The sequence below is a fragment of the Nicotiana tabacum genome, chromosome 7, assembly GCF_000715075.1.
Source record: "Nicotiana tabacum cultivar K326 chromosome 7, ASM71507v2, whole genome shotgun sequence".
Lineage (NCBI taxonomy): Eukaryota > Viridiplantae > Streptophyta > Magnoliopsida > Solanales > Solanaceae > Nicotiana > Nicotiana tabacum.
Genome location: NC_134086.1, coordinates 163,460,154 through 163,532,242, shown reverse-complemented (window position 1 = coordinate 163,532,242; position 72,089 = coordinate 163,460,154). Strand labels below are relative to the sequence as shown.

The 72,089-nt window shown below is 36.7% G+C and overlaps 3 protein-coding genes and 1 long non-coding RNA gene across 4 annotated transcripts; 2 read left to right on the top strand and 2 right to left on the bottom strand.

Annotated features, from left to right (window-relative positions):
• The first annotated feature begins 14,379 nt into the window (after positions 1-14,379).
• On the top strand, positions 14,380-16,456 carry LOC107817929 (transcription factor GTE7-like). The gene is given in 3 exon segments (NM_001326010.1): positions 14,380-15,939; positions 16,061-16,292; positions 16,398-16,456. Coding segments are annotated over 3 exon segments (1,851 nt in total).
• A 2,379-nt stretch (positions 16,457-18,835) lies between these two features.
• On the bottom strand, positions 18,836-29,722 carry LOC107817930 (rDNA transcriptional regulator pol5-like). Its single transcript, XM_075217990.1, is given in 12 exon segments — positions 18,836-19,219; positions 19,221-19,992; positions 21,967-22,405; positions 25,376-25,660; positions 25,896-25,930; positions 25,933-27,022; positions 27,101-27,328; positions 27,745-27,930; positions 27,990-28,115; positions 28,612-28,763; positions 28,766-29,114; positions 29,625-29,722. Coding segments are annotated over 11 exon segments (3,705 nt in total). The 5' UTR covers positions 29,100-29,114; positions 29,625-29,722; the 3' UTR covers positions 18,836-19,161.
• A 1,118-nt stretch (positions 29,723-30,840) lies between these two features.
• LOC142161916 (uncharacterized) lies at positions 30,841-34,170 on the top strand. Its single transcript, XR_012693666.1, has 3 exons — positions 30,841-30,967; positions 31,461-33,607; positions 33,710-34,170. It is a non-coding gene; the product is annotated as an uncharacterized LOC142161916 (long non-coding RNA).
• A 10,872-nt stretch (positions 34,171-45,042) lies between these two features.
• LOC107801546 (uncharacterized) lies at positions 45,043-55,337 on the bottom strand. The gene is given in 9 exon segments (XM_075217989.1): positions 45,043-46,280; positions 47,152-47,605; positions 50,566-50,853; positions 51,218-52,386; positions 52,465-52,648; positions 53,048-53,245; positions 53,323-53,448; positions 54,166-54,714; positions 55,212-55,337. Coding segments are annotated over 8 exon segments (3,789 nt in total). The 5' UTR covers positions 54,700-54,714; positions 55,212-55,337; the 3' UTR covers positions 45,043-45,444.
• Positions 55,338-72,089: the final 16,752 nt, after the last annotated feature.

The following is a 72,089-nucleotide window of genomic DNA, read 5'->3' as shown; positions in this document are numbered from 1 at the left end:
AGTGGCTCAGGGCTCTTTTGTGCTTTGGCTAGAGCTAGCTGCATTGCATTCATCTCTAGTCTCATCCTTTCTATCTTTTCCATCGCTTCCTTTAACAACTGGCTCATCGGCCTTTCTTCCTCGGTACTATTCTCTGAAGTAGTCATGGTTGTTGTTATCGGTCCTTTGGATCTAGTTTGGTAAGGGTGGGTTGCCAGAATTCTTTAACAACTAACTGTTTGAGATTCGGAAAACAACAAACTTGTTAGCGTTTAGAGTTTAACAGATTTGATAACAACACATTGAGGATGCAATGCTCCTAGGCAGTTAACCGTTTCTAACATGCTTTGCTTCAAACAACATGTGTCATCCCGGCTTGCTTATTTGCCCCTTTGAAGTACTTTGGGAACCCCTGTATTTTATTCTATTTTGTATTTTCTTTTTCTTTCGATTTTTCATTTTTTTTCTTTTCTCTTTTTCGATTTTTTTTTTCATTTTTCCTTTTTTGATTTTTTTTCATTTTTCCTTTTTTGATTTTTCCATTTTTTTTGTTGTTGTGGTCGAATCTTATGGAGATTGCCTACGTATCATGACCCCGCATGAATCAGACCTTGCGTAGTTCGGACCAACAAAAGATAAACAATACTAATCATTTTTTCAATTTACATATTAAAATAAACTGAAAAAAATCAAACAAACCACATATTCTAATTAAAGATTTATCAACTCAAAAACAAAAGGCTAGCTCCCTTTCTCTGTTCGACAAATGCAACCAAATGGTTATTTTTGCAAATGTGGCCCCTTCCAAATTTTACATGAATTTTGAGGTCGGGGAGGGTTATTTTATAACACTTTACAAACTTGTCCGTTCTTTTACGAAAATAACCTTTCGACAACTGAAAGATACTCTAAGGCTATTTCGGCAAGAACGGTTTAAGACGCGGCCGAAGTTGGCTCGGCTTATTATGACAAAATTCAAACGGTTTTTTTTTCTTTTCAAATTATAATAAAACCTGGTGTTGCAAACACGACCCTTCAGCGCCTCGGGGACGAAGATTTTTAAGGCTGTGCGGGTCAACTGGACCAAACTCCTAAACATGACCCCAAAAGGTGGCTGTTTATGCAAAGTCAGCCTTCCGGCGTCCCTTTCGGGAACATTCGGCTATTTATGACAAACAACATCACCTGATTTATTTATGACTCTTTTTATCATTTTTCAAAAATAGAAAACTCAATATTGCAAACACGGCCTTTCAACGTCTCGGGGACGAAGATTTTTAAGGCTGTGTGGGTCAACTGGACCAAATCTTAAACATGACCCAAAAGTGGCCGTTTGTGCAAAGTCAGCCTTCCGGGGTCCCTTTCGGGAACATTCGACTATTTTTGACAAAACAGCATCACCCGACTTATTTATGACAAAAATTAAAATTTTGACATGTTTTTATTTATTTGTTTTGGTTATTTTAGCAAAGGGTGGGGTTGGACCCGATGAGAGTTGCCTATGTATCTCACATCCGGTGAGAATCAAACCCGCGTAGTTCGGGCAAATAAACTATTTTGGAGAAGACCCTTTTCCATTTTCTATTCTCTTTTTTTTTTATATAGCAAACAAAAAACTATTATTTTTCGTTCATAACAAACAAACAAACTAACGTAAAACATAAAACATTCCTTCTTTTTTCATTTGTTTTTCTTATTCTAAAGAAAAAGGAAAATGTTTTTTTTTTTGGAATTTTTACCTTTAACAAAAGAAATGCTTAAAAAAATATATTTTTAATTTTGAATTTTTTTTTTAAAGAAGAATCAAAATATTTTCGGATTTTTTTTTTATTTTTTTTTAATTTTTTTTTTTAATTTTGAATTTTCTTTTGATTTTTTTTTGGATTATATATATATTTATTTTGGAACAAATAATAAAATCACGTTCAACGCCCGACTCTTTTTGTTTTTATTTTTGGCATATTCACAGACAAACAAAATAAAATAAAATAAAACATTTTAAAAACCAGACTCTTTTTCATTTTCATTTTCATGGCAAAACAAACTATTTTCTTTTATATATTTTCTGAAAAAACAAGACAGAACAATGATGATTTTTTTCTCTATTTTTCCTTTGTTTTTAATATAACAAACCAATAAGACATTTCTTTTCATTTTCTCAAAATTTCGGCAGAGTTTCGATACTACTTGGACATTGGTTTTTTACTTCTAAAAATAAGTAGTTATATCTCTACACTGCCATTTTCTCATCTTTTCACGATTTTCTAATTTGTGGAAAATGATGACAACATACAAAATCTTTTTGAATTTTCCAATGCTTTTTTTTATTTGTGATTATTTTCAAAAATGTGGCATGGGGGACATGGGGAATTCCAAGACTTCTTGGATTCCACAAATGTTCCCCATGTGCTTTTTCCCAAAAATGAAGCGTGGGGGACATGTGGAATTCCAAGACTTCCTGGATTCCACAAATGGTCCCCATGTGCTTTTCCCAAAAATGAAGCGTGGGGGACATGTGGAATACCAAGGTTTCTTGAATTCCACAATGTTCCCCATGTGCTTAATTAACATAATAGCATGCTTATCAAAAATAGTGCAACTTTCTTATTTAACGTGATCAGCATGATAAGGAGTGTCATTTGTCCGCAAATATCATTGGTCCGCCAAATGACCCATTCACCCTTGAATAAATACAACATGTAGCACATAGGATGCCAAAGATAGTCTATTATTTTCAGGTTGCTTGTCCTAGACGGACCCAACCCCTGTGTTGAGTCCCCTAAGCCAAATGCACATGATGTAAATAAACGTTCCTACTAGGGATCCGGCATGAAGCTGAGTTATTCTAAGTTCATAACTTGGGTCGGTGTTCTAGACAGTGTACCCGAGCAGACAACTCGAGTCGAGGAGGGGGCAACTTATCGGGAACCAAAAGGTCGTCCGGCTTCGTAACTTATCCGTCCTCTTTCTTATTTTGGGTATTGACACTAACAGAATAGGGAGCCTCGACCAGCGAGCTTCTCCCCGGAGGTAAGAAGGAAAGGGTTTCGGCACAGTTTATATACAGTTCAAATAATATCAAAGCGGTAAAAGCAGCATTTAGCACAATAGGCTCAAACATGTAAAAATCAGATAAAACCAAATATAACAATTTATCTAAGCTCAAATTTCTAACCCTGAACCAGTGGTTCTGGGTCTTAATCCCCAGCAGAGTCGCCAGAGCTATCACACCTCCTTTTTCCGCACCCGAGAGGGTGCAAGGGAGTTTTTTCCAATTAAAGGACAATCGAAACGGGATTGGTTTATTTATTTCAGAGTCGCCACTTGGGAGATTTAGGGTGTCCCAAGTCACCAATTTTAATCCCGAATCGAGGAAAAGAATGACTCTATATTACAGTCTGCGTACCAGAAATTCGGATAAGGAATTCTGTTAACCCGGGAGAAGGTGTTAGGCATTCCCGAGTTCCGTGGTTCTAGCACGGTCGCTCAACTGTTATATTTGGCTTATTTATCTGATTTTAAATACAATATGAACTTATGTGCAAATTTTATCTTTCAACCGCTTTTATCATTTACTGTTATTTTTATCAAGAATTGCAACGTTATAAAAATATATCTCGAACCACGTTACAATCAATGTACCCGTGGTCGTCGACACACTTTGACTCCGTTGAGATTTGGATTTGGGTCACATCAATGTGCACCCGAGTTTAAGGAAATTAAATTATTAAAGGCGCGCCTAAAGCGACTAGCGTATTTATTTTGGGTAGGATCGTGCAATTTTACTAAACGGTCCATCCCGGAGTATAAACAATTTTTAAAACAAATATTTACTGAGGGCCCCGCAATTTTTATTTTATTTGGCGAGGCTCATCTCATTCTTATTTTTTAAAATGAATTTGCAACGTCATGGACACGCACCTCGAACCACGTCACAATCAATGTACCCGTGATTAGAAACACATTTCGACTCCGTTGAGAATTGGATTTGGGTCACATAAATGTGCACCCGAGTTTAAGAAGGTAAGATTTATTAAGGCGCGTCCTAAAGAGTCTAACGTATTGTTATTTTAGGAAGAGGCCGTGAAGGTTCATTAAACGGCCAAATCCAAAGTCTAGTCAATGGTTATGTATTTTATTGAGGGCCCCGGCGGTTTGTGATTTATTTGGCGAGGCTCGTCTCATTTTTATTTTAAAAGGATAAACCTATAACGACTACATTTTTCTATTAAGTTCGTCTCTAAAATAAAAGAAAAATCTCCTAATTATTTACATGTTGAAAAACGCAACTTATTAGTTATTAAGTTACGGCTAATGTGAACGGAAAATTGCAATCGCGTTTGTACAAGGAAAAACTGCTTTCATTCCACATTTTATTATTTGCTAGAACATGAGATAAATACACAATAATATCAAAACAGATTAACTATTCTTCGATTAATGTAAACTAACATTATTAGATGAAGAAGTTATACATATGCGACATCATTGCTCATTTAATCAATCAACTACATTTTTATACCAAGAGAGGGAAATTAATATTCAAACACAAATCCAACAGGAGGAATTCAACAGGAACAAAGCCTGATTAATATTTCATTTTTCTCTTCAAGACGAGAGTGTACAAATGTGTACCTGGAAACAGCAATACAGGAACAAAAGAAGTAGGAGTCAGCAGTAGTAGTAACACAGCAACAGCAGGTTCAGCAACACCGCAAAACCAGTAACAACCAGTAGAATAACCCAGTAACAGACTGAAAACTCAGCAGTGAAAAAGTACAATCACAGTCAAAGCAGAAGAGAGAAAAGATACGAGATGCAGCAGCTTCAGATTTTTGAATAACACTCGAGAAAAGACAAACGGAATTTATTCAAATAGAAGTTCAAGTTGTCTTTCTCTTTTACTTTCTAACACTCTTGAGATGTTTTCCAGAATCTATTACCCTAAAAAATGTTCTCCCAAATAATAATCTCTAAATCCTCTCAATAATATTCAAGTCCTAAAAACTCTCCCAAAAAATCCTCCCATTTCAAGTCAAGAATGACTCTATATATAGCAAGACAAGTCTTCCATTCCCAACCCCAAAATTATTCCCCCAATGGCATGCTTTGGCCCACTATTAAATGTCTTCTTTATTTTAAATATTGTTCTCCATGCCTACATTAAACAAATAAAAGATTTCCAACCCATTACAATATGTCCCCCATGCCTACATTAAACAAATACCACATTCCCAACCCATTACAATATGTTCCCCATGCCTATATTAAACAAGTACAAGATTCCTCTCCATTATGTCTTGTCCCCCATTATATTAAACAAGTACATCAAAAAACCCACCCCATTATATTTGTCCCCCATGCTTAACATAAAGAATCAAAATAATGTTCAATTACCAAACTACCCCTCCGACCTTATTGCAATTACAAATCTACCCCCGAATGCAATACAATTTACCAAATTACCCCTCTGCTCTAAACAATCAATTAATCATAACTCAACCAAAATATAGTCACGATGACCAATTTCTCAACAATCTTCAACAACAATTTACATGAACATGATGAACAACACAAACTCCAAATTAATGGAAATAAATCAACCATATCGGGAACCAATCCTGGTTAATTTAGACCATTAATGGATGAACAAAGAGACAATAATACAAACAACAATATGCATGATTCAAATTAAATCAAGCAAATCACAAACAAACATACACTCACATTAAATCACTGAATTTACACATGAACTTCAAACCAAGACGAACATGAATTAAATCTATCTTTAAGCAACAAACATGACGGATTCTAACGATTCAAACAACATTAATATTTTCTGGAAAATACATAACACATGAAACAAATTGAAGAAATAATTAATTAAATTTCAATTTGAATCTAACAAACATTAAACTAACAAATATTCACTTAAACAACAATACAAACATGAAATAAACATGAAAAATAACTAATGTTTCCATTTGAAATCTGAAAATTAATTCAACAAAACACATGAACATGAACAAAACAAAAAATCAAATACCTAACCATAGACATGAACAAAACAAACATTTGCCGATTTTAGATTCGAAAATATCAAAACAAAATACGGGCAAAAATAAAACTCAAAACTACTAACCAGAGATGAACCAACATCACTAACCGAAAATCTGTCCGGAAACGATTATTGCATCAAAATCACTTTAATGGGCCCGGACGAACGACTGCTCCAATTAGTTTGATGTTCGAAGAATAATACAAATGAGCACTGAAACAAACTCTCAAAACCCCGAACATCCAAACGGACACCCGCTAATTCGCCACCTTCCACTCATTTGTATTTATCTCTTCGAGACTCAAATTGAAATCCAACAAAATCGACAGAAATGGTGCGAAACTTTTGTCCAGAACTTCTTCTTAACGTTAAGGTGCGATGATGCTGGGGCTGGGTGTATCGGAAGCAGCCATGGCGGAAAGCTTAACGATGGAGTGGCGACCATGGATGTCGAGCTCAAGCTTGAGCTCGACGAAGAAGACGAGGGCAGACGCGACACAGTAGCAGCTGAAAACAACAACGTGAGCAGCAGTAACAGCGCAGTAGTAGCGACTTGCCGGAGAAGAAGGAGCAATGATGGATGTTGGTCGGAGCTAAGGCATCGTGACGAAGAAGATGAAGCGTCTGGTTGTTGTTGGTCGTTTGGACGTGACAACGCAACAAGAAGCAGCTCGTGACGCTGGGGGTCGACGCAGCAGCACTGCCGCTCGTCAATGGCGGACATGGAGGGGCGATGTTGGTTTGACGAAGATGAAGGAGAAGAAGCAGCAGTCATGGACGGGCTGCTGCGTGTGTGCGTGTGTGTTTTGTTGATGGGGAGGCAGAAGGGCTGCCATGGATGTGTGCTTGGAGTTAGTTATGGAGAAGAAGAAGATGGAGGGGGGGCGGGTAGGTTTTCTTTTGTTTTAGGGTTTTTGTTTGTGTTTTGTTTTGTTTTGTGTTAGGACAAAAAATGGAGAGTGGGTCTTGGGTTAATGGGGCGGACCTGGTCGACCCCGTCTGAAGTGGACTGGGTCATGGGGAAGATTGGACAATTATTTGGGCCTGGGGTTGAAATTTGAAGAAGTGGCCCAATCCGATTTTTCTTTGTATTTTTGTTATTTTTTCTTCTTTTATTTTCTAAAACTAAATTATAAAAGTACTTAAATTATTATTAAGAACTAAATTAAGTTATAAAATCGCAAATTAGCTCCCAATAACAATTAACGCGCAATCAAGTAATAATTAAGCATAAAATTGTTCATTTGGACATTAAATGCTAAAAATGCAAAAGATGCCTATTTTTGTAATTTTTAATTTTTGTAAAACTAATTTAATTACTAACAATTGTAGAATTAAATCCTACATGCAAAATGCGACATATTTTTTGTATTTTTTATTAATTTAACAAATAAGCAAACACAGACAAATACAAATAATTATCCAAAAATATCACAGAAATACTCAAAAATTGCACACCAAGGAAAATCATTTTATTTTACATTTTTTGGGAGTATTTCTCATATAGGGCAAAAATCACGTGCTTACAAGTCCAAGATTTGAGTTCTTTCCCCCGGATCAAACTTTAAAGAATCCAAATCAAATTCATTAGAAGATGGTACTTCTAAATGGTTTATATTCTCCAACTGGATAGGTTGAGTATGAGAAGCCAAATTTGGTTTTGGTGCTTTGGTAAAATACCTCTTCATTGAATTTTGAGACTGAATTACAAAGTAGGAATGTAGTTAGAACAAAATTACCTAACCATTTTATCAAACAACAAGTGTGCATTACTGTAAAAACAAAATTGCAGAAGGAAAGTGTTATAAATCATAAGTAATAACTTATAATTTATCTGTTGGTTGCCATACGGATTTCTAAGCTATGTTTCAATCCAATACTGAATCTAGAAAGACAGAAAGGTCATTTACATTTTAAGTTCACCATACACTAAAACCAAAAAAAAAGGTTCACCATAAACTCTTTCTTTAATCTTCTTTTATCTTGTTTGAATATGTTAAAAAGACAGAGAGGTCGGTGACAGAACAAGATTCATTAACCTAAATTTAAGAATCAACAATAAAACATTAATAAAATTCTGAAAAAGTTAGAAAGAACAAGTAATTTACCTGGGATGCCAATGCCATGATAGATGAAACGCCGGCGACAGGGCGGCGACTAGCGAGGCAATGGAGAGAATTGAGACGCGTCTGGTGAGGCAGAAAGATCAAAGAAACAAAGAGCGGGTGGCACCAACGAAGAGAGAGAGAGATTTAGGGATTTTTTAACCTAAAATCCCTAAATTAGAAAAAGAGAAGCAGTCACGTTTTTTGGGGGAAACGGACTTAAAAGAGAAGACAAGAAACGACCTCGTTTAAAATTAAAAAAAGAAAAAAGTTCTGAAGTGAAAAGAATTAGATTGTGACTGACTGGAATTGAACCTACGACCTGCTACAAAATCTGAACCCCCTTAACCACTAAGCCAAGCTTTTGCCTTGTGTCAAGGGGGTTCAACATATTATATCTATACGAAAATATTAAAAATTACCCTATATAAACAGTGTAATTTTCCGACGAAGGGGGTTCGGATGAACACCCTTGCGCCCCCTAGATCCGCCCCTGCCTATTCATCTTTCAGCTAGTTTTAGTTTAAGCGGTTGGGTGTGAACGTCTGAACGACTATTTATGTTAATTCCTTTTTTGTTGGTTGAACATGACACTTTTAATCTGTGTGTAACTTGGTTGATTTTGCAGCCTCGCAACTTTATGTTGTTGTTGCCTCCTAGATGCTTGTTGCTGGGATCCTTTCCTCTTCATTTAATTAGTTTTGTGGAACCCTTATAATGTAGTTCGATCAACTTATGCTCTTTCACCTTTTTAGCTACGACTGGATCTTCTTACTGTTTGTGTATATATGCCACTCTCAGTGTTCGTTCTTCAAAGTGAATAAAAGAGTTAGAGGGTTCTAATTTGCTATCTCCTTTTTGGTTTTAATTATTCACAACTTTTCGTCCACCATAATTTCAGTGCTTAAAATTCTTTTTCATTAGCTCAACAACAACAATAACAACATAAAGTTTTGGAATGAGAAATTTTGATGCAAAAAGCTTTATCATTCAATTTCTCACCATCCTTTCTTGGTTTTCTTGCCATTCTTGTTTTACCGTTGAGCTAATTGAAGAAAAGATACAATACAAGTATTTGATATGGAAACAAGCTTAATATGTTTACAAGCATACATATAATAACACAAGGCAAGAGGCAAGAGGCAAGAGCTTCTATTTGGAAATCCCACTATAAGAAAATGGTCTTTGACTCCTAGGCTTTTATTTGATACTTGTGTTGGTGAAAGGTACCACAAGAGCAAATTGGAAGGTGGTTGGTAACGAATCCACATTGGGTCAAGGTGGAGGATATAGAGTTTCCAACTGCTATAACATCTATGTTTGATCATAGTCATCATACTGGCTGCTTCAGTTATTGACTTTACATACTATTCTTGGTTTAACCCTACTTTTTCTGAAACAAACTCACATGCAGAAATGTTGAAAATAACAACTACGGATAGATAGACTGTAGAAGGAGATGAGATGCCACAAGTAAAGGGGATGAGAAACAGAGGGTTGCTTTGGCATATAATTCACAATCACCTATTGATAGTGATGGCCCATATTATTTAACGACGCCCTCAGCCTGGATCCCAAATTAACCTTTGTAAAGGCCTGACCTAATTGCTTCTTCTCGGCCCGATGTCTATTTGTGTGACATCTTTGTTGGTGTCCATATTAGAAAAATACCAACTATGTTCATTTATAAGTAGTTTATTATAAAAATTGGCCAATTCATACAATATTACTAATATTAGCCAATGAGCTATTTGTAGCCAAAAAAGGTCAAGTTTTTGTTTTCTTTTGAGTGAGTGTTATTAAAATAGATTGAGTATATCTTAAGGAGCTTGAATCTCAGTTTTGGAATGATTTGATAGAGTTTCAAGGTGGTTTGAATTGCAAATTCGAAGCAGAAGATGAACATGAAAAAAGTGTATCACACTGTGTATCATTTGTGTATCACATATGTATCAAATGTGTATCACATGTATATCCATGTATATCTGCGTGTGAGATACATGCGTGATACATGTTTGATACACGTGTCGGCTGTTGCAGAAGAATTTGAACTGATTTTAACTACGAATTTTGGTACCAAATCAGTCTAAATCACCTCCGATCTTCTTTAAATTTTGTATATTTACTCATCTATATGTTTTCAGTTAATCTCAACCATACTCATTGAAAAAAGTCTCTTTTGCTTAGATTTTTGGAATATATATATATATATATTTTATATTTCATCACTTTATTTACTACGTCATCCATGAATTTTCTTTCTGTCTTGCATTTAATGTTGCTAATCACGCTTGAAAATATGGACGGAGATCTTTGTGTATGATTCTTGGGTAGAAAGAACCTTATTTTTTTGGGTTTTTAATTTTTATATGTGCTTGGCTAGTTTTGGTAAATCTATGACTAATGACTAGAGATTTGTAAGTTAAAACTTTTTTGGGACATTTACGTAAGATTCCGGTCCATATTGGGCTGGGCCGATTCATAACACTTTCCAAAGCTCCTTGGTTATTTGCGTGCCTTTCCCTTATATACATCTCTAGCTTGCGATTCTCACATTCTATCCACAAATATTTGCCTGATTCCTGCTAGTAGACCAATGTCACAAGCATCTGCAACCTCTGTCTAGTTGATGCTCCTCTGATTCAATGTTATATTGGACCAAGTTTATCTTTTTGCTAAATTCTTTGCGAGAAAGCTAGAGGAATCCGCACTTAATTTGACTCATTGATGCTTCTATAACTAAGTAATTACTAGTGTTTGATGCTTTTGGATTTGATGGAAGTAAAATATCTGAAAGAAAATTTAGCAATTGTCTGATATTTCCTATGTAAAGGAAATGTGAAAATTCAACTTTAGTCTCCATAGGTGTATGAAACTATGAATCAGTTCAAGATTGACCCGATCAAAGGGGTTAAGTCAAAAGCAGCTGATGGTTGACTTGCTTAAACTTCTTTGGTTTTTATGGATTGAATCAAATATGCAATCTTCAATCATAATCTCGTCCTTCCAACTCAAGATCATTTGTCTAACAATCTTGATCATTAATATACACATACCAACTCAAGATCACTTCTCAAATAATCTTTTTGCCATTCGATCGTAACATTTTCTCTTTATTTGTTTCATCACTCTTTATTTTTTTTATTTTTCTCAAATAAAAGACTAATAATAACAGAGAAAAACTGACTTTCTTTATCATCGAAAGAAAAGTTAGTCGACGTTCCTTTAATTGGTTGCAAGAGCAACAATCTAACTTAGTGTTACATGAGTCGAGCAATATAATCCACGCAGACACGCATAAAATTTTAGCAATATAATAGTCAAACGTAAAGCTAATTTTGCCAAAATAACATTAAAAAAATAAATTAAAATGGTGAAAACCGTGTGAAGGGCGTGGGGGAATAATTTCTGTTATATTATATGATGCAACTCCATTAAATTGTGTGTGAAGTCATAGAGGATTCAATATTGACCGCGTGTCTAAGAAAAAAAAATCAATAATATTGAAATCTTTCGGCTATAGTAAAATATTTTCAGTACAAAAACTTATGTGCAATTATAAAATTTACACCTATAATCCCAATTCTTAAATTAAAAAGAGATAAACACTGACAAAAGAACTCCATCAATATGCTTTACTTTATAGCTTAAGCCTTTTTTCCCTTACAAAGCTTAAGCATGTCTATTACTTTTAAGTCTATACAATACTGTTGTTTCTTTTGGATGATAAGATGCCATTTTGTTTGAAATTTTTAAAAAGTATTTCTGCCCAAAACTTAACTAATAAGTTTTTGCAGAAACAGTTTGCAAACTAAACGTTAAAATAAATTGATTTCTGCAAATTCTAAAATCGCAGGACAACTTCTGAGAAAAAAAATGGACAACAAATTCGTGAAAAAATTACGTTTAAATTTTTTGAATGTTTTGTGTAGAAGAAGAATTTTTCAACGATAAAAACTAACGCTAACGATAATTTCTACAAAACTAAAACAAAATCGTTTTGGTCCAACCGCAACCTAAGATGCAGGGCAGCTATTCATTTTCACACATGTTTGGACCTTACAAATCGGACCAGTAACCTCCAGCTGTCAATCACGAGACTGACCAGAGTTTGGGCTGCTCCGCCCAAATACCAGGCCCAGGCCCAGCTAAACCGCTTACCCTAATTTTTTTGTATACCAAAACTGGACCCACAAACAACGCCGCCTGCCACCAAACCAACAGAACAAACACCTAACTAATCTACCTCGCCGGCGGACATAAAATCCGACGAGTCCTTAAAGTACCCTTGCCGCCGGCTAGCCGGATTCTCTCTGATTTCGTGAGAAAACCGCAGGACCACAGATCTAACAAGCTTCGTGCAAAGAGATTCCTCATCGGAAAAATTGGTTTTGAAAATTTGCAGAGAAAGAAAAGTAGGCAGAAAATAAATTGGATCTGGAATTGTAAATTTGTACTAACTTGTAATGATATTAGAAGGTTCTAGGGAAAAGAGGTAGACGTGGGGGTTGTGAGTAGGGGGGTGGTGGGGGTGCTTTATATATAAAGAATGTGACGCCACCTACACATTAGCTAATATTTAGTTGTCTTTACTCTTTGTGGGACCCAAAAAAAGTTTCATAAAAGATTAAATATTGGTTTTTTTTTCCCTCTTTATCTTTCGCACCCCTCTAGTGTTTGGATTCCCACTTTGCCCTCATCTTTGTCTACCACTAATTTGGTGCCTACAATTATCTCTTAATTTTATTCTAATTGGACTTGTTGCACCGTTAGTTGTTTGAGATTAGGAAACAAAGTATGAGGACTAGTTGATAGGATGATAGTTGTTCTTTATCTCTACTGTTTACTCCTACATCCAACTTTGATTTAATCTAAATTATTCTACCACAAAATTCAAAAATAAGAAACTGCTAATTAAATGTGATATTTCTGAACTTATTATTGCACACTAAGTGGGTATTTACATATTAGATACACGTAATGATAGAATTTTGAGAACTATAGGTAACTAGATTTGAAAATATTCTTTGTATTTGTATGCAAATACTAATTTTATACATTAAATTTGGTGCAATAATACACCCTTCACTTCAATTTAAGACATTTTTTATTTTGAAACATTTTAAAATATTTGAAGAGCTTCACTATAGATATCTTAACCAGTGGCGCATGTAGTGTAGTATCAACGTGTTTAACTAAGCTCATAACTTTTGACGCAGAACAAAAATTCATGTGTAAAAATTCAAAAATAATAAATATGAACTCTTAACTTTAAAAATCTAATGAGTTCAATGCTAAAATTTTTAAAAGTTGAACGGCCTCTGATTTAAATCAATTTAACTTCTTATATATTCATATAATACACGAATTATAAATTTTATGTTCAATTACACATTTCACATAAAAATGAGACTTAGGAGTAAAAAGAAAAAGTTTGTGAAGGGGGGTACGAGTGTGAATTTGGGAAAAGAAAAGTGGGCTTTTTAAACGTTCATGAGCACATTTACATTACAACATTAAAACATTTTGACAGGATCTTCCTGACACGTCAACACTTTTACACATGCCCTATGCGCGTTTTGCTTCTTTTTCACGGCTTCATCCCTTCCACGTCAGTCACCCACCCACCCCCCTCCTATTTTTCCTTTTGTGGTCCCCACCTACTCAAAACCCTAAATTCAGGACACATGCGACCCAAATTCACTTCAAACTCCAAACAAACCCGAACTACAACGCCACCCTCTCTTTCCCCTTTCCTATCATTCAATTTTAGAATTTCTAAAAATAAAAAACCAGCTCTATTTAAACCCTTCCCAACTGAAACCTGATCTTTCCGCCACGTGTCTAACACATCGAATCTCAGCCGTTCATGCCAGATTGTCTCGGTCAGTTTTTCAGACAGCAAACAAATTAATTTCCACCGTAGGATCAGAAGTCTGGGCATGATCCACTGTTTAAATACTGCCCGAACTCCGAACGGGTAGATCTCATCGCCTTTAAGAAGCGATGCCCTCCCCCTCTCATTCCTCGCTCAATCCCTTCAAACCCTTGCCTTCCAATTGGGTTCCAATATTTTAAAGATTTTTTTTTGTCCTTTTTTTGTTAATCGTCACCGGGAGGTGGTAATCGGAGATACTTTGTCGAATTCCGGCGGGCGCGTGGCTACCACGTCCCTTTCAATTTCATGATTTCAACACCACCTGATAACGATCAATTCCACCTGTGCCGGTGCAATTCATGGCATCCGCCGTCTTAGCTAGCCGGAATGAATCTAGCTGGGCTCAGTCTGGTGGTGCCGGCGGTGGATTCATGGGGAAAACCCCTTATTCTCATACACAACTGAACCCTAACTCTAACCCTAACCCTAAGAAAAAGCAGAAGCAATTCCATCACGCATCTAACGGTCGTCTCACCGATGAATCGCCGGCCGTGACGCAAACCGCGTCAGATGATGCCTATTCGTTTAATCAACGGCCGATTGAATCAAGTACCAACGTTGACGGCCTCAATCTTGGAGGATATATGACCTACAACGTTGCCTCGTACAACAAAACCGAGCTCCATGAGCTACGGAGTCGGCTGGTGGCGGAGCTGGAACAGATCCGAAACCTCAAAGATCGAATCGAATCGGGTCAATTGAGCACCAGCAACCCCAGATCTCACGGCAAGTCCAAGAAGTTATCCGGAAATAAACGGCCCACCCCTTCCGGATCCAGTAAAGATCCGAAAAAGCTCCCCAATGGAGTTGATAATAGAAATTTCGGTAATCCTGGTGGTGGTGGTGTTAAGGGCATAATAGGAAAGGAAAATATGATGAAGGAATGTAGGCAAGTTTTGGGAAAGCTGATGAAGCACAAAAGTGGGTGGATTTTCAATACCCCTGTAGATGCTGAAGCCTTGGGTCTTCATGATTACCACCAGATTATTAAGCGACCCATGGATTTGGGGACGGTGAAATCCAATTTGTCTAATAATTTTTACCCTACCCCTTTTGAATTCGCAGCTGATGTGAGGCTTACTTTCAATAATGCCCTTTTGTATAACCCTAAAACAGATCAAGTTCATGGGTTCGCCGAGCAACTCCTGGCACGTTTTGAGGACATGTTTAGACCGATTCAGGATAAATTGAATAAGCTTGATGGCGGAAGTGGCAGGAGGGATTTTCATGCCATAGATGAGTTGCAGGGGAGTTCTTGGAATCACATTCCTACGCCGGAGAGAGTGAAGAAGCCCAAGCCTACTCCAGCCCCTCACATTTCAAAGAAGCAGGAGCGAATGATGCAGAATCATTCGAGTGCTTCAACTCCCTCTTTGCCTGTGCAGCAGCCTCCCGACAATCCACCAGTGGTGCGGCAGCAGTCCCCGTTGTCAACTCCTTCCCCAGTGAGGGCACCACCAGCGGCAAAGCCTCAATCATCAGTTGCTGCTAAAGTGCCTCCTATGGGAAAGCAGCCAAAGCCAAGAGCGAAGGATCCGAATAAAAGAGAAATGAGTATGGAGGAGAAGCATAAATTAGGAGTTGGGCTGCAAAGTTTACCGCAAGAGAAGATGCCACAGTTAGTGCAGATTATAAGGAAGAGGAATGAGCATTTAGCCCAAGATGGGGATGAGATTGAGCTTGACATTGAGGCCCTAGACACGGAGACTCTATGGGAGCTTGATCGGTTTGTGACCAATTGGAAGAAGATGGTGAGCAAAACTAAGAGGCAGGCATTGATTAACAATTTGGGACAACCACCATCCGCCAGTGCTGCAGCTTCTGCTGCCACGACAACATCCGTTGCAGAGGCAGATGGGGTAATAATGCAGTATTGCATTTTTGTTAATTCTTTTGATTTGATACATATGCTTTCTCTTGTTGCATTTATCAGAAGGGTAAGGGAATGGCTAATAAAATTTGTTGTTTTGTTTGTTGCAGCCTAGTACAAGCGAGAAAAATGACTCCTTCAAAAAGCCCAAAAAGGGGGGTGATGCTGGAGATGAGGATGATGTGGAGATAGAGGATGATGAACCGGCTACCCACTTTCCTCCCGTGGAAATTGAAATTGACAAGGATGAAGGTGGTGGTGGTGGACAGGTTCGTGATAATAATGCTAGTAGTAGCTCCAGTAGTTCCAGCAGCTCGAGCAGCGATTCCTCCTCTTCTAGTGGTATACATATAAAAACTACTCCCAACTGCCAAAAATGATCCTTTTTGTTGTTCTGGCTCTCAAATGAAGGCTTTGATTAATTGAACATAACTTTTTTTTGTGCAGATTCTGATTCAGGAAGTTCTTCAGGGAGTGACTCTGATGCTGATGATGCACACTCTTGAGATTTGTTGGTTCAAGCATTGGCCTTTTTTGTTTTTTGAGGTATAGAGTCGGTGCCTCGAATTGTCTCTTGATGTTTTGCACATCTCGTTGAGATGAGAAATTTGGAAGAACCTATGTGCAGAGTTGTAACCACATGGGCACTTACAGAGTTTGTCTGCTTGAGAGGAAGGGAAATTGTAGTATTTGGTGACATAAAGTGGAGGCGTAGGGATCACAATTTTAGGGATTTTAGGAATGATGGTCCCTCTGTTAATGAGAGTGAGATATGTAGATAGTTGAGATAACACCTTTTGTACAGCAGTTCGTTACACTAATACATTTGATTGTTTTCTTGAAAGAACATCACACATTTCTTCTATTATTCAGTTCTATCATCTTAACTCCCTTCCCTTTTAGCACAAGCCTCAAAGTTTACAGTTAGCTCGTAAATTTATTGGGTGGGTGAACAACGTGTTGTTAGGTGGAGAACTTGTGGAGCCACGATGAGACTTGTAGAGATATGAATTGAATTAATTGAGCAACAACATGGAGCAAAAAAGAATGATTCTTCACCATGTGCTATTTTTATTAAATTCTGGCCTGCACTTGGAGATACATGTCGGGTTCGACCTTGAAATGGGGTAAACATGTATCAGCTCCCTATCTTTCTAGGAGCAAAAGCACCGTAGTTTGGTTTGGCCTAAGATCAGAATTTGAACAAACAAGAGAACATTGATAAATTCGACTTTTCCTTTTGATGGTGAAGATGTGAGATCAGTTTTCAGGTGGGGCAGTAGGGGATGCTGGAATGATATGTAAACGATTGGGTGCAGTTATGTTCATATATTATTTGATGGTTGAAACTTGAAAGCAACTTATAGCTTGACTGGCCTTCTTCGTTTTGCTTTTTCTTCCATTTATAGGTAGGTGCCTCTCTCTCAGCTGTGCGGTTAATGAAGTTAGCCAAATGCTGGTAGCAACTTCCTTACATAGTAAAGACGTAAACAATCTCCTTTCACGTGGAGGATCCCGAAATGGCAGCAATGACAGACTCCAGTCTGATTGCCCTGCTCCTTACCCATGTGATGGCTATATATAATTAAATTTTCTGGAAAATAATAGTAATACACAAACACACAACCATTAAGTTGTAACAAAAGTATGAGGCGAAGCCTGAAGCTTTAATCCAAAGCCATTGGTGACAAGCTCAAGAAAATATTAATTAGAGTAATAGAAAATGGGTTAATTTTACAAATAAAGAAGAACAAACATTGATTCGACTAGCTAACCATAATGTTGTAAATCATCAAATTCATGGTTATCCGGTCAAAACAATTTGCGTATTCAAGTTATTATCATATACTTCAAACGTTGTTAAAGAAAAAGCACACACAGATGAAAAGTAATAGCCTTACTGGTGAAGGTGGCATTCTTGGAGACATAAGAAATGGATATTTCAAGGCACAATGAGTCTATGTGACAAATACACCATATCCAAGGTGTTAGTTATACGAGACTTTAATCCTTTATAGTAGCCTTAAACTTGTGGTTAAAGACTTTGCTATACCTAAGGCAAATTGTATCTTTGGTTTTTAAAATATTATATTATGCTCAATGACTTAAACTTCTAAATTCGCCTCGTGCGCTTCCCATCCCATAACAACAAGAAATGTGGCAGGCTGGTAGCCGCTCGTGGACTCAGATTGCACTACTGGATGTAATTTACATCGACTTGATTTCATACGTTATAGTCGTAGGAGGTCAACGAGGTGACACCACCCAAAACAATATTCTCAATCTTTGTAAGAAAAGGAAGAGTTGATCCTAAATGAACAGGGAAAAGTAGCAGAATACCCATTTGATGCTTTATTTCTAGTACTTTAGTATGCTGTTGGACGGATAATTAGCCCAATCCTTTGGTCTAACCAGCCTATGGATGAAATTCCCAGTAGCATTGAAAAAGTCCTACACCACTTTACCAACTGAAGTGAGAATTGCAAGTCAAGCAATTCATTTGTTCTTTTCGTGATAGCGACTCAAATGATGGCCACTACTAAATCCTGCCTGACCAGTTATAGACATGGGAAACTTCCTAGATCAATTCTTTATACAAGCGATTACTATGCCTCAATCACAAATAAGTTGAAGCAGCTATATGAATCATCATTCTCAATATCGTTCCATTTAAGTCCGTCTCAATCCAATAAAAACAATTCTAAATATAAGAATAAAGAAGAGAATAATAGGGCACACACAATCCTAGATTTACTCAGGGTGTTAACAGTGACTCTCATCTACTTGATAATACGCCAGCAAGTTCAAAATTGTAAGTAATTCTAAATATAAACAATGACATGGAATTAAGTGGGACGAGTGGAATCATTCTCCGGGCAAGCGGATTAGGTAAGAAGTAAATAGGCGCTCCTGTACCATTACTATAACAGATTAAATATAAATATTATCAGAACTGCTATTACTATCTGTTTCAGAACAACAGAACAAAAAAAGTGTGCCAAACACAATAAAAATCCACTGTAAACAAACCTAGGATACAATAAAGTTCAGTGACAATGGTCAGAAAAATCACCAGGAAAAAATGGCCAAATGGTTAGTCCAACATCGGTAGGAACACAAGCCAAAATTTTCTGGTAGTAGAATCACACGTGGCAGGAACTTCCAACATAACGATTTATATCAGATTATAACGATACCTTCTCCCTAAAACTCACCTTTTCAAAGCAGGAAACATGTTACCCTGTTGAGATTCACAATCTGTTGCAGTGTCTTAAGAAACGACGCCTCAGTTTAAGTTTTACCAAAATCTGATTGACTTTGCCGCAGAATTTTCGCACATCAGCTCGTCTTGATGCCTTCTCGGGCATATTTTCGAACAACTTATTAATTTGGCGGCCTAACTTTCGGAGATGTCTTTTCAGCTTTTTTCTTGATGAATCCTGGCTGTTTTCATCAGGGTTTGCAGAGACGATCGATCTTATTATCTCCATGACCAGATCAAGAGCTTCAATTTGCTTAAACTGTCGCTTCGCCATAGCACATTTCTTCAAAAGGTATCCAAAAAGGTGATATCCAATCCATGGACTCTTTTTAAAAATTTCTTTCAGAAATTCATACGTCAATTGAGACCTTTTACTAAAGTAATCCTTCAGAAATTTCTTGAATACACCAAAAACCTTCTGAAGTTTAGATTCTGGAAGATTTGTAGCATTAATTATCTTCAAAATGTAAAATATTGAACTCTGAGCAAGAGAATTGATCATTTTGTATCTATTCAAGGTAACAGACTGCTTTTCCTTTGACATGTTAGAGGCAGATTTCTTAGACTTGAAACGTCTTGCTGCCAGCTTAAAGTTACTTTTCAAGAGTGACTTGAGCACTGAGAATTGGATGTCTTCACCTCTTGGATAGTCCTTTGCCTTGATAATTTTCTGTAGAATTCCCCAAATTCGCTGACCAAGCCGTTCCCTACCTTCCGTAGATTGTGAGTTTATAAATGCTTGAGCTAGGTGTGAGAATATTGTTAATACTTGTGGCTTTCCTGTAAAATGGTACATTTTAAAAAAAAAACTATTCCTCGATCAATCAATAGATCAAATGAACCAGTGTTTTGAGTTTATTAACAGTAGTAACAATAGAAAGATGAAAGGTAGCTGCAACACTTGATGAAAGACAAACCACAACCTCAGAACCGCAAGATCAAAATGCTTGTGCTACTGTCTCTTTTACTTCTCGATAGTTTTTTAATATAGGTGAAACCTTTCGCTTCTAGGAGAATGGCATAACAAATGAAGATATATCATGTAAAATTAAAATTAGGGGTGTTCATAAAAATCCGAAAAACCGAACCAATCCGACCAAAAAAATCGATACTTTTTGGTTTGGTTTATTTGGTTTGGTTTTGGTTTTGAAATTTAAAAACCGATCAAATTTGGTTTGATTTTGGTTTTAATAAAAAAAAATCGAACCAAACCGAATATAGGAGTAGCTATTTTAAATTTAGAATTACACCTATATATATGTATACTTTTATACAAAGTTTCAAAAATTTTATAGTAAATGTTAATCGTTTGCACTTTTAGTACGGTTCTTTACCTTTACATTCTAGTTTGATTGGTAGTTTTTTTTGTTAAGTGTAAGAATCTTTTTCATGTTAAAAATAATATATTTTTAATTGAGCCCTTAAATTATTCATCACTATTTGATTCAATTATCATCAATATATCTTGGTAAATAATAGATTTCTCAAAGGGCAATTGATTTGATAGTGTTGCGTTAAAAACGTGGTCGCCGAAATATGTGTTTGGTAGTGTATGTCTTATATTTAAGAAAAAAAACGACAAATAATCGAAAAAACCGAAAAACCGACATAAACCAAATCGAGAAAAAACCGACTTAATTGGTTTGGTTTGGTTCTAATATTTGAAAAACCGACTTACTTGGTTTGGTTTCTTTTTAGGGAAAAACCGATCCAAACCGAACCATGAAACACCCCTAACTAAAATAGGATGGCTGAAAAAGGAATGCTGTAGGAGTATTGTGCAATAGAAAGATACTCGAAGTGAATGTTATGGAACAGTTGTGAGAATAAAACAAGATGATAAATGATCACACGACAAAAGGATCAAGTAGCAAGCATAGAGAATAAAACAAGAAGAAAAGTTGCCGGAGCTGGATTGCAACCAGATGCACCAATCCTTATGTGCAACAATATGATGATTGAATTTAACAGAAAAAGAGGTAGACATAAATCACATGAGGGAAGTTTCAAAAGAACGCAATTTTTTTATATCAAACAGAAGAAGTAAAGCAAAAGAACCGTATAAGCGCCACTAACTAGTTGGAATTAAGTGTTAGCTGTTTTTTACTTTTTTATTGTTACATTTACATTGGTCCAAGATTCATTAAAAGACCTTTTATTCTAATAAGAGAGTTGTGTGTGTCTCTTTAGGTGAAGTATGAGATTTTGAGAACATTTAGCTTTTATGACTCTTAATTTGCCTTGAAATACAGAGTATTAAAATATATGTAGAAATGATGGGCCTACATTGAGCTAAATGGATATAAAAGATTAACATAGCCACTCATAAATTTGGGATTGAGGCCTAGTTTATGTTGAAAGAAACTGCACAATACAGTAATTTGTTCCATAATCCCTTATCCATGTTTCAGATACCAACCGGAGCAATCAAAAGAAATTATGACGTCACTTGGTTCCACAACCCCCCCCCCCCAACCCCCAACCCCCTCCATTTCCTTTTTTTTGATCATGGATTCTTTATTCGTTTGGAATCAGATGACAATTGAAATGCCACTGATAACTCCACACGGAAAAATATACAACCTCCAAGAATTAAAAGATCATATCCCATGTTTCCATCATGATGATCATGCCAAAAAGCTAATCATGAAGTTAGGATATGAACTTAGATTATACATTAAGAGATTAGATTTTGAAGTCAATCTTACGCATCCTTAAGATAAATGTACTTTAGTATATCAAGAAAAGACTTGCCTGGATTTTCATTTAGGTAAATCTCCAGCAAAGACAGGACACGATACTTGAAGTGGACAAGCTGTGAATCAGCAGTTTCTCCACCAGTCTGGTTCGTCCTTTCCTTTATACATTTAGCAAGATATGTGTCCATGCGGAACATTGTATCATCATCCATTCCCTCATCAAAATCATCATCAGAAGCCTCAAGAAGTTCTGCGCTTGCTGCCTCGATATCAACTAATGTCCCTGAGTCTGCCTGTCCATCATTCGTCGCAGTTTCATCCATCTCTACTTCATCCGAATCCTCTGCTTCTTCAATGCCAATAACATTGTCATCGTCGTCATCGTTCTCAATGTCTGTTTCTTGGCGTCTGGCTTGTTTGAGATTTTTCTTTATGACACACAACATCCGAAGTAACCCATCATCCGTGACATCATGGCAAAAGCATTTGAAAACCTAAAAAGACAAACAACTTTAAGTAGGTAAAGAAGAACTAGAAAACAACCTGAGCAACAGCAGCTGTTGCAGAAATTCACACGAACTCTTAGGTACTAGTATACATTCAACTGAAGAACTCTCTAACTAGAGATTTCCTACCATTCCATAATACAAAATACAAGCAAAGATATAAATAACACCTACATGCGCACTTTCCGAAAAATAAAACACAACAATCAACTTTCATGTATTCATATTATGCATCTGCTAAGCTCTTTGAATTGTAAGTATCGGTGATGGACAAAGAAAGATAATTGAAGAACTATTAAGTTCTCTTCCACCTTTAAAGAGACAGAGAGTGGAGGAGCATCAAAAGTACATGAAAAAGAATATTTTCCATAATACAGAGACAACTCCGCATCGAAGAGATCAACTACAGAATGTTCTAATGAGTTCCTATTTTGATTGTGTCAAGTCAAGCTGAAAACAATATGAATAGTATTATTATAAGGTACTTTGACCTAGTGAAGATCATATATTTTGTCCATTTGACGAAAGACTGAAGCATTCAACTTGTTGGGACAAACCAAAAAGGAAACTCTGTCAAAACAATAAGGAGTACACCATCGACAGAAAGACAATACAACAAGTGCATCCAGAAAAGGAATATAAAGAAGCAATGTATTCACTACTTTTTTCCTCATGAGATAATAAGGTATGGATAAGAAACCCTATGCACAAGAGTATAGATAACAGGATAAATGGAGTTACACATTCAGTAAGATGTTCTCTTTGGTGTGAGCAGCTTGTATTGGTGCTAAAGGTGAAATTTGTGCTTTTAGTTTGTGTATTACATGGAGTTGAAGCTTCCAATCACATTTCAATAATTAGGACAACAGAAAAGGAAAGATATCTGTCTGACAGATAAACAGACCCAATCTTCCAACATGAGTAAATATCTAGTATCGATCATCCATTTTGTTAATCAAGAAGAATATTGTACAAGTCAGGTCCACACCTCCCAACCCCATTTGAGAATAAGAAAATAGAAATGCTTACTCGCATAATGCAAGGATCAGTATCCTTGAGAACAGCCAAGATTGCTATTGGAGCTAATGTCAAGTACAATACGGAAACATACATTAGCTGCCACTAATTCATAGTGGTTAGGTCTTTACCAAAATTTGCTAAAACAGAGCTACTGATTATATGTAACAAGCACCAGACCACTAATTAGCACTCAGCTTTAAAGATAGATATATGAACTTATATTTAAGGCTAGTTACACTTTCCTTTTTGCCTTCAAAAATTCTATTGGTTCTTCCTATCCACAGAGTCCACCAACACAGCTTGAACTATAGCTCTATCAGCAAATAACTTCTGAATTGTGTTTGATTTGAGTATGAAAACATAAAAAGAACCCGTTATACTAAAGTCTGACAGTAGCGTATACCCCTCCATCTCGAAAACATACACCTACTTTCTTTTCGGGCCCATCAGGAATAACTCAACATATTTCAATAACTAGAAAGTTTTATTTATAACATTTGTGTCCGGGCTAATTTATGCGCACCTCGACTATTCCATCGAGTATTTGCTCCTTCCACCAGCACATGATCAATAAATAGAAAGTTTTACATTCTCCATGAATCAAACTAATATAAGAGAAATAGTGTTGAAATGCTTTTCTTAAATAATTTAAGGATAAATAGAAATATAACTTAACATATGTACTGCAAGTTTAGCTAGCATAAGAAGCGTGAGGCAGAGATCAGATTAGACGGGATTAAGGTGCCTAAATGCAATCAACTCAGATTTCAAGGCTCGATGTTCCAAGAGAATGGCATAACAGATGAAGATGCTATATCTAGAATTAAAATATGATGGTTGAACTAGAGAAGTGCTATCAAAGTGTTATGCAATAGGATGATACGTACCAAAGTGAAGTTCAAAAAAATTGTTTATGGCCAAATGGGAGAGGATGGTGGGCCTCTAAGGTCCAATATATCCACAAGATCAGAAATGCAAATGTTAAGATAATGCCCAAGCATACAAGAGTAGATAAGATTAGAAATGATTACATTCAGAAAAAAGCTACAAGTTATGTAGTACACAAGATAGATAAAATGAGAGATTGGTCACTTGAGATGATCTAGAGGGTGTTTGGATTGGCTTATAAAAAGTAGCTTTTAAGCTAAAAGTCAAAAGCCATAAGTTGGTAATACTCAACTTTTGGCTTTTGGCTTATTTTTGTACTTTTTATGCCTAAAAGTAAGTGGTTTTAAGCACTTTTTATCATTGTCAAACACCACACAAACTAAAAAAGTACTTAAAAGCCAATAAGCACTTAAAATAAGTCAATCCAAACACCCTCCTAGTCATGTCTTATTAAAGGTATGAACCATGCTTATTAAAGGTGTTAAAAGGACGAGGTAGAACTAAAATCACATGGAAGGAAGTTGTCTTGAAAGACCAATAATCTCTAGAATCGATACGGACTTAGCAAAAAATAGCTTACCATGATACCTATTAGATGGCATAAAAGTTTGGCCATATTGGAACGCCATTGCTTTAGGACCAATCTTCACTAAAAACTTATAGTTTTGTTAGAGATTTGTACGCCAATAGAAAATGTAGAGAACTTTTGGTGACAGAAAAAGATTGAAACGGGTTTAAATGGAGCAACGCGAATATTGAAAATTCATATTGCAGACACCTATCAGGTTGAGACTGAGGAATTAGGTGATGTTGTAACTCAGTGTCATATGCTAAAACATCCATATAAGTAAAAGTTCCTCTTAACTCTGTTTAAGTTTCTTCTCTTATCAAAGTCGGTAAGGTTTTTCAGGATGGACTAGGCATCATAATGCAGTAGGTGTAACAATGCATAAGAAATATTGGAAAGCACTTCCTCAGGCCAGGGCTTTGGGGGATAATAGATCGGCGGAGGCACTGATAGGATATTATCCTTGCTTTTCAGTAGTTTACCTTCTCAATAGCAGTCCGCATCGGAGCTGATGACTGTGGCAGCAACGAAAGCATGGTGTCCACTAGGACATCCATCAATTCAGGTGTGCCATCTCCATCTGCTTCATCTTCTCCAGCGGGAGCAAGATCAGAAGATCGAAAAGCCTTTGAACAGCAAATAACCAATTCCGAGGCGGCTTCAGAAAATTCTTCAGGCTGAAGTAGAACTTGAAGCAACAATTGCATCAGAAGGTACCTCATGGAATGAAACTTATTTGTGTCAATACTTGGGCCCAAGTTTCTCTCCTGGGGTCATTTGAAGAAAGAATAAGAAGGATTAACAATCTAACTTTATCACTGAAGAAGTTTGCACTTTCCTGAACAGGATATGGATCTTCGAATTAACAGGTCTACATTCTTATCAAACAACAAAAAGATTTAAATGCCAAAAGCAAGTGACATTGGTTTAATAAAGGTACAAAAAGCTTTGATTAGTGCTGCCGACCAGGATGCTACAAAAAGAAGCAACACAAAATATCACCTGTGTTGAGAGCTGAGACTCCACAGCCTGCAATTTTTTAATGCTTCTTCGTCATCATCGCTCAAGGACCTGAACAGCGAAACAGAAGGAATGTTTTGCAATGTGGCAAGAAATCGCATGAAATAAGCTCCAAGATCATTAGCTTCAGGACCACTTGCCACAACATGAGGTCCTTCGCCTTTTTGAGCATGTGATAGAAGTAACTGTAGCTGCTCAATGCACATCCTACAAAGAGCACTTGAAATGGAAGACTTTGGCCACCTAAACTTCTCCTCCAATTCAAAAGATGTCACCTCACTTCCAAGAGTTGAAGAGAATAAACCCTGAACAGCCAGAAATTTTAGAATTTCTCTATGCACTCTGAACCTTGCATTTGCATCCAGAGGTAGATGCTTCCAGCTATTGGAAATTGACGTTAAAATCCAGCCTTTAGAAAAATCTGAGGTTCCTAGCGCTCTAAAAGAATCTTTATATTCTGTGGAACCAATTTTTGAGTTGTCATCTGTTGTTTGACTCTGATCTAAAGGCTCCTCTGAAGCATGACCTTTATCCAGGAACGTGTCAACCAAGTTCTGTATGAGAAGCACGCATCCAGACTCAGTTTTAAACTCAGCCATCAACTCTTTTACTGTTTTTGTCCTGGTGATGCAATCAAATTTCCCATTACTATGTTTCTGTAAAGCCATAATAACTGCTACTCTTCTAGCAGCATCATGCTTGACCCACTCACATATTTCTCTCATAAAATATTGACAGGCTTTAAATAGATTAGAGTCTTTTCTGGAAAGTACATCCATTAAGCAACGTACAACTTTGTAAGAGAGGATGTAGCAGATGCAGGAAGCGGACAGTTTTGGAAGGAGAAGCAGCAGCACATTGAGTGCCAAGTTCTTACAATCATGAGATGATGAAAGAAGTAGTGATCCTTCAATGATAACTTCACAGAAGTTCTTAAGATTCTTCTGAATATCTTCTTCCGCTGAGCTACCCTTGCGGGTTTTTTTGTGCATTTTCATGAAACTTAAAGCTACTGAGGAATCAAACCCTTTCACAACATTTTCAGGTAAGAGAATATTTACCAAGGAATACCATACACTATGAGTTCGTGGATGGCAGAAATTGGACTCCTGCAGATCCATAAAGTCCACAGATCAAAATATGAACAAAGCTTTTCAAGGAAGGGAAATGAAGAAGTTTAGTATCACCTTCAAGCATTTGGAAAGCAAGGACAGATGTTCAACAGTGAAAAGCCTGCTGGGGCTATAAGGAAAAGGCAGAAGCTTGCCAAACTCTTTGTCATCGACACCAGCTTTCTCACGTATAGCAAGGGCAAGAAGTAAAGCATCAGGATTTCCAACTTCTGGTGCACCTTCAAACCACTCTTTAAGTCCAGGAGCTTCAAGTATATGATTCAGCAAAGCTTCAACAGGCAACTGACATGACAAAATATGTATGTTGATACAGCTAGATAGAATACAGCTTAAGGAAAGAACCAAAGTAGAGAAAGAAGGATAAGATGGTAAAACACAAATGCACAAAATTCAAAAAGTTAAACCAGCAACATGACAAAGCACATTTTAGAGTAATAGGAAGAGGTGATATTTATTTGGACAGGTAAAAGAAACTTTAGTTGCACGACAGCACTAAGAAGGTACTGGAACAGCCGGAACAGGTGATCTTTAGTAGCCAAGTAGAAAAGATCCTAAAATATCCATCAGGGAGATATATAAGCTCATACGAGTTTGCAATGACGAAAGAAAATCCAATCGGTGAAGCTATTTCAAGTAATAACTAAAGTGTACATGCTTAGCATAAATTTGCAATTCACAGGCTCGTAAATGTTATTGACCTTGTCAACCAACTCCAAAATAATTGAGACAGCAGGCTCTTGAAAGTAACGCTTTTCTGTTGCCAGCGAGACAAGAGAACCAATAAATTCTTTAATATAAGGAGTGTTTTTATCAGCAATCCACTCTAAAGTTAATCTCCCTGACCTTGCAATAGCTCCATAAGCAAATAAGGGTCCAAAGTCGTCCTACAAAACCACTTAAAACTATCAAGCCAGCACATAAGAGAACTGATAAGTTCACAAACAAAGATAATCTTTCCTGCCTCCTTCATGGAAGAAGATATAATTAGTTTCAACAGTGCATCCAGTTTTATGCATGGAACTGCACCAACCAATACTGTCATGCCTAATGCAAATCCTTGCCTTGCACACTGCACATATAAGAAACAGATAAGATTTTGTACGGGCACGTTGAGTTTATTAAAACAATCATGGCACATAGAACCATGAGTAGAGTAGACATCTTTTCACTAAACCTTCAGTATTTCACTTAACCTTTAAATTCAAAACGATGCAGCATATAGCTATTAAAAATTTTCAAAGACACGAGCTATGAGTATCTTCCTGCCAGGCGCCAGCATGATCAAAAAGTAACCTTTTGGGATTTTACTATAAAATAACATTTGTAAAGGTAAAGACAGGAGAGCATAGTCTAAGTGTCTTATTGTACGACACAAGTTTCCAGAATGAATTTGCTTTTGTCACCCCTAAAGATATTAGTCTCCAAAAGAATTTCGATTATAAAATGAAGATGGAAAAGCGTATAGACCCTATTTAAGCTGACAAATTAAATAGTAACAATAATTAGGCACTTATTATTTTCAACAAAACTACAGAACAATTATACTACAAATTAGACAAACACACCTCTCTTGATGAAGAAAGGCCACGAATGAGCCTCCGAACTGCATATCTCAAAGAAGGGGCACAGTTATTCAACCCATCATCCTTTTCAGCTTCCAATTTGAGCTGACCATCAACCACTTCCTTGTTCTCCAGATTATCATAAGCCTTCTGAATTCAAGCAACTCAGCAACTAAAGCCTGAGCAGCTGCTTCTCTAATAGACACCTTAGCAGCTGAAAGGTCTGTAAATAGACGAATGTCGAGCTCAGGCAACCCACTAGTAGTAGTAGGAGAAATCTTCGTCCTCCCATTGCTTTTCGAGTCAAGAGAAGCCAACATTTGTTTATGCCAAGCCTCCGCTCTTTTCTCGGACTTGGCTCTGAGCCTCTCTTTGTCTAAAACTCTTTTTATCTTCTTTCTCTCCATGGGATTGATAGGTTCCTCCCCTGTTTCAGCCATTCTCTTTTTCTTGTCTTTCTCCATTTTCCTCCCAACAGTCTCCATGATCATAATGCCAACGTTTATCTGTCCCATCAAAAAGTTCAAGTTTATTTTATAAAAAAACAAAACAGAAAAAGAATTTGAATGTTCCTAAAATTATTTTGGTGGTTCCTGAAATACAGAAAGTCAGAGAAAAATAGTTTCCTAATGAAATTAAAACAACATCAAGCTTGAAGTTTCTCGAAAATCATATACTTCCTAAGAAAGAAAAAAACAGAAACAAAGTTGCAAAGTTGATGAAATTATTTCATTGATTCCTGCACAGCCAACAATTGAAGAATATATAAGTATAATACGCAACAACTGTTACCCTATCAGCAATTTTAAACTCGTTAAAGCAAAAATATCAGCTAACCATGGCCATGCACTAACAATGTTCAACTTCCACATTCATTTTTACTGTAGAAAACTTCATAAGTAGAATAAAAATACTACTACATATTTATATTGCAAATTTACACGAGAATAAACTGATGAAAATATCAACAATTAAACTGGATAGAGAGAATGCCAGAGAATAAAAGAGATACTCACAACGGACGAAAGAGAAGGCGAGGAGTTTCCCCTTGAAGGAGAAGTAGATTTATATAGGTAATGGCTCTAATCCCTATACTATTTGTTGTTTAATCCCGTGGGCTCGCAACAAATGTGAAGCATGGGCCAAGGTTTGTTCACTCTAAATAGGAAAAATTGTCAAAATAGCCCGAACTAGTCAGTTTTTGGACCGGTAATAAAAAAATAGCCATCGTTTGTAAAATTATTGAAAACTAAAGATTGGAGCACATGTGTATGCTAGACCAGTATATTATGCTGGAACTTCAGTAATTATGCTGGAACTTAGTATATTATGCTGGAATATTTTCCAAATTTTGAACATTATTAGATTTATCTTTACATAAAAAGTTGCTTAATTTCAATAACTTTTGAAGTTGTAGCTATTTTTCAATTACCACTTGTAAATTTGGCCATTTTTGAATTTCACCCGGAAAAATGGTACCAACGCACAAAGACAATTGATAATTTTTTAGCCTTAACGGCAACAGAAATACCCAAAAAATTGGCATCTAAAAATCAAAATCGTTTTCCTTAAAAATAGCAAAAGATATTCTTTTTTTCTTTTCTCTATAGGCTTCTGCAAACTAGGAGAAAAACAATGCTAAATTTGGGGAGAAAGCGTTTACACTACTCCAATTATATTATGCTCCTTTTCTCCTCTCTCCTAATAAAAAGAAAAATTAATAAATCAGATTCTTTACCAAAAATAAAAAAGATAGCCCCGTGATGTTATTCTCCTATCTCTCCAGTTCTTCACCTCCCACGACTTGCTCCAATCTTTTAAAAAAAAAGATATAAGTTTAAAGAAATACTAATTTGTTTGATATATGAAGAAAGAAGATAAATTTTGATGTAACAGGTTTGCAACAAGTTTTAAAATTAAAAAACAATAAATATAATTGTTGGAATGAATAAATTTTTGATATATAATGAAGGGAAATAAAATTTTGCTATACACAAAGAAGGAAAATAAACTTGTGAAATCTATTTTGGTATACGCATTAATTGACGTGTTATACATTGTGATATATAAAAAAATATAATTGCTATTGTTGTGATATACATTGATATAGAGGCAACAATATATTTTAAATAACTAGATTTATAATTTTATATTTTAGATATACAAAGAAGAAAAATAAAATTTTAATATACATTTTGATTAGTTAAAGTATTTTTTTTTTAATGAGAAATCAAACGGACTCTAATAACAATTGCCATTAACTTTGTAGTCTACTGCAACTTTCCGGGTTAGTAACTAAATTAAGAACTCGCCATCTCTGGTGGAGTTCTCCGGCGATCGTCGTCTCTTCCGTTTTCCGGTCAGTAAGTAGACTTAAACTTTTCTCTTTCTTCTGTCGTTGTTTATCTCTCTTTCCGATTTGCTATAGAGTATAAACTGCTTTAGCTACTGTTTTCTATTTGAGTCCTTAGTTTGACTATTTGCTACTCAAGATTCTGAGCTTTTCACAAAATTGGATAGGTTTTCTGCATCTTTTATTTCTAACAGTAGAAATTCTTTGAGATATCCCTTCCAAAAGACCAAACCAGCGCATACATATTTTAGGGATTTTATAGTTGTTGCTGAATTCGGGTATGTCGCAGTTGAGCTTTATCTCAGAAGTTTCTGGCCCTTATTTGATTTTTGGGTCTTCTTGCCCCACCCCTTTTGCGTCCCAAATCTGCCACCACCCCCTTATATTCTCGTTTTCTTCTTCTCCTTTCTTTGTACATTTTATATTGTTGGGGTTATACCAGTGGTAGCGGTGATAGCTCCTTTTGGTTTTTGGGTCGTGGTATTTTCTGTGTTTTCAGGAATTCTCGAAGTATTGGAAACAAGTTGGGCGCACGAGCACTGGCAAAGGAGAGCAACCTGGGCGAGTGTCAGCAAAGGGCGGTAGGAAGTGTTGCGTGAGCGTACAACTACATCGAGTCCAGCAAATCAGCCACAGGTTTTGTTATCGGGAGTTGGTACCTCCTGATTTACTGTTTCCCTTTTGGTGTTAGCTAAATTACTGTTACTTTACTTCGCAATAGTTAAACCTTTCAACTAGGATACTAGTTACCACTTGTTTCTTTCTAGTTTGATTTGTTGGTTGTTGTGCACTAGCGAGTCTTCTCTAGATTGTTGTAGGTGTAGTGGCTGCAGTGTGGGATGATAGAATAAGGGCATGTCCTCGGGTGGGGCAGAGTGTGGGGCTGGGGTCAGGGGTGGGACGGGTAGCAGGGGAGGTAGAGGGGGCAAGAGAGCCTATAGGTTGAGAATCGGGTCATGGAACATAGGTTCACTAACGAGTAAATCCATAGAGTTGGCAAAAATCCTTCAGAAGAGGAAGATTAATATAGCGTGTGTCCAGGAGACTAGGTGGGTCGGATCGAGGGCGAAAAACGTGGATGGGTATAAGTTGTGGTACTCTGGTGTCTGTCACACCTCCTTTTACGCACCCGCGAGGGTACAAGGGAGTTTTTCCAATTAAAGTACAATCGAAACGGGATTTATTTATTTATTTCAGAGTCGCCACTTGGGAGATTTAGGGTGTCCCAAGTCACCAATTTTAATCCCGAATCGAGGAAAAGGATGACTCCATATTACAGTCTGCGTACCAGAAATCCGGATAAGGAATTATGTTAACCCGGGAGAAGGTGTTAGGCATTCCCGAGTTCCGTGGTTCTAGCATGGTCGCTCAACTGTTATATTCGGCTTGATTATCTGATTTTATACAAATATGAACTTATGTGCCAATTTTAACTCTTGGCCGCTTTTATTATTATTTTTTACGAGAATTGCAACGTCGTGAAAATATATCTCGAACCACGTTACATCAATGCACCCGTGGTTATTGACATATCTCGACTCGGTTGAGATTTGGATTTGGGTCACATAAATGTGCACCCGAATTAAGAAAAATAAATTATTAAGACGCGCCTAAAGCAACTAACGTAGTGTTATTTTGGGGAAGGCCGTAAAATTCGCTAAACGGCCTGTTCCGAATTCTAAGTATTTTAATATATACATTTGGAGGGCCCCGCAGCTTGTGCATTTTTGTTTATTGAGGCTCGTCTCATTCATTATTTTTAAAAGGAATTTGCAACGTCATGGAAATGCATCTCAAACCACGCCACAATCAATATACCCGTGATTAGAGACACATTTCAATTTCATTGAGACTTGGATTTGGGTCACATAAATGTGCACCCGAGTTTAAGGAGATAACACTATTAAATACGCGCTTAAATAGACTATCGCGTTATTATTCTGGGAGGGCCGTGAGATTTGCTAAACGACCCGTCCTGGAAACTGAATGCTTCGATAATATACTCTTAACGAGGGCCCCGCAGCTTGTGCGTTTTTATTTGTCGAGGCTCATCTCGTCTTTGTTTTAACAGGATATCCTATAACAACTACGTTTCTTGTCGCGCTTGTCTCTACTAATTGAAAGCATAGATAGTCCTAGTTAATTATATGTTTGCAGGTCGTTTATAGCAGAATTCAGAATGCTTAAAAAATCAGAAACAAGGCCGCGCCCCACGGACAAGCGAACGAATCTCGTGGGCCCAAACCCAGTTTGTGCGGGATGGGCCAGGCTTGGGCCACTGGTTCTCCGACCAGGCACTGCTTGGTCCGTTTCAACTTGGGCTCGACCTTTATGAGGTTGAGACCGTAAACTTGCATTCTTTGTTCTAAAAGTGTGGTTTATCAATTATAACAAAGCAGCTTATCAAAAGGAAATGAACTTAGCTAACAATGGATAGCTTTGTGCATGACAGACATTCAATGACATGCTTGAACAAAATTGACTAAAGTTTAATATGTAACCTACTGCCTTGTGAATACTTTTAACTACCAGCCCATATATACAAATTAACATTCAATTACCCTACATTGATATTTACTAGGCATGCAGGCTACTTCCAGTATCCAAACAAGGATGTAAATTGTTATATATTACATGATGTTTGAGGTAACAGTCTATATATGAAATAAACATCTTCAGCTCTTCTCTTTGTATTCATGCTCAACTTTTCAAGTTACATCGACACTATTAATCATGTACCTGGTATAGCAAAGCAAAAGAATGAGGAGAATGGTCAGCTGAATAGTAGGCAGCAAATACAGCGACAGCAAGTAAACAGCAACAAACACAGCAACAGCAACCAACAATGGCACCACTAGTTCACGAACGACCAACAACAATTTCAGACACTGAACCCACAGGTGGTCGGGCAACCAACAAACAATCCCAGCAACAGAGTAGTGAACCAGCAGAAACAACAGAGTATTTAATGCAACAACACCAGCAGTTCAACAATCACAAGCAACTCAGCAGGCAACCAACAGCAATGGGCCAAGGCAGCTTGACCAACTTGAACTCTTATGTAATTTTCAGACAGTGTTTGGTTACAATATTCTGAGACTTTATGTTTTTGTTTTCTCTGAAGACTAAAAAAATGTCCAGCCCCTTTTAAGTTCTGAAACAGCTTATTTATAAGCCAACAACCCAGTGCAGCTAAGCTGCCTGGATTCTGCCAATTACAGTCTGCCCATACCCCTTAGCTTCCCATGCCTAAAGGCATTTTCTTGGAATCCTTAATCAGCCCCCCATGCTCTGTCTCATTACTCTAATCAAGGGTTATGGGCTTAGTTAAGTATTCATTTAATTCTCATGCTCTTGTGTTTTGTTCCCCATTAATAGTATTTTAATTGGCACTTGACAGCTTCTTTCAATCCTGAACACTTAGTCAGATTTTCCAGTTCGAATCCCCCCTCCCACAGCTAACAAACCAAACTATAATCAGTCCAAACAAACCTTCACAAAAATCAGCCAGTAACTGGATGTGAAACTAACCTAAATCAGCCAGTTAGGTCATTTGTTATTTAATACTGTGAAACTAACGTCAAACATGTGACGAGTCGACTTCGCGAGTTATAACGTATACTAATTAGTCGCTAATCAACTAAACTTAAAACAGAAACAAACTGAGTGTTTTAGGCCTTTTCCGGACAACAATGGAACTTTACAAACTTAATTATTTGACGACATTACTCAGGTCGACTATACGAACTATCATACGAACAATTAAACGACTAACAACATAGACTAAACAGGGTACCAATTTATTTCAAAACTCGGGATATTCAATTATGCAGTTTATGAAACTTAACTAACCGACAATATCAATCGAAGTGACTAAACATCTTATAACACTCAACTAACATTCAAGAAAAGAAATCGACCAAACAAAAGGGTCTTTGAAGACGGACAGAGAATAATTAAAAACAAACTAAACAGAACCATAAACATATGCATAACACCTAAACAAAAAGCAAGAAAAGACAATTACATCGGAACTTACCTCAAACGAAAACAGGTTTGGTTTTTTAGGGTTCTTGAACTCAGATTTGGGATTTAACAAGTTCTGTTTGTATTTGACCGGGACCAAAGCTGATTAGGGCCTGAGGGACGTTAGGGGAGTGACTAGGGTGAATCCGGGGCTCATCCGGTGACTTAAGGTTTTGGCTCGAATCTTTGATCGAAGATTCGAGACGTTCGGGGAAGATTCGAGGCAAGCTGAGTGCAGTTTTGGAGAAGGGGGTCATGGTGGTTCAAGGGTGTTAGCCTCAGGGCCAACAACACCGTAGCCGCCGGCTTTCAGGCGAAGGGGTGGGGTGGCGGCTAGGGTTTCCATGGAAACCTGCCTCTGAGCTTCAGGAGACGGGGAGGGGTCTGGCTATGGGGGGCTGGGGTGAAGAATTGAGGCTTTTATACGGGGTAGGGGATTGATCCCAGGCCGTTTGATCTGATGAGATCAATGGACAGGATCCCCTGGCTGGTGCAGAACGGCGTCGTTCCACTAAAAGGGGGAATCGGGTTGGTCTGGGATCCACGGATCAACATCGGGCTTCATTGGTTCGGGACATGAGGGAGGCCAAGGACCGTTGGATCAATATAGATGAACGACTCAGATCGACTTCGCCTACAACGACGTCATTTTGATTTTTCAAGGGTTGCCTTGAACCGTTTGATTTCAATGAATCAACGGCTGAAGATTGAGGTGCTGAACGACGTCATTTGGGACGTTCCCTGGGCAGCCTGTGTTTGGACTGGACCTGTGTGCTGGTGTTTGGGCCTCATTTTGGGGCCCAATCTGATTTTCCCCCAACCCTTTCCCTTTCTAATTAACCAAAATTTAAACCAAATTCCTAAATAAATTGTGAAATTATATATAAAAAAAAATTAAAAATAGAATTACACACACATTGGTTAATACCTAACATACCAATTAACATTAAATACAAATCACTCAATGACAAGACATATACATTTTTTGTTTTTTTTTTTTTTTTTTTGTGGAGTAACTTTCGCGGAGCAAAAATCACGTGCTTACAGTGTCCTGAGGGGTAAGAATGGAGTGGGTATCCTGGTAGATAGCCATCTTAGAGAGTCCGTGGTAGAGGTCAGGCGGGTGAATGATAGACTAATGACTATTAAGTTGGTGGTGGGTGAGAGTACTTTAAATGTCGTTAGCGCGTACGCACCGCAAGCAGGCTTGGATGAGGATATTAAGAGGAGCTTTTGAGAGGGGTTGGATGAGATTGTTCGTAGTATCCCGCCTTCTGAGAGGTTATTCATAGGAGGAGATTTCAATGGTCATATTGGGTCATCTGCAGGTAGGTACACTGAGGTGCATGACGGCTTTGGTTTCGGGGAGCGGAACGGAGGGGGCATTTCACTGTTGGACTTTGCCAAGGCTTTCGATCTAGTCATTGCGAACTCAAGTTTTACGAAGCGGGATGAGCATTTGGTTACTTACCAAAGTTTGGTAGCGAAGACTCAGATTGACTATCTCCTCCTCAGGAGATGCGACACAAAGTTGTGCGAGGACTGCAAGGTTATCCCAGGTGAGACCATCTCAACGCAGCATAGGCTTTTGGTGATGGACATTTGTATTAGGATAAGGAGAAAGAAGAGGTCAGTACAAGGACGCCCCAGGATTAGGTGGGGCACCTTAACTAAGGATAAAGCTAATGAGTTGGAACGAAGGTTATCGGCAATGGGAGCTTGGAGAAGTAGTGGGGACGCAAACATAATGTGATCGGCGACGGCGGACTATATAAGAAAGACGGCGAGAGAGGTGTTAGGGATATCTACAGGCCACAATGGTGGCCACAAAGGAGATTGGTGATGGAATGCAGTTGTCCAAGGTAAAGTGGAAGCAAAGAAGGCGGCTTACCTGCAGTTAGTAGGGAGCACTGACGAGGAGGAGAAGATAGCGAACAGTGAAAGGTATAAGGTAGCTAGGAAGGAGGCGAAGATGGCAGTGACGGAGGCTAAGACGACAGCTTTTGCTCGTCTGTATGAGGAACTAAGGAACAAAGGTGGGGAGAAGAAGTTATTCTGACTCGCTAAGGCGAGAGAGAGGACAACTCGGGATCTGGACCAAGTGAGGTGCATAAAAGATGATGAATGCAAAGTTTTGATGGGAGATGACCAGATTAAGAGGAGGTGGCAGACCTACCTTCATAAACTTCTAAGTGAAGAAGGGGATCAGGATATTATACTTGGGGAATTGAGGAATGCCGACAGTCCCCATGAATTAAGTAATTGTAGGGACATTGAGATCGATGAAGTCATGGAGGCAATGCGTAAGATGAGAAGGGGCAGAGCTACCGGGCCAGACGAAATTCCGGTTGAACTTTGGAGGTGTGTGGGTAGAGCAGGCTTAGAATGACTTACTGGATTGTTTAGTGTTATATTCAAGACTAATAGGATGCCTGAAGAGTGGAGGTGGAGTACAATGGTTCTATTGTATAAGAACAAAGGTGATGTCCAGAGCTATAACAACTATAGGGGCATCAAATTACTAAGTCATACCATGAAAGTTTGGGAGAGAGTGGTAGAAATGAGAGTGCGAAGGATGGTGTCTATTTCAGACAACCAGTTCGGGTTCATGCCGGGGCGATCTACCACAAAAGTTATCCACCTTATTAGGAGGATGGTGGAACAGTACAGGGATAGGAAGAAGGATCTCCACATTGTGTTTATTGATCTGGAGAAAGCATACGATAGGGTTCCTAGGGAGGTCTTATGGAGATTCTTAGAGGATAAAGGGGTCCCGATTGACTATATTAGGGTGATTAAAGACATGTATGCTGGAGAAAAGACTCGGGTTAGGACAGTAGGAGGCGACTCTAAACACTTTCCAGTTATTACGGGGTTGCACCAAGGGTCTGCGCTCAGCCTATTCCTATTTGCCCTGGTGATGGATGCACTGACTCATCATATTCAAGGGGAGGTGCCATGGTGCATGCTATTTGCTGATGACATTATTCTAATTGACGAGACACGAGGCGGTGTCAACGAGAGGCTAGAGGTTTGGAGACATGCTCTTGAGTCTAAAGGTTTCAAGTTGAGCAGGACGAAGACGGAATACCTCGAGTGCAAATTTGGGGTTGAGCCGACGGAAGCGGGAGTTGAAGTGAGGTTTGACTCTCAAGTCATTCCCAAGAGGGGTAGTTTCAAGTACCTTGGATCGGTTATTCAGGGGATCGGGGAGATTGACGAGGATGTCACACACCGTATAGGGGTGGGGTGGATGAAGTGGAGGTTAGCGTCGGGTGTCTTGTGTGACAAGGAAGTGCCACCGTTACTAAAAGGTAAGTTTTATAGAGCAGTGGTTAGGCCTGCCATGTTATATGGAATTGAATGTTGGCCGGTAAAGAACTCACACATCCAGAAGATGAAAGTAGCAGAGATGAGGATGTTGAGGTGGATGTGCGGGCATACAAGGATGGATAAGATTAGGAATGAAGATATTCGAGAGAAGGTGGGTGTGGCCCCCATGGAGGACAAGATGCGGGAAGTAAGACTCAGATGGTTCGGGCACATTCAGAGGAGGAGCACTGATGCACCGGTGAGGAGGTGTGAGCGAATGGCTGTAGTGGGCACGCGGAGAGGTAGAGGGCGACCTAAGAAGTATTGGGGAGAGGTGATCAGACAGGACATGGCGCGACTTAGGATTACTGAGGACATGACCCTTGACATGGAATTATGGAGGTCGACCATTAAGGTTGTAGGTTAGGGGATAGTTTAATATTTCTACAGCACAATAGAGTGAGACTAGACAGTTAGGAGTTAGACTAAGAATGTCATTAGTCGTCTATTGATGCAGGGCTTTACCTGCTAGTTTTTACTATACCAGTCATTTATTTCGTATTTCGTATTCTGTATTTCATATCTCTTATATTGCTGTTATTTTATTATGCATTTTTATGGTACTAATATATCGTCTCTTGTTGCTTTTTTTAGGGTCTCCTGCAAACAGTCTCTCTACCTTTTGGGGTAGGGGTAAGGTCTACGTACATATTACCCTCCCCAGACCCCACTTGTGGGATTATACTGGATCGTTGTTGTTGTATTTTGATATGCACAAAGAAGGAAAATAAAGTTGTGATATATATTATGATATAAATTATTATTGTAATATATATTTATTTGCTACCTGGTGCTAATATCTATAACTACAGCTTTTCTAATTATATTGTCACACCATGCCAAAATCCAAAAAAAAAATTATTTTAAGATGTATATAGTCAGCCGGTTCCTAATTTTTTTCACTAACCTAACAAAAAATTCGTTTTTCTTATAATAGCCATAAACTTCTGTCTAACGTATAAAACAGCTTTTTTTTCTTCTGTAAAAAAGTAAAATAAACGGAAAAAAGCCCACAAAAAGTCGGTCGAGGATCACGTTTCACCAAGATTAACCACTCCGTTAAGGTAAAACTATTCAATAAGCATATATTGACTTTATTAATTATCATGTAAAGCTTCAGGTAAAGATCTTTTTTTCTTTTTTAAGTTAATAATCAAAACTTTAGGTACAAAGTCAAATATTAGTAAATAACAATGTTTTGATTATGTATAAACACAACTTATTTATATTATTGTATATGTAATTATACATTAAAGATACAAAGTGTATGCCATTTATATAATATAAAGGTCCGAATTATATATTCATATACAAATCACATATACATAAAATAATTATTCTATATATAATTATACATTGATTATATAATAGATATATATAATACAAAAGGTCTCGATTATACATGTCACGTACAAATCTTATATAAGGAATATCCGGCCCTATAAGGCTCGGTATATATATATATATATATATATATATATATATATATATATATATATATATATATACATGAAGCACGTGATTTTTGCCCTATATGAATTATTCCCATAAAATATAAGAATTTTTTTTTTTGCAATTTTATAGGATTTTTTGTAGAATTTTATTAATTATGTACATTTTTGTGCATATTTAATTTCCATTAAAAATATCAAAAATACCATGCATTGCATTTAGGTTTGATTTTACATTTTTTGGAATTAATTAGTAATTTCAAGAAAAATCACAAAAAAGATTTCTCAACATTTTTGTCTCTTGATTCCTTGTTCTAAAAAATGGCGCTTGGTTGAAGTTAAACTGGTGTTTGCGTTTGAGCGTCGAATCCCGGTGTTTGCTTAAGATTTTTGTCTGGGCTTCATGATTTCTACTCGAACCTGCTGTTGTTTGGATTGATATTAGCTTCTGGATTTCGTTTGTTTTTAGCGTTTAAGCAAAGTTAATCGAAGGTGTTTACCGATTTCAGGTTCATTTCTTCTCCATTTTTTATTACCCATGATTTTGTGTCATGTGTTCATGTTCTGTCCTGATTTTGTTTAAGACTACTGATGATAGGCTATAATTACGTGTTTTAGTTGATTATTACACTCTAATTTACTGCACTTTAGTTGAGTTTGTGCTTTAATCGCTAGTGTTTAGCACTAATTATGTGTTTTATGCCTTGTAGGTGTGATTTCGAGCTATATAGATGTTATGGAATGAATTTAAGTGATTTGAAGCTTTGAAGTCTGAGTAAAAGCTCAAGGAATTAAGTCGGGATCGTGTTCGGAGTTCAAATTTGATAGTTGAGAACAAACGAAGACTCGATGAGGCATATTGCGCACTGTCTAGTAAAATGCACATAACTTTTTACTCGGAATTCCATTTTGGCTACACAATATATGGTTGGAAAGATAACACAAAGAGCTACAACTTTCCTGTTTTGCGTTTTTCCAAATTCCAAACGGAACAGGATGAAAAACCGCGGTTTCACCGCGACCGTGGCAGAACCGCGGCAGAGTGCAGACACAGACAATTGAAGAATCAGAGGCCATGTTTGGCTGCGGTTTGACCGCGACCGCGGTAGAACCGCGGTAGGAGGCGGAAATTTCAGGGACTAAAGTGCAAAATACGGGATTTTTAGCCCAAAACCCTATTCTAAACACTAGACTCCGCCCAAGAGAGGCATGTATTATTTTGGAGAGTATTTTTGGAAGAAGAACAAGTGTGAGAGATCACCCAAAACATCTTGGTTTCTTCTTCTCTTTATTTTTCTTGCAAGTTTTATGATGAATATTGTTTTAGTTTATTTACCCATAGTTATGAGTAGCTAAATCTTTTGTCTAAGGTTTTGATGGAACCTATTGGGGGATGAACTTCTTGTTTATGTGAATACAAATTGCTAGTTTCAATCTTTATTTATTTAACTATGTTCTTGTTGTAGTTAATTGACAGGATCCTCAATTAGTTGTGCCTATTTAGTATGCATAACTCGGGAGAGAGTGCATATTTAGGTTATTGTTGAATAACACCACTCCTAAAGTATAAGAGGAATCTATAACTGCGGGTTTAAAGGCGGGATTAGGGATAACGAAGCCTTGGGTGCAATCTTAAGTGAACTGTGTTAATTAAAGCTAGCTAGTGTATCTCGGGAGAGTGCAATAGTATATTACTGTGATTACTCGGGAGAGATTTATGGTAAGACGAGAGTTCATGATTGATAGAGAAGTGTTGGTACATTTATATGAAGCATAAACAGAAGGGATTACATCAATAGGGGAAATCTTTACCTTAGCTTTTTCTCATCATTGTTTACAACCTTAGCATTTTAGTTTACAGCTGTTTAATTTACTTGCAATTTTAGTTATTGAAGACACCATCAACTGTGATTCAAACGTTTGGGGAAATTGGTTCTCAAGAGTTTAGTAGTTCTAAAGATAGTGATTGATAGGTTAATTCTCTGTGGATTCGACCCTGGGCGTAATACTCGGGTTATATTTGCAACGTCCGCATTGTCCTTTTTATAAGACATAGTTGGGCGTGATCAACTACCTGAAAGTCAGTGTTCGTTTTTTTGGATAAAATGTCGAGTTCTGTGGCCTTGATTTAGGTCTGTTTGCACTGAAGTAATGGCTGCAGCTGTATAAACTTGTCACATTCGTTTTTGTTAAATTTGAGCACTGAAACAGATTCATGAAACCTTAAAGGTTGAAGCGTATTTGTTTGATCATTTTGTTGGTTTAGCTGAAGTTTGAACACTAAGTAATTTGTGTGCTTGGTTCATTCTTGAATTAGTGAGTCAACACACATTTAGCTTCACCTCTAGCCACAGAGGTTAATGTTCATGTTTCCAGCCGTCATTTCTGCCTTTGAATTTCTTAAAACAGTAGTTAATATGAAGCCTGTGCAGTATTGCTTTGTTCTCTCAAATCAATTTATTTGCTAGTCGAGTTGTTTAAGTTTTTGGTACGAAAAAATGTTCAAGAGTCTCCTTCCCTTTCTCTTAAATAGTCTGATAATAAGTACCCTGAAATTAATTTTCAAAATATTGTTTATTATTCAGAACCTAAAAAGAAACCAACTTTGAATAGTCTTGATGAGGCTGACCCTGAGCTTGTTTGGTATTTTGATAAATTGGGTGTGCCTTTAAATGAAAGGAATCATTTAGCAAATGTTGTTGTTGATGTTGTTCTTGATAGTGTTTTTATTGCCACTACTCATAGGAAGACTTTAGAGAAGTCTAATGTTATTTTTTGTTCTATTTCTGAGGCTATTAGGGAGCATCCAGATTTAGTCAGGAAGTATTTGTTTAGAGTTGTGCCCCCTGGAAGATAATTTTTACGCAGCTCTTAATTCAGCTGTATTTAGTGATGGATCATTTGTGTATATACCCAAGAACACCAAGTGCCCTATGCAAATATCTACTTATTTTAGAATAAATGCAATGGAGGCTGGGCAATTCGAGAGGACTTTGATTGCTGCGGATGAAGGTAGTTTTGTGGAGTATTTAGAAGGGTGTACTACACCTTCATATGATACAAATCAGTTACATGCTGCTGTTGTGGAATTGTATTGCCATGAAGGTGTAGAGATTAAGTACTCCACCGTGCAGAATTGGTATGCAGGGAAGAGGAAGAAACAATTGAGTCATGAACATTTGTAGTTTTGCTTTAGGCACGTAATTAAATCATCACAACTATGGGGTTTTAAATATGAATATCCATAGTTCATTTAGTTGAATAGTTTTGAGGCGTGTCATTCATACATTTGAATCATATAATCTATGGCCCTCATATTTTATAACTTAGTTATTAAAAATTAATCCTGTAGTTTGCTTTAGGCACGCAACTAAATTATTATAACTACGGGTACGATTCCCGTGACGTGGTTGTAATATTTGTGATACCTAAATTTAAATTAGATTAAAGTAAGAGCATCTTTAGTTTGCCTTCAAGAAAAAAAAAATATACAAATCTTTTCTTTTAAAATAATTTGAGGTGCGTCATACACAAATAAAATCCATAACATATGACCCTCATATAAATACAAAATTAGTATAGAAAATACCTTGAACTTTCGTAGTTTGCTTTAGGCGCGTTAATTAAATAATTGTCATAGCTACGGGTACGGTTCCCGTGACGTGGTCGTGACATTTAATTTCTAAAAAAGGTCGGGGTACATTTATATGACTCTGGCACAATTTAATATTATTAATTAAAATAAACATGTTGTGGATCGTGGGTACGGTTCCCATGACTCGATTCGCAATGTGTAATTAGTAATTAGTTGTATAATAATTGGATTATTAAAAGTGGTTTAAAAGGAATAAAATGCACATAGGTTCCAAAAATGTTTTAAAATCAAATAAATAGGCCAATAATAATAGTTGAGCGACCGTGCTAAAACCACAGAATCCGGGAATGCCTAACACTTTCTCCCGGGTTAACATAATTCCTTATCCGGATTTCTGTGTTCGCGGACTGTAAAATAGAGTTAATCTTTCCTCGATTCGGGATTTAAAACCAGTGACTTGGGACACCATAAATTATCCCAAGTGATGACTCTGAATTTTAATTAAATAATCTTGTTTCGATTGTCACTTAAATTGAAAAAAACTCCCTTACTCCGTTCCGGGATAGTAAAAAGGAGGTGTGACAATATACACTTTAAAACAGTGATGTGAAAGTTTAGAAGAATTCGGGAATGTAAGGAATTTGGAGAGTTTTGAAAAAAAGGGTAACGTAAGGATTTTGAGGAAATTTGGTTTTCTATTACCCAAAATAAATGCTAAGAATCAAGGAAAATATATCTTGCCACAGCTGGGCAATGGCTATAAAAAATACGTATGATCAACCCAATTTATAAATCGAGTAAAAAAATTTGGCTATTTTTAGCTTATTGCTAATATGGGCCACTAATTTAGTTAATATTTCTATTTTTTTAATGGCAACTGAAGAAAGATAACATTTTTGCAAGTCAAGCATTTAATAATTTGTTCTTTTCGTGATAGCGACTTAAACAACGACTACAACTTTATTATAGTTTCTTTTTAATTATTTTTTTTCAAACTTACTGCCTGAACAGTTAAAAGGCCATAGGAAGCTTCCATGACCACGTCCTGCATCCTTGGCACACAATTCTCAACTGCAAATTTGTAGCCCTTTCGCTGTGTGGAAAATTATCTAAAATATGATAAACATAATTTCAGGGAAAACCTTTTAATTTACTTGTTTTATTACTTTCCCCTCTTATAAAGGACGCTCTGTAACCTCCAAATTTGAACAAAGTGAGACGAGAAAACATGTCATGCACCAAATAATAGGCAGCATTAAGCTCGTTGAATTGTCTTCCAACATTAAAAAGACATTAATTTTGGGTACAACACATTAATATCTTTACTAGTGGTGGAGTGGTAAATAGTCTTTTATCCTTAACCAAAGGTCTCGGGTTCGAATCCCTGGATATGAAGTCGCTTTTGTTAGAGAACAATTTGCTATGTGAGACTTCCCGGTGCAAATCCAGATTTAATCGGGCCCAATTGTGGGTAACGGACACCGGTTGGGAAGCAAAAAAAAAAAAAAAGGATGCTTGCTTGCACATACACAATTAACAGGAATGCTAAATTTACTCAGGGTGTTATCAACACGACTCACCTACTTGATAATACTCAATAATCAGATTCCACAAAGTTCCAACTTCCAAAGTAATTCCAAATATAAATAATGACATGGATTCATAGGTGAAGAATGACAAGTGGAATCACTCACCGGTAAGATGTAAATTCGCGGTCCTATGCCAAAAATTTGGATCATACAATTAAAATGGACTACATACCACCAAAACTGCTAGTACTAGAAGCTTTTAACCGATGAAAAGAAATTGGTGAACACCGTAAAATTCCAACAGTAAAAAAACCTATAAATAACTATGGTCGGAAAAAATGCCAGGAAACAATGCCCAACTGGTCACTTCAACATTTGTATGCATGTTCTTGTAAATCCTTGTTTAATATCTTCACTAAGCCAAAATTTGCTGCCAGTAGAATCACACGTGCCAGGAACTCCCTGCATAATGATTTACATCAGATTATATTGACAACTCTGCCTTAATATTCACTTTTTCAAAGCGGGAACCATGTCACCCAGTTGAGATTCACAATCTGGTTCCAGAGCCCTAAGAAACGACGCTTTCAGATTAAGGTCTGTTAAAACCTGAATGACTTTGACACAGAACTTCCGCACATCAGCTCGTCTTGATGCCTTATCGGGCATATTTCTCAGCAGCGCATTAATTAGATAGCCTAACTTTGCAGCATGACTCTTCAACTTTTTCTTTGACAAATCCTGGCTGCTGTCATCAGGGTTTGCAGAAGTAATTGATTTTAAAATCTCAATAACCAGTTCAAGAGCTTCAATTTGCCGAAACTGTAGCTTTGCACTAGTACATTTCTCCAAAAGGACGCCAAAAAGGTGATGTCCAATCCAAGGTCGCCTTTTAAAAACTTCTTTTAGAAATTCACACTTCATTTGAAACTTTTTAGTCTTAAAATACTCCTCCAGAACTCCCTCAAATATACCAAAAACCTCCTGAAGTTCAGGCTCTGGAAGCTTTTTAGCATCAATTATCTTCAAAATCCAAAAGGTTGAACTCTGAGCAAGGGAATTGATCATTTTGTATCTATTCAAGGCGACAGACTGCTTTTTGTTTGACAAGTTAGCAGATTTCTTTTTCTTGAATGGTTTTGCTGCCAGTGTCAAGTTCCTTCCCAAGAGTGTCTTAAGCACTGCAAACTGAATGGCTTCACCTCTTGGATAGTCCTTTGCCTTGAAGATTTTCTTCTGTAAAATTCCCCAAATTCGCTGGACAAGCTGTTCGTTACCTTCCGTAGTGTGCGGGTTTACAAATGCTTGAGCTAGGTTTGAGAATATTTTTAATACTAGCGGCTTCCCTGCGAAATGGTAATTTCAAATAAGCATTCCCCCCCTTAATGAATCAATAAGATCAAATAAACAAGTGCCATTGAGTTTATTGATAATACTAGCAATAGAAACATGAAAGGTAGCTGCAATGCGTAATGCAAAAGGAACCACGGCCTCAGATCATGATATGCAGCCACAAAGATCAATGCTTATGGTGGTTCTTCTCTGATATTCTTTTAATTAATCATAGGGGTTAGTTTTATAAGACAAAAAATCTCTTAAAATCAATCCGGACTAAAAGAGTAGACCACAAATGGAAGAAGCAAAGAACCCATATATGTGATACCAACCTGTTGGAATTAAGTTTTAGCTATTCTTGTTGTTACATTTACACTGGTCCAATGTTCATTGAGAGACTTCTTATTCAAATTAAAGACTTGTGTGTGTATATATATAGCCAAAGCGTGAGATTATAAGAACATTTAGTTAATGACTCTAATTTACCTTAAAAGACAAATTATTTAATATATGCCGAAATTGTGGGCCAAAAAGCCAAATGGTTAAGCATTAACACTGCTTGGTCCCAACCGGGGCAACCAAAATAATTATGATGCCACATGGTGTGATGGTGCCAAACACCCCCCTCCTTTTTTGGTCATTGATTCTTTATTCAGTAGGGAATAAATGAAGATTAAGATGCTACTGATAACTTCACATGGAAAATGTACAACCTCTAAGGCTTAAAAAAGCATATACCCCAGTTTCCATCATAATGATCATGCCAAAATTCTAATCATGGAGTTAGGATATGAACTAAGATTATACATAAGGAGATCAGCTTTGAAGTCAATTCAGACATCCTTAAGATAAATACACTTAGTGAATCGAGAAAAGACTTGCCTGGATTTTCATGTAGGTAAATCTCTAGCAATGAGAGGACACGAAGTTTGAAGAGGATAAGCTGTGAATGAGCAGTTTCACCACCAGCCTGGTTCTTCCTTTCCTTGAATATTTTAGCAAGATAAGCGTCCATGCGGAACATGGCATCATCATCCATTCCCTCATCAGATTCATCATCAGAAGCTCCAGGAAGTTCTGAGCTTGCTGCTTCAACACCAACTACTGTCGCCGAGTCATCTGCCTGTCCATCACTCTCCGCAGTTTCATCCATCTCTGCTTCATCTGATTCCTCTGCTTCTTCAATGTCAAGAACATCCTCGTCGTCGTCGTCGTCGTCATCTTCACTCTCACTTTTTTTTTCTCCGCGTCTGGCTGGTTTGAGATCTTTTTTTATAACCCGCAACATCCGAAGTAAGCCATCATCCGTGACATCACGACAAAAACATTTGAAAACCTAAAGAGACATGAAAAATTTTTAGTAGGTAAGAACTCTCCAACTAGAGGTTTCCACCCTCTCCATAACACAAGAAAATATAGATATAAAGAACGCATACATGCCCACTTACGAAAAATAAAGACAACAACCAACTTTAATGTATTCATATTATGCAACTGCTAAGTGTGTAGAATTCCGATCAGTGGACAAAGAAAGATAGTTGAAAGCTATCAAGTTCTTTTCCACATTGAAAAGACAGAGATGGGAGAGTCATCAATGGAACAGGAATAGAAACTTTTTTCTATAATAAGCAAATAACTCCGTAGCGAAGAGACCAACTACAGAATGTTTCAATGAGTTCCTTTTTGATGAAGTAAGCAGGTTTCACAGATGGCATCAAGCAGACACAGAAATAGAATGTTCTAATGAGTTCCCATGTTTGAGTTTGGTTAGACACATAAAAATGTAAAAGATTACAGTCAAATCAAACTGAAAATAATATGAATAGGTAAGGTATTTTGACTTTGTGAAGAAGGTAAACATTATCCATTTGGGGAAAGACTAACACGTCCAGTCTTTTCGTGTTTTATTTGGGGGTTCGGGAGGTGCTAGTTTTGTGTGGGGGGGAGGGGGGGAGGAGGAACCGTAAAGGAAACTCAGACAAAAAACAGGAGAGTACCATTAAGAGAAACCCACTACAACAGGTGTATCAAGAAATAAATCTAATGAATCAATGCATTCACATCCTTTTTCTCGTGAGATAACAAGGGTCACTTCAAAGAAAAGCAACTACAACAGGTGCATCCAGAAAAGCAATATAATGAAGCATGCATTCACTACTTTTTTTCTCATTAGATAATAAGGGTCATCTGAAAGAAAATCTATGGGGAAGAGTGCAAAAAAAAAAAAGGACGAATGGAGTTATGCATTCAGCAAAATTCTCTCTTTTGATAAGCAGCTTCAGATTTGGTGCTAAAGGTGACTTTGTGATTATAATTTGTATATTATTTGGATGTGAAGCTGCAAATCACCTTTCAATTATTTGTAAATAAAAAGGAAAAGGAAAGATATCTGACAGCTAAATAGACCCGACCTTCCAACTGTTTCTCACGAAGAATATTGTACTAGTCAAGTCCGCCTCCCAGCCCCATTTGAGGATACGAAAGTAGAGATGCATATACGCATAATGCAAGGATCAAAACGGCTAAGACTCGCTATTGGAATTAAAGTCTAATAAAACACAAAACATACATTAGTTGCAACTGACTAATTGTGGTTTAGTTTTTACTAGATTTTTGCTACAAGACAGCAACTGATTATATATTACAAGAACCACTAATTACATTCAGTTTTCGTGTTTTCAACCATTTAGTGTCATCAAGTGGAAGTAGCTTGCTTTAAAAATTAATATTAGCAAAAACCAAGGCAAATTTTTTTTCAGGAAAGGATAAAATATCATTGATGTCAAAGCAGCACCAAGTACGTCCTGTCAAATATAGTACAAGATGAGCAAAGCACTGATTTTGTCAAGCAAGACATTTACATTATGTACAAACACCAGGCTGCACCAAAAGGATAGATATAACGAAGATTAGCTGCACTTCCTTTTTGTCCTTCAAAAAGTCTATTGTTTCTTACTATCCACAGTCCACCAAAACTGCTTGAAAAATAGCTCTACCAGCAAATGACTTTTTAATTTTGTTTGCCTTGAGTAGGAAAATACTAAAGAAACCATCATGCTAAGGTCTGACTGTAAGGTATACTCCTCCAATACGAAATTGTACACCTACTGTCCTTCAGGCACATCCAAAAAGAATTAACCTATTTTATTAGAGAAAAAGTTAAACAATCTCCATGAATCAAACTAATGTAGAATAAACTGATTTGTTTGGTCTGTGACAGCCTGTTATGTTTCAAGTTACTGTAGAAATGTTTCTTTCAATAATGTGCACCAAGTCGGTGTTGCAGACATTTTTTAAGAGAAGTATAAATAGAAGTATGAAACTCAATATGTATACTGCAAATTTAGCCAGCATAACGAAAGTGAAGGTGAGGTGAGTTTATATGAGAATGCGGTGCCTAAATGCAAACAAGTCAGATATCTAGGCTTGATGGTACGATAGATGAAAATGTTACACATATAATTAAAATAGGATGGTTGAAGTGCTACCGAAATGTTATGCGAAGCATACATATCAAAGTGAAAGAGTTTCATAGAAATGTTTTAAGATCAGCAATGTTGGAGTGGATACCGGACCTCTAAAGGTCCAACATATTCACAAGATCAAAAATTCTTAAGAAGAATGTGTAGTCATGCAAGAGCATACAAGATTAATAATTGATCAGATTCAGCAAAAAGTGCAGGCAGCACACATGGAGGATAAAATGAGAGGCACTCGCTTAAGATGGTGAACAACCAGATGTACCGGTTGGTAGGTGAAAAACCATGGTGATTAAAGGTGATAGGACAAGATAAACCTAAACTCACATGAAAGGGAAATTATCTTGAAGACCTACGATCACTTGAATCCTCGTAGACTTGACAAAAAATTGGGTACAATGAAAAAAAAAGATCCATATAGGTAATAACAATTAGTTAGGGTTTAGTCATGTTGGTATGCTCACTTTAGGTCCACTATTCACTATGAGTTTTTAAATTTTGTTAGGGATTTGAATGCCATCAAAGAATGTGGAGAACTTTTTAGTGCTATAGCCGAACCCTACTAACTTGGGATTGAGGTGTAGTTGTTCTAACTCGGTGTTTTTTAATCGTAGTTTCTATTATCAAAGCCAAATAAAAAATTTCAGGATGGAGTTCGCATCAAAATGCACTTGGTGAATGATACATTAGGAATAACATATTAGCACCTCATCAGGCAAGGGTTTCGAGAGGATAGTAAATCACCAGAAGTACTGATGGGATATTATGCTTGCTTTTCTGTATTTACTTGCGCAACAGTAATCAATCAAAAATTTACCTCCTCAATAGCAGTCCGCAATGGAGCTGATGACTGAGGCAGCAACGAAAGCATGGTGTCCACTAGAACATCCATCAGTTCAGGTGTACCTTCTCCATCTACTTCATCTTCTCCAGAGGAAGCAAGAAGATCAGAAGATTGAAAAGCTTTTGTACAGCAAATAACCAATTCGGAGGCGGCTTCGGAAAACTCCCCAGGCCGAAGTAGGACTTGAAGCAACAATTGTATCAGAAGGTACCTCATGGAATGAAACTTATTTGTGTCAATACTTGGGCCCAAGTTTCTCTCCTGCCATCATTTGGAGAAAAAAGAATAATGTAAGATGGAAAAAGAAAAGCAATCTAAGTTTCTCACAGAAGAAATGAAGTACATTTCGCTTTCCTGAACACAGTTATAGTGGTTAATCTGAAATAACGAATACAAGTCCCTGATGGAAATATAAAATGAGTACTAAGAAGATATGGTTTTTGAATTAGCTTACTCAGACTCCTCACCCAAGAAGGAGAACACGCTTATCTAACAATAAAGAAGAGTTGAAAGGCCTAAAGCAAGGGACATCGGTTTCACAAAAGGCAGAAAATAGTTTGATTAGTGCTGAAGTCAGCAACCTTACTAGGATGCTACAAAATGAAGAATCACAAAAATATCTCACCTGTCTTGAGAGCTGAGACTCCATATCCTGCAATTTTTTGAATGCCTCGTCATCCTCAGCATTCAAGGGCCTGAACAGTGAAACAGAAGGAATGTTTCGCAACGTGGTAAGAAATCGCATGAAATACGCTCCAAGATCATTAACTTCAACACCACTTGCCACAACATGAGGTCCTTCTCCTTTTAGAGCATTTGACAGCAGTAACTGTAGCTGCTCAATGCACATTCTACAAAGAGCACTTGAAATGGAAGACTTTGGCCACCTAAACTTCTCCTCCAATTCAAAAGATGTCACCTCAGTTCCAAGAGTTGAAGAGAATAAACCCTGAACGGCCAGAAATTTGAGAATTTCTCTTTGCACCCTGAACCTTGCATTTGTATCCAAAGTTAGGTGTTTCAAGCTATTGGGAAGTGACTCTACAACCCAGCCTTTCAAAAAATCTGAAGTTGCTGCTGCTCCAACAGAATCCTTATAATCTACGGAACCAATTTCTGAGTTGTCATCTGTTGTTTGACTCTGATCTGAAGGCTCATCTGAAGCATGACCTTCATCCAGGAACAAGTCAACCAAGTTCTGAATGAGAAGCATGCATCCCGACTCAGTTTTAAACTCAGCCATCAACTCTTTTACTGTTTTTGTCCTGGTGATGGAATCAAATTTCCCATTACTATGTTTCTGTAAAGCCACAATAACTGCCACTCTTCTTACATCATCATGCTTCACCCACTCAGATAATTCTTTCACAAAATATTGACTGGCTTTGAGTAGATTAGTGTCTTTTCTGGAAAGTACATCCATTAAGCAACGTACAACTTTGTACGATAGGATATTGTAGATGCACGAAGCAGGCAGTTTTGGAAGGAGAAGCAGCAGAACATTGAGTGCCAAGCTCTTGCGTTCATGAGATGGTGATGAAAGAAGTGATCCTTCAATGATAATTTCGCAAAAGTTTTTAAGATTTTTCTCAATATCTTCTTCTGCTGAGCTACCCTTGCGGTTTTTTTTGTGCTTTTTTACGGAATTCAAAGCTGCTGAGGGATCAAACTCTTGTACAACATTTTCAGGTAAGAGAATATTTACCAAGGAATGCCATACACTATGAGTTCGTGGATGGCAGAAACTGGACTCCTGCACATCCATAAAGTCCACAGATCAAAATAGGAACAAACCTTTTCAACGAATTCATGTTATGTATTGAGTATGCTACTCTCTCTTTGCATCTGCTGTTTGTTATGAACACCCTATACCCCCACTCCCTTATATGTGAATAGGCAGAAGCTCTCCAAACTCTTTATCATCGAAACGAACTTTTTCACGTATAGCAAGGGCAAGAAGCAAACCATCCGGATTTCCAACTTCTGTTGCACCTTCAAACCACTCTTTAAGTCCGGGAGCTTCAAGTATATGATCCAATGAAGCTTCAACAGGTAACTGACATGACAAAAATGTGGATAGTGACACGGCTAAACAGAATGCACCTTACGGAAAAAACAAAATTAGAGGAAAAGGACATAATGGTAAAGAACAAATGCACTTAATTACAAAAAGCTGAACCAGCAGCATGACAGAAGCAATTTTAGAGTAATAGGAAAATGTGATACTTTTTGGACAAGTAATAGCACATTTTATTGTGCAACAGATGGTACAGGAAGAGGTGATGTTTATAAGACAAGTGAAAATGTCCTAAAAGTTTCATAAAGGAGATGTATAAGCTCATATAAGTTCGTAATGACACAACAAAGCCAATCTATGTTATCTATTTTTAAGTAATAACTAAATCGTACATGCTAAGCTTAAATTTGCAATTCACGGGCTTGTAAAATAAAGTACCTTCTCAACCAACTCCAAGATAATTAAAACAGCAGGCTCTTGCAAGTAACGCTTTTTCGTTGCCAGTGAGACAAGAGAACCAACAAATTCTTTAATATAAGGAGTGTCCTTATCAGCAGTCCACTCTAAAAGTAATCTTCCTGATCTTGCAATAGCTCCATAAGCAAACAAGCGTCCCAGTAAGCAATCTTTTATGTCCTACAAAACAAAATTAAACTGTCAAGTCAGCCCATAGGAAAACTAATAAGTTCACGAACAAAGGCGATCATTCCCACCTGACCCTTCATGGAAGAAGAGATCTCCAATAATTCCACAATTAGCTTCAATAGCGCACCCACTTTTATGCACGGAACTGTACCAACCAATACTGTCATTCCTAATGCAAATCCTTGCCTTGCACACTGTACATATAAGAAACAGATAAAGACTTTGTAGGGGAAGATTGAGCTTATTAAGACAATCATGGCACATAGAACTATGAGTAGCATGGCACATAAAACTATAAGAAGAATAGACATCTGCCACTAAGCCTATAATTTTTCATTTGACCTTTAAATTTAAGTCTGTGGACAATATAGCTACTAAAGTTATTCAAAGACACAAGCTATGAGTAATCTACCTGCCAGTGACCATAATGTAACTTTCTGAGGTTCTACCATAAAATAACATTTCAAACGTAAAGACAGGAGAGCATAGCTTAATCATCTTATTGTATGATACACATTTCCTGCATGAATTTGCTTTTATCAGGTGGGAAGTAAACAAGAACACATAAAGATATTTTAGCACATTACAAATATGTTATTGCTGCTAGCTGTACGTACTTCTCACTTCTCAGCATTTTGTTAAAGCTGGAAATCAATAATACTATCTATTGTTGATTAAAAAAGAACCTGTGAAGATATTCGTCTCCCAACAAAATTTCAATTACAAAATGATGGAAAGGCATACAACCATATTTAAACCATTAAGTTTAATAGTAACAGCATAATTAGGCATTTATCGTTTTAAAGATAAGGGACAAGAATGCGGTAACTAGTAGCGGTAAAAAACAATTAGGCACTTATTATTTTCAACAAAACTGCAGAACAATTATACTACAAATTAGACAAACACACCTCTCTTGATGAAGAAACACCACGAATGAGCCTCCGAACTGCATATCTCAAAGAAGGGGCACAGTTATTCAACCCATCATCCTTTTCAGCTTCCAATTTGAGCTGACCATCAACCACTTCCTTGTTCTCCAGATTATCATAAGCTTTCTGAACTTCAAGCAACTCAGCAACTAAAGACTGAGCAGCTTCTTCTCTAATAGACACTTCAGCAGCTGCAAGGTCCTTAAATACACCAATGTGGAACTCAGGCAACCCACTACTAGTAGTAGGAGAAATCTCTGTCCTCTCATTACATCTCGATTCAAGAGAGGTCATCATTTGTTTATGCCAAGCCTCAGCTTTTCTCTCAGACTCGGCTCTGTGTCTCTCTTTGTCTAGAGCTTTCTTTTGCTTCTTCCTCTCCATAGGATTGATGGAATTCTTGTGAGGAGTTGATGGGGTATTGGGTTTCTCCTCTGTTTCGGCCTTTCTTTTTTTAGTGTCTTTCTTCATTTTCTCCCTTGGCTGCTCAGACCCAACCATCTCCACGCTCATACTTCCAGCGTTTGTCTATCTCGACAAAAGTCCAAGTTGTAAGGTACTAAATAAATCAATACATCATTTAAGATAGTTAGAATTGTAAAGTTCCTACAATTATATTTTGGTAGTTCCTAAAATACAGAAAATTATGAACAATTAGAGAAATAAATCCTTTCTTGATGAAAATAGAACAAAATCAAACTTGAAATTTCTAGAGAATCATATACTTTCTAAGAGAAGGACAAAATAAAATTTCTAAATTATTTCAATGATTCCTAGACAGCCAACCATTGAAGCATATTAAGTATAACGCAGCACACAGTTATATTTAAATTAATTAAAGCCAAATTTCAGCTAACCAAACACTAAACTATGTTCAATTTCCACATTGCCTCGGAGCTTTCATTTAGACTCATGGAAATAGAACATCAAATTTGTACCTAGAACATCTCAATCATTATAGTTAAGAGGTTCGGAGTATCTATAATGAATGGACAGATAGCACGCGAGAGAAGAGAAACACATACAGTTTTGATTCAGACTACAGGGTTCGTTTTCACAGGGACGAGGAGGAGCAACTTAGCGGCAGAGGGTTTAGAAAGAAATAGATTTAAGACACAAGTATAGTTACATATGGGCTGCATATTTCGGATTCATATGGGCTGGGCCTAAGTCTGTATTCAAAGGGATCTTTTGCATAAATAGCCGGTCGAATTTACTCTTTACCTTTTATAGTTGGTATATATAGATACTATTATTACATGAATTATACATAATATTATATATTCACCTGCTATTTTTTAAAACATTATAAATATGCAATTGTTGCTAGTTGTACATAGTGCTCAGTATTTTGTTGATGCTGGCAATCAATCATATTTTCTTTTACTAGTTAAGGAAAACCCTACAAGGATATTAGTCTCCCAACAAGTTTTCAATTATAAAACAAACTCGAGCATTTCTCAACATTTAAAGTTTTATTTCTGAAGCGAGTTTTAGACTTTTAGCAAAGCAGCTCTTGGAAGTCATATCGATTGGTTGAAAGGTCTGAAAGAGTAGTTGTTTTGGGGAGGGTGATACCCATTGGTAAAAGGAGGAAGATTTTTTTTGGGGGGGAGGGGGGAGGGGGATAATATTATATAATATTATATATTTATCAACTATTTTTAGTTTAACCAGTTGGGTGGACAACTATTTAAATTAACTCTTCTTATAAGAATTTTGATTTGTAAAGTACTAATATATACGGACAAAAAAATAAATTATCACATTTGTGTTGTGTTGGATTTAACTTAAATGACTAATAGTGTGGGAAAAAAATTATATCACAAGTATATTTATTTTATTTTCTAGGTTATTAATCTTACTAGTCTTAGGATACGCGAATCGCATATGTACTTTAGTTTCAATAAGTAAATTAATAAAAATCGCATAAACATCTATATCTATCTATACTATATTAAAAGCACGAAGACCCTTAGCGAAATGTCGTTCGCCTTTTTTACCCTTCTAAAATGCCTTTGATAATGGATAAAATTGTAACTCAAGTGCTTTCCTAATATTTAGGATATTAAAATCAATTAAAACTTATCTTTCCTTATTAAATTAGGTAAGAAGAAAATACATATATATTTTACCTTATATATATTATACTAATTGAAAATAGATGAGAACATTTATACGGTGCTTTGAATTGAATTCTAATTTAATTGAAATATGAGGACATGAAATCGCATATTAAGTTAATGTTTTTTAATACAATAGCATCCACATTAAAATTGTTTTAACATGGAACAATTAAATGTGCACTTTAAATATTCTTATTTTAGTCATATAATATAATTAATCCATATTCAATTAAGCAACCAAAATAATTATTTGATGCATATTTTAATCATACTAAATCGTAAAAGCTAATCTATATTATAAAAGCACGAAACCTCTACAGAAAATGATGATTGACTTTTTATTCTTTAAAAATAAATTTCACATTGAATACTAATATAATTTAAATATTTTTCTAATATTTCGGACTTTAAAATCAATTAAATTTTTACTTATTGAATCTTTTTTTATTTAAACTATATAGGAAGTATAAATATTTAAAACTTTAAAATAGATTATATATTAAAAATAAAATGTTTAAATTAATATGTACATGCACACGCATTAAATTTCAATAATGTTTTATAGTATTTGTGCATCCTATTAGATTTTTGTTTTAGTAATGCTTTCTTTGCTACGCACGTTTCGACAAAGTTATGTAAATTATGATATTTTTTTCATCTCAGCAACTAAAACCTTACTACTTAGGTAATATTGAAACCTTTGAAAGGAGATAAATTGGGACATAAGATTTAATTTTTAAATTTATGTTATATGATTTTTTTTTTAAAGAATCGTAATAAAAGTGCTAATTAAACATGTTTATATCTTCTCGCATGAACTTAAGAATAGCTTTTGAATAATATTTTTAAAAAAAGTTTTAAATCTTCAAGGCTATGTGTTTTTACTGAAACTGAAAAGGAAGTATAATAACTGGTAAAATTGAACCGATAAAACTAAAAAAAATAGAACATAATTTAAAGTGAATATATTGATAATGATTGAGAACTTCTATGAACAAAATTTTTTCTTTATTGAGTTAGTTATATAGGATTAGTATTTAATTAACTACGGAAGCTTACACTTTATTTTATAATTTAAAAATATATATTTAATCTTCTTGCCAAAAATTACTTACTAAGATAGGGAACACGCGCAACGCGCGTACACTAAAACTAGTTATTAAAAATTGTATTTGAGTTATAAATTAAAAGTATAATTAAATAAATTAAAACTTTTGGAGTTAGAGCATGAAAGGGATCGCGTCTTGTCTTAGTTTTCGAGTGTGGCCATTGACATAGCTGTGGGAGTAGTATTTTTTAAATTTGGTTTCCTAATATTTAGGACACTAGTAGAAACCGCCAAAAAAAATCTCAGCGCACCAAATTTATATCTTTCTAACATAAAAGTATTAGCATAATACATTTGTTCGTCTTAGTATGTCTATTAAACTATTACGAAATATCCTCATAAAAATTCTTAAATGTTATAAATGGAGTTTTATTTAAGGTGAATGTCTATATTTTAGAAAGATTTTAAGGTTTATTACTTGGTGACTAAGTCACTTTTTTCCTATAAATAGAGGGGTTTTATTTCATTGTAATTTATCTCAAATCAATAAGAATTCTCTCTCTACTTTTCTATGCAATGTTCTTCTTTTTCTTTTATTGTTTTATAATACGTTACCAGCACAAGACTCTAAACAATTGAGTAGAGGCTTTGAGATACGTGCATGGTGCTCAACTTATACATAATATTGAGTATAATGATTGTCAATTATTCCATGAACTTCCCTCAAGAATAAATTCTGGATTTAAGATAAGTATTTTACCTTATTTTTCTCTTTTAAAATTCTTGACATTCTATAATTTGATTTTAAATACAAGCAAAGACAACAAATTTTGACTATAACTCTAATGGAGTTAGTAAGAAATTATAACCACCCGAAATGGTAAAATTTCTATGTCTTGCCATGATCAAATTCATGTATGATTGTGGGCAAAGAATTGGAAACTCGTCCCATTGAATTTGCTTCATTCTCATTCCCTTAAGAGAATGTGATAGCAGTATGTAATAAGTTTGAAAGAAGACAAAATTATTACTATGAATGTATCAATGGATGTGGACGTGGCAATAGACGAAATTATAATCGTCATCATTGTTGTAATGAGAACAATAAGGATTCTCAAAATAATCCTTCACTTTGTGATAGTAATATTTGTCATCGATTTGACATGAGATTTGGTAAAACACATATAGATGATTATGGTCCATTCATGATGTGAATGTGACAACATGTGATTTATGAATACATATTCATTCTTGGAAGAATATGAACGTGCTAGTGATAGTGAATATATCACACTCACCTCTAGAAGGGTGTTTGAGATGAAAAATAAATAATGTCATTATTATGGCATGAATAGTCATTGGTCACGTACCTATTATATGCCAAAATATTATGGCAATGTGATTATTAAAAGACAATGGTAATGCAAGAAACAGATCTTGCATATAATTTGACCATGACCATAATGGTATAACTTTCTCTTTAAAAGGGATATTCACCACATGTATATTGGTGAATATGAGGTAGTACAAAATTAATTGAGAGCTCTGGAAGAGCCAATTATTACTATTTTGGAGGAATACAATTGATTATCATGTCAATTTATTGTGTCGTAGTAAGTCTCAAAGAAACTTATTCAGTTTCTAAAGTATTCGCGAAAGCGGTTAGTTATATTGAGACTACAAATAAAGGAAAGATTTAATATCTTCTGTTACTACAACTTGTAGCGGGATAATATTTATGTGAAAAGTTACCCGCTTTATTCTCTAATTTGTACTACACAAATAAAAGAATATTACAATAAAGTAGAAGTTTATATTTTCTTCTTCAATGCTAATCTTGTTAAATTTTAAATATGATTTTATGAGAAATTTGGAGTGGGTATTGTTTGAACTTATTAGAAATAGTATAAGTAGGTCGTATACAAAGTTTGAAGTCATTTGATGGAGTTTTGGACTAGTTTTGAATAAGAATTGCAAGTGAAATCGTATAAGAAGTTCGTCGGAGATGTTTATACACTTTTATACAAAGAGGTACATTATGTATATAGTTGTATAAAAGTGTATAAAGATGTATAAGCATTGTAAAAAATATTCGTGATACCTATGTATATACGTGTAGAAGAAGAAGAATATGTGAGAAATTTACCAAATACATGTAAATAATGTATTATTGTGTATGAGAGTTGTTTATAAACTATTATATACTATTTATACATTATTATACAGATGAATCCTATCAATGGAACTTCACATGTTCTTCTTCTTTCTTTGGGATGTTCTGAAATTTAACTCAAATCTAGCTTAAATCTACTCCAAATCACTTCAAATTTAAGTTTTGAACTCCTCTTGATGATTCAAATCAATTGGGACAACACTCAATCCAAACAACTAACAAATCAAAAAACGCAATTTCTGAAATCGAAGCTTTGAAACACCTTTAATGGTGACTTCTATTTTCCAAGTTTTTAATCAACCACTGGTATTAGAATTACACATGGAATGAGAATAAGACTGAGACCATGCAAATACCTTCTTTCTAGTTTGGTGATCCAACAACCTACCAAGTGAACCTCTTTAGTGCAAGCATAGTTCTTTCCACTCCAAACGATCTTCATATGACTCCAAAAAACTAATTCTTTTATGTATTATTTTTTCTTCTTCATCCAAATAGTGACTATTGGCTTTGAATCTGGAGGAGCGTTGATGGAGAATAATAATGATGGAAAACATTTGGGATGCAAAGTTGGAACACGAGGAGAAGAAGAACAGAGAAAAGAAAAAAGAAATTAAAAGGAGTGGGCTAATGGGTGAAAAATAATTTTCACATTATATACAACCTGGGTCATACTGGGTAAGTACTTCAAACGTGGGCCATTTTTTATGGGCTATTGAGCCAAGCGATAAGGAGTGCAATTCTCCCCACTTAATAGCTAAACTATTACTTATGAGAATAAAGTTATCTATATCAGTTTGATATACATTATATAGGAAAGTATATTATTTTCTCCCCTCATAAGTGGTTTAGGGTCATGAACCAAATAATTTTATTTTATTATTTTTGTTGTGTGGTGTATATTTTGATTAATACCATAACGCACATAGATGAGTTCTCAAAGTTGAGGAAGAAAGTTAGTTTTTCTAACATGAGGGGGAGACAAGATAAACAGTTGAGAAAAAGTTATGTGAAATGAATTATCATTTGTACATCTATATCCTCAAATAAGATAATATGAAGTTCATAAAAAATAATTCATCTGTAATATAATGCAAAACATGCCAAATGCATTTGCTAACCCAAAGAAAGTGACTATATTCTTATTGCAAATGCTCTTATTAAGTCCTAGAAGGACAAAGTCTATGGCACGCTTAAAGCATATAGACAGATCGGTTTCAAATAAACTTCTTGATAAAGAAGATGAGAAAATGATCATAATAAAGGAGGTAAGTGATCTAGAATATCACATGACATAAAACTTCATAAAATCTCAGGAGAGATTCAGGTACCTGAAAATATAAATGAAGAGATCTCTATGTTATGTCTTTATGAAAAAAAAACTGGAACCGATATAAAACGTTCGTCGATGACATCTATGATAGCGCTAAGTATAGATGAAAATCTTAAGTCTGTCGAATACAAACACAAAAATATAGGCCAAATGGAAGAGACACAATTCGAATAGAATTGGTTTCATATGAAGACATGTAGTTTTGAACATGTAGTTCAAACACTTAAAAGTGTAAAGTCAATGGTGTGTGCAATCACCTTTATCTATCTTATATGTCTAGCATGACATAAAAACTTGATATGCATTTAAAGTCCATTCATATGGCTTATATGACTTAACTTATATGACAATCCCTGAAGGATATTGCTTAAAATATATAGAATTCTTGGTCATGAAGTAGTACATCCTAGGTGCAATTTGTGCACATATATTTCTTGCTATAACTATAAGCATGATAATGTGATAGCGAGAATTTTCAAGGTACAACATAATCAATGGAGTTAATATGACTGATTTATTCACTAAATCGCTGCCGACGTCAACCTTCAAGAAGTTAGTGTACAAGATTGGTATACAGAGGCTTAAAGATATGAATAGATGCTCTCATCAGGGGGAATTTATACTCGTTGTACTCTTTTCTCTTACAAGGTTTTGTCCCACTGGGTTTTTCTTGTAAGGTTTTTAACAAGGCAACAAAAGGCGTATTGTTAGATATGTGTACTCTTTTTCCTTCACTAGAATTTTTTTCCACTGGGTTTTATTTTAGTTAAGGTTTTAACGAGGTACATTATCTATTGAATAGACATTCAAGGGAGCGTGTTATAAATAGAGTTTTATTTAAGGTGAATGTCTATATTTTAGAGAGATTTTAGGGTTTATTACTTGGTGGCTAAGTCACTCTTTCCTTATAAATAGAGAGGTTCTATTTCATTGTAATTCATCCCAAATCAATAAGAATTCTCTCTCTCTACTTTTCTGTGCAATGCTCTTCTTCTTCTTTTATTGTTTTATAACATTAGAAGCTTTATAATATAACTCAAAAATGAAAGTACGTGAACTCCAAGATGGTGGGTTATATTGCATTAATCTTGAAACATATGCTTACAAACACCACAAGCAAATTGTCACGATCCAAAATCCATCAAAATATCGTGATGGCATCGGACACCACTGTTAGGCAAGCCAACACTAGGAAGTTAATTAAATTATCATTTCAATATTTTTAAAATCATTTCTTTTCCTTACATTAAACAATATATAACGAACTTCACTGAGTAAATAATGATGTCTTTAATTAATTTAAATACTGAAAAATCCCATAGTCACCCCAGAACCCGGTGTCACAAGTGCATGAGCAATTTCTATGAATTTAAAATGTAATACAATAACTGTCTGGAATACAAATTAGACAGAAAAGAAAATACAATACTCTAAAGGAGACTTTGTTGGCTGCAGGTTATCTCGAGAGATGCAGCTCGCCTAAGTCTCTGTATCCACCATGCCGCTGTGCCCAACAAGGCCACTAGGCATACATGTGCAATAAAAAATACATAACAAGTGTAGTATGAGTATGAAAGCAACGCATACCTAGTAAGTATCTAGTCTAACCTCGAAGAAGTAGTGGCGAGAGGTCGACTTTGACACTTACTAGTGGTCCAATAATATTAAATACAATAAAGAAGTGAATAAATATGACACAGAGTAAATATATAAGATAAACATGTATTAAATATGTGGTGCAATTCCCTTCTTTACAATTTTTTCTCAAGCTCTCAACTAGCAAGTTCCCTCCGTAACCGGAGCATATATATAAAGATATAGTGGATATCATCAAGAGGTTGTCATAAATCAAATTTGTGACGACCCAAAGGGTCATCACTGGTTTCTAATTGAATTCTGTGTCTCGGCCTCGATTTGCGTGCGTAGTCCGAGCGCGTAGCCGGAAAGCTTAAACATGAAATTATGTGAAAAATGCTAAGTTTTGATATTAAAATGAATAAATTTGACTTCGGTCAATATTTTGGGTAAACGAACCCGGACCCGTGATTTGACGGTCTCGGAAGGTCCATAGGAAAATATGGGACTTGGGCGTATGCCCGAAATCGGATTCCGAGGTCCCAAGCCCGAGAAATGAAATTTTGAGTGAAATTGTTTTCTTGAAATAATTAAGGAAATTGGAAATGAAATTTGATTAGAAGACTATGGTATCGGGCCCGTATTTTTGTTCCGGCGCCTGGTACAAGTCTTATATATGTTTTGAATCACTCTTGTAAAGTTTGGTTAAAAACGGACGTCGTTTGACGTGATACAGACCCTAATCGAGAAATTGATGTTTAAAAGGAAATATGAGAAAGATTCATTGATCTTGAGGCTTAATTCGATGTTCATGATGTTATATTGATGATTTGATCACACGAATATGTTCGTAGAGTGTTTTTGAGGTAGTGTGCATACTTGGGTTAGAGCTTTGAGGGCTCAGATGAGTTCCGAGTAGGTTCTGGGATGTTGTAGGCTTAAAAGATCAGATGTTGCAGGTTCAGGAAAATATTGCAAACCTATGAACCCTTTAGCGCGGCCCGCGAGGAATCGCGTGCGGCCGCGGAGGGGCCAGGCTGGCCGCGGTCGCCTTTGCGCGGTCCGCGGTGGGTGCTGTGCGACCGCGGTCAGCTTTGCGCGGTCCGCGCGGGGCAAAGATCCGCAGGTTTTCAGGAGGGGCCATCACGGTCGCAGTCGGCTTAGCGCGGTCCGCGGTGGGGGCTTCAGAGGGGTATAAGTTCACGTGAATTTCAGTTATTTTTACACTTTTCAAAACCCCAAAACATAAGAGGCGATTTTCTAAATAACTTTTCTTCTCCAAAACGATTGGTAAGTGATTTCTAACTCATTTTCTTCACTCCTTAACATCTTTCAACATGATTTTAACTTAAAATCAATGATTTTCATGGGAGGAAATGAGTATTTTGGGTAGAACCTAGGTTTTTCTAAAAATTGGGGATTGGGACCTCAATTTGGGGTCTGATTTCAAAATAAATTATACATTTGGATTCGTGGGGGAATGGGTAAACGGGTTTTGGTCCGAACCTCGGGTTTCGACCACGTGGGCCCGGGGGTTATTTGACTTTTTGAGTAAAACTTTGGGAAAACTCATTTTTATGCATTGGGGTTGATTCATTTAGCACTTATTGATGTAATTAAGTAACTTGTGGCTAGATTCGAGTGGATTGGTGGTGGAATCAAGGGGTAAAGCTATAATTGAGGCTTGAGTGGTGTTCAAAGCTTCGAGGTAAGTGTTTGGTCTAACCTTAGCTTGAGGGATTAGGAGTTGAGTCTTATTTGCTATGTGCTAATTGTCGAGTACGACGTATAGGCATGGTGACGAGTATCTATACGTTGGTGTCTAGTATGACCGTGAGTCCTTATATTGCGGATATTCTGATTTTGTTGTATCTTCCATGCCTTAATGATGATTTTCTATATATTGTAACAAGCATGTGAAAGAAATTTTGATTCCTGCACTTCGAGGAGTGTTGGCTCGAGTTATAATATGAATTGTGAAAGTGTACGAGATAAGTGAACCCCTATGGAGCGTTGGCGCTCAAGTGATAAAGTGAGATGAGAAGTGAAAGTGAAAGAAAGAGAAAGAATTATTAAATTGCTCCCTTGCCGGGATGTTTGTTGTTTTCTTGATTATCTCCCTTGCCGGGAAGCTGAGAATATTGATATTGTTCCCTTGCCGGGATTTAATTGCTTAATTGTGTTCCCTTGCCGAGATTTAATTGCTTAATTGTGTTCCCTTACCGGAATTTCTACCATTATTTGTATACTCCCTTGCCCCTTTGTTTGTGATTGTTATTTGGGTGAGGAAGAGTGTTAAAACACGAAGGGTGATGTCGTGCATTGTTTGCTATTGTGAGGAAAGAGTGTAAAGCACGAAGGGTGATGCCGTACCGCACGATGTACCATTCCGTGCCGATTTTATTGATTATATGGTGAGGAAAGAGAGTAAAAGCACGAAGGGTGATGTCGTGCATATTTTTATTATATGATTGTTTTGGTGAGGAAGATAGTAAAAGCACGAAGAGTGATGTCGTGCATATTTTTATTATATGATTGTTTTGGTGAGGACGAGAGTAAAAGCACGAAGGGTGATGCCGTGCATTTGTTGATTCCTGATTCCTTGTTGATATCCGAGTTATGTTGTTTCTTTCATTACTTGTTGTTATTTGATTTACTTCTAGGTTATAGATTCCCTTACCCTATTTGCCTTGTGATTGTTGTTTGGGTGAGGAAGAGCGTAAAGCACGAAGGGTGATGTCGTGTATTGTTTTGGTGAGAATGAGAGTAAAAGCACAAAGGGTAATGCCGTGCAAATTGTTGACTTTTGATTCTTGTTGATATTCTAGCTTTGCTGCTTCTTTCTGTTATTGAGGATTTCTATTTGAATCTGTTACCTCCCCACAACATGTTTCCCCCTCCCACATTGACTGGTTATTTCTGTATCTCTTTTCCGCTGTATATATATATATATATATGAACTACACAGGTTTATTTGGAGTCTGGTCTAGCCTCGTCACTACTTCGCCGAGGTTAGGCTGGACACTTACCAGCACATGGGGTCGGTTGTGCTGATACTACACTCTGTGCTCTTTGCACAGATCCAGGTCTTGGACAGCAGCAGTAGCGCGGGAGCCAGCCTTCAGTCCAGTGAGACACCGAGGTAGCCTTGCAGGCGTCCGCAGGCCCGGCGTCTCCTCTATCTTTTATTCCAGTCTGTTATCTCCTGTATTTCGAGACAAACAACTTATATTTTTTTTTCTTTCAAATGGTTGTATTTAGTACTCTTAGAAGTTCGTAAGTAATGTGATACTAGTTCTTGGGTAAAGGCATATGTTGATTCTCGCATTATGGTTTCGTATTCTTTAATTTAAGTCTTCCGCATAATCATTTATATTTCGTTGCTTTCATATTATCACTAATAATTGTTAAAAGAAGAAATCGTTAATGAAGTAAGCAGTTAAGGATTGGCTTGCCTAGCTCGCATTAGTAGGCGCCATCACGACTCCCGAGGGTGGAAAATCCCAGTCGTGACAAAATTACGAAAAAACCCTAAGATATACCGGCTTCTAGCCAAGTATTATGCATGAATTCCATAAAAATGATGCATATATAGGAAATGCCGAGGCGTACGGCCCGATCCAAAATAAAATTAAAATGTGCACTGCTAAGGGTCGAACGACGCGAACCATAGATGCATATATTAACCTGCCGAGGCGAACGACCCGCTCCCATGAAAGTGTGGTATATAAATCCTGCCGAGGCGAACTGTCCGATCCCATACGAGTAGTAGAAGGAAATACTCCGATCGCGAATCATACGTACGACGTGGTCAAATATAATTTATTAATAAATCAAAATTCTTTTTCTTGATTCCTTTCAAAATAAGGATAATTCAACGTGAAGCTTTTAAAGATATTTTCTCCGCTCGCGAAGTGCACATGCGACGCGGTTAGACATAGATTTCTTAAGTCATTATAATATTTCTCAATTCTTTCAAAAATATGAAGTTTCATGGAAACCCTTAAAATCTTAAATTCCTCAATTCAAACTCCTTTGAACACAATTATTACGCAACCCTAATCTTGTTTCTTCTCAAGACACCGATAACATAAATTAACAACAATATCAAGAAAGCATGATGTAAGCCTAAACTACCTGGACATAGGCATAGCTAGTAGCTACGTACGGACTCGCCTTACCTCGTGCGTGCGTAGCCCCCCCCACAATTAGAAGTACATAATAATTTAGTTCACCTATGGGGATAATTCCCTCTTACAAGGTTAGAAAGGAGACTTCTCTCGCTCCGAAGTTCCATAACCGGCTTTCAAGCTCTTCCGACAACTCAAATCGATGCACAACGCTCTAAAACTAACCAATAAATGAGAAAATTCATAAATATATGCTCTAATACTCACAACAATTCAATTTAGATAAATTTCTAACTCCGCTCGAAAAGTTGACAAAGTCGCACTCAGGCCCACGTGCCTGGATTCCAAAAAAACTCACAAAATTCGACAACCCATTCTGATACGAGTTCAACCATAGCAATTTTATCAAATTCCGATAACAACTTGACCTCCAAATCTTGAATTTTCGTTCTTAAAAAGTTTTGCAAAAATCTTGATTTCTTCCATTTAAATCCGAAATAAATGATGAATATAACCGAAGAATTATGAAGTATAATTACTTTCGGATATAGAACACTTACTCCAATTCATATGGTGAAAAGTACCTCAAAAATCGCTTCAATCTGAGCTCCATAGCTCCAAATATGATAAAAATAGCCGAAACCTCGAAATATAGCTTCTACTCAGGTATTTACTCTTTACGATCACGAAAAATGCTTCGCGATCGCGAAGCACAACAATTCTCAGCGCAAAATTTGCCCTTCGCGATCGCGGAAACAAATGCCTAGCTCTTCCAGATAGTCTCTAGTATAATGGCCATAACTTTTTGTACAAAACTCCAAAATTATAAATGGTTTAACTTTTTGAAAATTAGACTCCAAGGAATATATAGATTACGAGATATAAGCTTCCAAAGTCAGCCATGTGCAACACAAATTTCTTCTTCGCGATTTCCAAACTCTTACTGTATAGGTTGTAGTATACCACTCATAACTTCTTGTACAAAACTACAAATGCCAAATGGTTTGATCTTATGAAAACTAGACACAAAGAGCTACAACGTTCATTTTTATATCATCTCAAAATTCCTTATAGATTGTGAGATACAAGCTTCCAAAGTCGGGTTAGTGCAGCACAAACTTTCCTCTGCGCGATCGCGAAAAGGGCTTCCGCGATCGCGAATCACTCGCCATTTTCTCCCACTTTACACATCGCGATTGCGACCAATTCCCCGCAATAGCGTAGCATACTGCTGTAGCCAAAAACCAACAACTAAAAATGGCCTAGAAATGGTCCGAAACCACCCCGAAACTCACTTGAACCCCTCGGGACCCCATCCGAACATACCAAAAAGTCTCACAACGTATCATAGACCTAGTCGAGGCCTCAAATCACATCAAACAATGCTAAAACACAAATCACACCCCAATTCGAGTCTAATGAAACTAAGAAATTCCAATTTCTACATTCGATGTTAAAACCTATCAAATCACGTCCGATTGACATCAAATTTTGCACACAAGTCACATTCGACATTACGGACCTACTCTAACTTCCAAAATCAGAATCCTACCCCGATATCAAAAAGCTCACTCCCGGTCAAACTTCTCAAAAACCTTTAAATTTATAAGTTTTGCCAAATGACCCTGAAATGACCTATGGACCTCCGAATCCACTTCTGAACGCGCTCCCAACACCAGAATCACCATACAGAGCTATTCCTAGACTCGGAATCCCAAACGGACATTAATAACGTTTCAATGTACTTCAACCCAAATTTGTGAAATTCTTCCAAAATGCTAACTTCCACAATAGACACCGAAACACTCTCGAGTCATCCAAAACCCCATCCGGACATACGCCCAAGTCAAAAATCATCATACGAACCTGTTGGAATCTTTAAATCCCGATTTTGAGGTCATTTACTCAAAAATCACACTTTAGTCAATTCTTCCAACTTAAAGCTTCCGAAATGAGAATTTTCTTTCCGAATCAACTCTGAACTTCCCGAAATTCCGACCACACATATAAGTCATAATACCTGAAGTGAAGCTACTCAGGGCCTCAAACCACTAAACGACGTGCTAGAGCTCAAAACGACCGGTTGGGTCATTACATTCTCTCCCACTTAAATATATGTTTGTCCTCGAACGTGCTGAGAATTTCGCTGGAGTAGTCTGAAATTATTGTTTAACACCTCGTGCATCTACTCGTGCTACCACAACTCAGTTGAGCATATTAGCTCGATCAAATATGAAGACATCTTCTTTCGTTTAGGCAAATAAACCTTAGAGCCCAGTTCCAACATCCGGAATTCTCTGCCAGGCTTGCTTCTAACATGTGAATGCCGTATCAATTACCACACGTTGTGCTAGAACATGACTGCACACCCTTGCTGAATTCACACCATGCACCACATCATTCACAAGACCATAATAACACTCTCTGATCATAATAGCCGACATTTCCCGAATCTGATGCTCACAATGCACCCCATGACATATATAAGTCCTATTCCAACTCTCGCAACACTGCCATGACGGAAGAGATGTGTAGAAATTTGTAACCAACTGGCGAATCGACAACTTATTGAGTCTCTACACCTGACAAGAACTTTACCTCGTTCTGAACCAAATAATGGTATTTGCTCTTTAATATGCTTCATATAATCCGATCGCACTAATCCTAGATCCAATAATCTCGTCTCACCCAGTACGAGCTGCTCAGGAAACAAGCCACCCCAGACATGACCAAAAGTTTCACATGATGTCACAATGTGCCAATAGGATACAGACTTGAACGTGATACATAAGAAAAACGAACTCTGGAAGGGACTACTCAACTCACGCAACTAATTAGACAATTGAAAAGGTGTTATAAACCTCCCTCAGAAAAAAATGGGAAACAAAACACACAAAATAGAATGTAGAGGACTGTACTCAACAACACATTTTTGCGGCGTGCAACCCGATCCCATCAACATACATGTAGACATGTAATTTTTGACTCTCCCCAAGATTTTACATATTTTAGCATATAAATATTTAGTTTATGCTTAATATCGCTATTTCAATTAGTTTTAACTCTTTTACTTTATTTTGTCACAAAAATAAAAATTACAAAAATATTCTCTTTTATTTAGCTAATTGACATAAAACAATTTCACTTTTAATTTTTAATTTTACTTTAATTAATTAAAAATAATTTCATAATTTTGTAGTTGTTATTTTAGGAGCTAATATTTTTAGTCTACTAGAGTTAAAGGGCCACTTTTAAAGGTATATTTGGCCAAATTTGGCCCAATTCGGATCTGGCCCAATTCGGATCTAGCCCATAATAACCCAAGCCCAATTCCCCAAAAATCCTAGAAAAACACTTAAAAACAACCCCTAACCTAGAAAAGGGTCAGCCGTTTCTGATCTTGAACACACACACCCTAAGCATCATCTACACACCATTCACAACCTTAAGACTTTCACCTTCTTCTCCATCAAGACTAAACCAACATACCCTTGTTCTTTAGCACAAAAAATCGAAAAGAGACCCCTCATCTGAACTTTATCTTCTTCAACAACACCCCCCCTCTCCCAGCCATTCAACAGACACACACATATACAATGGGAAACATCGGCTGATCGATTTTGCCAGAAAGAGAACGCCTAGCTCCCTTCACACTTCCTTCTGCGCAACCTTAGGAGCCCAATCACCAACAGCCAAAACTCCCAAAATATCCCTCTCTCATTTTGCTCCTAACAGTGAGAGACGAAAGTAGCTCCTTTAGACTCGTCGCTCGAACTGGTGCCTCGCCGAAATTGATCACCGGCGAGTAACGACGCCACTAGTAGCAACGATCCCCTTTTGTCATTGTTGATAAAATACAAATAGAGTTATAACAAAAGAGAAGTCAGGCAGTGATGATTAGTTAAAAATGTATCGTGAGGGATTGAAATGCTAAACCAAAGCAATTTGGACTAAAGCGAAAAATATTCATCACTTTCATAATATCCTTTGATCGTCAATTTTAGGTTGTTAACATGTGGACATGAATTGAGTTTTCATTTTATTTAGTTCTATTTTAATTTGCTTTATTTTATTGTCCACTAGAAGCATGTTTAAGCCGATCACACGTGGGTAGGCAAATTTTTCGGCGCGTAAATAATCATCATGACTATGGGTACAGTTCCCGTGGCATGATCATGGTACATAATTCCCAGATTTGGGTGCACATTTAATGTGACCTGGCCACAACTTCTAAAAATGTTAATAAAATAAACACATCGCAAACCGCGGGTGCATTTCATGTAGCGTGATTTACGATGTGTTCCAAAACCACGGAACTCGGGAATGCCTAACACCTTCTCCCGGGTTAACAGAATTCCTTACCCGGATTTCTGTGTTCGCAGACCATAAATAAGAGTCAAACTTCCTTGATTTGGGATTTTAAACCGGTGACTTGGGACACCATAAATTATTCCAAGTGGCAACTCTAAATTTTAAATAAAAAATTCTGTTTCGATTATTGTCACTTTAATTGAAAAAACTCCCATATACCCTATGCGGGATAGAAAAAAGAGGTGCGACAGCTCTGGCGACTTTGCTGGGGATCGAACCCAGAATCTCTGGTTCAAGGTTCAAGAATTCGAGCTTAGAATAATTATTATATTTGAATTTTATTTATTATCTGATTTTTATTACATGCTTAGGCCTAATGTGTTAAATTCTGCTTTTTACCGCTTTGATATTATTTGAACTATATATAAACTGTTGTGAAACCCTTCTCTTCTAATCTTATGGGAAGTGCACGCTGGCGTGACTTCTTTTCGGTTAATGCCATACCCAAATTTAGAACGAGGATTGGATCAGTTACAAAGCCGGATGGCCTTTTGGTTCCCGGTACGTTGCCCCTCCCCCGGCTCGAGTTGTCCGATCGGGTAAACCGGGTCTAGAACAATGCACCCAGGATTTAAACTTAGAATAACATAGCTTCATGTCGGATCCCTAGTAGGAACGCTTGTTTGCATCACGTGCATTTGACTTTGGGGACTCAACACAGGGGTTGGGTCTGTCTAGGACAGATGTACCCAAAAATATAAGGCTATCCTGTTGCATCTTATGTGCTACATGTTACAATCTTCAAGGGTAAAAGGGGATATTTAGCGGACCAATGATGGTTGATGATAAATGAGAAAAAAAGAGGGTGAAGTGTAAAAAAAATGAAGCAAGTGGGGCCCAGTTATGTTTTCTTTCACATTTTTTTAGAAAAGACAAAAAAAATGAAAAATTCAAACAGAGTTTGCACTTTCCCAACATTTTTCGAAAAAAAATCAAAAAAGAAGAGAAAAGAAAATTCAAAAAGAGTTTAAATATTTCATCATTTTTCAAAAAAAGGACAAAAAAATATATTTTCTCTAAATTAGTTTTTTTTTTAATTTTTTCCCTTATCCAATCTCCCCGAACTACGCATACTTGATTCTCGTCTTTCGGGGCATGATACGTAGGCAGCCCACATAGGGTCCGGTCTTCCTAGTGAGTCTTAGGT